Here is a 68,962-nt window from a genome sequence, read left to right as displayed (position 1 = left end):
TGGGCGCTTGCCCAGGGCCATAAAACCTCCCAGAAAACTAACTTGTGGCCTCAGGGAGTGCGCTGTGCCAGGGCTGCTCACGCAAGCTCAGCACCACCAACATCCTCACCCTCTCCACACAGCCACCCATTGCAGCTTCTTGCAGGACGGGGGGAGGCAGGGCCTGCCCCAGGTGGGATAGCGGCTCTGGGCCCTGGGTCCTGGCAGGGAGACCCTCCAGGGGGCTGGCAGGGCCAAGTTCCCTGAACCGAGTGGGGAGGGACCGGTGTCCAAGGAGTTTGCTGCTCAAGACCCTCACGTGGGACTGAGGCAGTCTCCTGACACCTCGCTTGGGCCCACGCGAGGGCAGGTGGGGACAGTGTCCCTCCGTCAGGAGCCCATGCTCAGGGGCCCGGGGACACCCTCAAAAGCTTGAACCACACTCTCCCATCTCTAGCCCCTGCACAGCCCTCCCTGGCAGCCTCTCTGTGCCACAGGAAAGACGGGAGGCGAAGGCTGTGCCCACGGCGCTGGGTCCTCCACTAGCTGCACCTGCAGGCCAATGCCGGGGCCTTCTGCAGGCGCCTCCAGGATCCCCACGAAACCCCAAGTCTCAGAAGGGTCTGCTCTGCCCAACGCCCAGGAGAGCTGTTTGCATTCCTCTCACTCTGCCTCTGGCTCAGTAAAGACCTCCTGCCTAGGGCCTCCACCCCAGGGGCATGTCCTGCTCACACCAAGGCCCAGGCCGAGGTGTCCCCCTCCTGCAGGACGCTGCCCATTGTGCACTTAGGCTTGAACCAAGCAGCGTCACCTGCTCATCTGCACTTACCGAGCCGGCCTCTGGAGGGCAGCAGAGCGGGCACTGGGGGGCTGCGTGGACCCCCAGGGCAGGGGGCACGCCCCTCCCTGACCTGAGCCTTTATCACCATCCACGTGTCTCCCAGCGCCAGCGGTGTGCACGCAGTGGATGTTTGGTAAATATTGGCTGACTGCTCTTTGTTTAGTGACTCTTCCACCTGCGGGAGTTCAGCAAATATTAATACCTGGCTCATGCCCCTCAAGACATTCAAGAACAAGATATCCTGGAGTCCGCGGGTGTGGACAGTCCACTAATGGGCCTGACATTTAGCTTTTCGCCGTCCGCTATACCAGGCAGGGCGGCACGTGTCTCGTGGGCCTGCGGGCTCCCTGATGGCTCAGCGTGGGGAGGATTGGGCCAGATGGCTGTTGCCCGGGCTCGGCCCTTTGTGCGCGCACGCTGCCCTCAGGCCCCGGCGGGCTATGCGCTTGGCGAGGTGAAAGCGTGACATGGGATGACGGCTAGTGTGAGGCCAGCTCGAGAGAGGGGCCTGCGCCACACCCAGCACATGTCCACCAGGCCCCGTCAGCGCAGCCCGCCAGTGCCCACGGACAGGACCCCTGGCGGGTGCCTCCCCCACACAGAGAACTCGCCCTCCTCCTGGGTGGACAGGCGTGAGGGGCTGCAGACCACGCTCATAGCAAGAGGACCCGAGAGCCGTTCCTGGCCTCTTCTCTGCGGCTTGCATGGCCGCCCACGTGGCCAGACTCCACGCAGTGGGGTGCGCTTTCACTTCCCTCAGAACGGCTCTGCACCTGCTGCCGGGCTCATGATGCCGGCCGTGGGAGAGGAACCAGCACAAGATACAGCCACCTTATGTGGTGGTGGTGGTGGTGGGGGTCTTTCCACTCTGACTTTCTCACGCGCATTTTGGTGAAAATTCTCACAGCCCATCTCTTCTCCGAGGCTGCAGAGTCAGCACCCCCACCAGCTTTTGAGAAATTGAAAGGATGATGCTTTTGCTTTCATTTTTTTTTTCTGCTAATGTGGGGAATCGCATTGATTATTTGATGTTGAATCATCTCAGATGAGCCCTTTTGTATCACCACGTAGTCCCGTGTTTACATCTTGCTAGATTCAATTTGCTGATACCTTGCTAGGTATTTTCAAGTCTGTATTCACAAAGGTCTTTCATCATTCATAATATGTCAGACTTCAGTATCAGGTTCTTGCTGGTCCCAGAAAAGGAGCTGGGGGGCGTTCAAAGTGTGCATAAGATTGGAGTTCTTTGACTGATAGAATGCAATAGTGTAATCAGTGCCCGTGAAAATTTCTTTGTAGGAAGGTCTTTGCTAGTAACTTCACACTGTCTAGTAGAAATAGGTTTTTTAAGATTTTATATTTATTCTTGCACAAAATTTGATACATTGAGCTGTTGAAGGAATTTGTGCATTTCATATGTTGTCAAACCTGTTGTTATTAATATTAATGAGCATTAATATTATTGTGACTATTCCATAACTCTCCTTTTAATATCTGTAGGACTAGAGTGATAGCCCAGCTTTCATTTCTGAGGTTGGCAGTTCATGCTCTTCCATTTTTTTCCTTTATCAGTCTAGGGAGAGATTTATCCATTGTTTGATCTTTTCAAAGATCCAGCATTGCTCATTTTTGTTCTTATTCACTTACTTTCTGTTTCACTTCTGCTAGATCTTCTGCTATTGTCCCATGAGCATTTGAGGTTTTATTTCTCATCTTTTTCCCCCTCTGTGTTCTTTTTTTTTTTTTTAAGATTTATTTATTTATTTATTTATGCAAGCACTGGATACAGGTCAGAAGCGCGGGAGGGTGAGAGAATTCACCAGAGCCAGAGCGGGGAGCAGAGCAGGCAGAAGGACCGAAGTACACTGCTGAGGGGAGCAGCAGGGGGCAGGAGAGGTCTGCGCGCCATGTGGGACCCTCCTCTGGAGGCCAGGGAACAGCCGGGAATTGAACCAGCGCAGCCGGGAATTGAACCAGCGCAGCCGGGAATCGAACTAGTGCTGTAGAGGCTGCGGGTAGCTTCACAGCCCAGCGCTCAACTGCTGTGCCGCCGGGGAGGCCCTCCCCTCTGTGTTCTTCACAGAGAACAGTTGCTTCGACTCTTGCTTTGTCATCTTCATTATGCTGTTTTCATCACCCAGTAAGCCTTAATCTCACGTACTGGAGTTTTCAGCTCTAGTATTTTTATTTTCCTGTTGCTCTCTTTGTTTTTACTGTTTCCATTCCTTCCTCCACGCCTCCCTTCCATCCACCTTGTCATGCATGTGAGCACATTTTTCTTTATTTCTTCCAGCATAATCCTGATAACTGTTTAAAAATCTTTACCAGGTCATGACAACACTAGGGTCATCTCAGGTTGATTTTTTTTCTCTAGAGACTACAAGCCTCTGCCCTGTATCTTTGTCTGATGAGTCATTTTGGGTTGCATCCGTGTAACGAACATATAAAGCTTACAAGTAAAAATAAAAATATTAAGGTGCCTGTGAGCACTGTGAGTAAAAGTAGCTGAGGCCACATACTGAGTGATAAAGCAGATGGTACATGAGTCTAAACCTGATAAGAAGGTATAAAAGGAGCTGGTACCTGAAGCAGACTCAGAGCAGTCCTAAAATACTGGCTTGGAGTGAAGGACTTGCCGGAGGCTACTCTACTGAAGTCTAGCTCGCGCCCTCCCTTTGGACTTAGACTCGCTCTCCAGCCTAAACCTCTTCTTGCGTGGCTCCCCAGTTCAGCACCCCATGAACCGACCTGCACTCCCCGGCTCTACTTCCTGCAAACCTGCGGCTTGCTCCCTGACTGCGGCACAAAAAACTGCCTATCAGCTCAACACCCTGCATGACTGTCCGGATTGTGGGCCCTCGAGCCTAGAGACTTCCATAGCTGGAGGACTCTCACCTAGGTGGAAGGCCCAGCTAAGACATGTCATGGCTACTATCTTCAGTCAAATGTACTTTGGGAACTTGGGTTGGCTCGCCTGTATGAACTTGTGTGTGTGTATGTGTGTGTGTGTGTGTGTGTGTGTGTGACTAATATAGGAATAAAATTATCTTTGAGAGCCAACTTCCAACTGAAGCCAATTAATCCCGCTCACGACAGTCCAGGACATTATATGGTTATGCTGTAGAGAGTCTAGATTCTGTTATATTCCTCTGAAGAGCATTATGTTTATTTTGTTTTGTTTTGATTTGCTTGGTTGATTCAAACTTCAAACTCTGCCTCTTAGTGGCTCTCAAAACACAGGTCAGTTCTTTCTTCTTTAGCTGGAGTCTGACCTGCATACATGTGGTTCAAAGGTCAGACAGATCTGGAGAGAGGTTTTACATAGAATTTGGGACTTTCCCTCTTTGGTTCTCTCCTTTTTGGGATTATCCCTTCACTTTCTTGCAGTTGGGCTTGCCCTGTTCTCTGTGCAACAATTCTTCAGGTTAGAAAGGCTGTAGATTTCCTATTGGGATTTTAGCCATCACTATACAACACCTCCTGTGAATGACCCTCAGGCAAAAACCCCAAAAGATGGCATATCACTCATTTCCCTTTCCTCCTTCCAGTGTTAGCTCCTTCCAGGGACTTTACCTTGTGTTTTCCATTTTTTTCTTCCCTCTCCATCACCAGCAGGTCATTCTTTTTGTAAATTTTCCAGAGTTGTTATTGTTACCTTGGGAAGGAGGTGGTTTGGTATGAATTAATCTGCAGTATATTTTTTTCTTTTGAATGCTTTAAAATTTTGCCTTAAGTTGACCTGGAAGTCTGTCAATGGGTTTTAAGTTGTGGATCTAAATTTACTTTTTTTCAATATGGAAAACTAAAAATAGCTTAGTGTTGTGAGGTAGGAATCCAAATTTATCTTTGAGATAGATGACTGGTTGTTGTACCATTTATTCGATAGTCATTTTCCCTACTGAAATGAAATACATTGTTGTTATTATCCAAGGTCCTTACATCATAGTTCTACTTCTGCTCTGTTCCAGTGTCCAGATTCTATCACTACTCCAATACTTCCCTGTCCTAAGTGCAGCTGTTTTATAATCCAACATATCTATGTTATTTAAGGCGGGTACCATGTGGTTCTTCTTGTCCTTTTCCTATTATTTATTCTTTCAATGTTTTACTCTTTCCCTTTCTATATAAATCCTGGAACCATTTCATAAAATTCTTTCTTTGGGATTTTGGTAGAAAATGTTTTGTATATATAGTTTAATTTTGAAAACAATCTTTCCTTTAACATATGTGGTCTTTTCATCCACGAATAGGTATCTGCATTCTTGTTTACTTTTCCAGGCTCTTCAATAAAGAGCATAATTTGTTTGCATTAATTTACTACTATAGTACAAAGTTCCTTAGGAGAAGGAAATGCTCATTATTTATTTGCCTTTGTTTTCTCTCATTAGAGTCTGTCACATGATGTGTCCTAGAGAGGATCTTGAGAAACAGATTTAGACCTCTGTCTTTGGGTTTTGTATCTAAACTCAACATCTGATGAATACACGCAGCTGTGACTACCTCAATTGTTCCCTACTCCCAGTGGATATTAGGACAGAGGGTCAGCTGAGGCTCAGATATCCTGTTTCAAAGAAAGATGACAGACCATGGCCTTACAAAAAAAAAAAAAAATATGGCCAAGAAGCTTTAGATGAGTCTTTAGTATTTTATCTGTGTTGAGCTACTGAAGGTTCAAGGGAGGAAATTTTGGAGATGGCATGTGACATTTTTTAGGCGGCACTGTTTATGTGCTGTGAGTGCTCCCACTCCCTCTGCCGCAGGGGGAGTGGAGTGTTTCTGTTTCTGATCTGGTGAATAAAGCCATAGTGGGGCCACTGAGAGAGCCGGGTGCCGTAGTTGGACTAACAGGAGGCAGTTTCTGGAGAATTCTGATGTCTAACTAGATATAGGAGGGGTCATCCGATCTGCTAACATCTCAGAGTTTGTTGGGGGTGAGGAGTAAATAAAGGTTCCCAGTGATCCAGAGCCAGGTAGTGGGCCCTGAGAACCTCACAGCCCCCTAGAGCTTGTACGAGGTGCAAACACTTGAGCTGTGAGCAGGCATCATCCCAGAGAAACTGAAGACATCGCCATGTCTCCAGGGATGGGAACAGCAGTAGGCGCCCGACCAGGGCCTCCCCAACACCAAAGGCCTACAGGTGAGGACCCCCTAGAGAGTCCCTGAGGCAGCCTCGGGGCAGGAGCTTGGGTAAATATCTGCTGGGCCCAGAGAGCTTGGGGGCATCGCCCAGGGTGGCTTCTGCTGGGCTTGCTTGGTTGGAGCCTATCCCTGCCTGAGGGTGCCAGCTTTGCTCCCCATGGCCCCACAGCTGCCAACAGACAGGGAGGCTACTGGCAGTGAGGGCAGGCGCCCTTGGCAGGACTGTCACCAGCGCCTGGTGTGGACGGCTTGTCCAGGCCACCTCCCTATGGGGCCTCCCGGATGTGCTGCCTTATGTCCTGGACTCTTGGGCGGAGCCAGGTCGTCCGTCCAGGAGGCCAGCTCCACTTCCTGGCCAGTGTTGTCTCAGCCTCCCTGGTGACAAGGAAATTGGAACCAAAGACCCCCTGGGGACTATGCAGGTGACCTGCGGGCACACGGAAGGGGCCCAACAAGCTACTGACGATGGATTATGACCCGTGACTCATGAGACCCGCAGCCCTGTGGACACGGGCGCAGGAAGGGCCGGGTGCCGGGGCTCCCGGGCTGCGGTCAGCAGCAAGGACGGCGTCCTGTGTGTGGGCTTGGGGGGAGCGGGTCAGGGCAGGGATGGGGAGTAGGGTCCGCCGAGATCAGCTGCCGAGCTCCCTCCCGCTGGGCTGCGCGGGCTCCTGGAGACAGTTGGGGGCTGCTGGCCCTAGGTCAGGTGGAACGGCCGCTGGGTGGGCACAGCCACGATCTCCCTCAGTTCTGGAGGCAGCAGTTGAGGTCGAGGTACTGCCAGACCGGCCCTGGCAAGGCCACAGGGAGGGTCCTCCCCGCCCGCCCAGCTCCCAGTAGGCCTGGGAGTCCTTGGCACTCAGCCGCACCCCCACAGTCCTAGCCACCGTGCCCCCACGGCGTCTCTAGGTCTGTCTCCCTGGCCCGCGTCCATCCCGTGGGCACACGGCCATGCTGGACCGGGCCCCAGCGCCGTCTGACCCCACCTGAACTTGAACAGCCAGCTGCACGCCCCTGCTCCGGACACAGCATGTGGGGGCTGCAGGCAGGACCTGTGTCCGGGGCTACTGCCCGCCACGTGCTCGGCCATTGCTGGGTGACAGGGGACTCACAGGGAAGATGTCTGAAGCCGGGTCGTGGCCCCGGGGGCTGGACGCGGGGGAGGGTGTACCTGTGGCCAGTGCCTCCCGGGACCAGGCTCCGCGGGCCCACGGGCTGGGTGGGGAGGGGGCAGGCGGGGGTTGGGTCTGAGGGGACGCCAGGGCCCAGAGCTGCTGGGCCCCTGAGCTGCGGCTTCGCACTCTCAGGCCCCGTGGCCGGCAGGGCTGCAGGCCCAGAGGCGGCCAGGGTGGAGAAGGGGTTCGGCTGCTCAGCTGGTAGCTGTGTCCCTCTGGCTGATCTCTGTCCCTGAGGAGCTGCTCACCAGCTCACTTGGGGGCCACTTCCTTGTGGTGACAGCCGGGCACAGGCAGCACCTCCCGAGCCCAAGGGAGTCCTGGGTTGGAGATTGCTGGCCCTGAGCTGGCCCTGAGCTGGCGCTGCCTCCTGTGTGTGGCAGGACAGGCAGTGGCCCGCTTTGGGGGCAGGAGACCCAGGTCCAGTGTGGAGGCTCTTCCTAGGCCCCACTGGGACCTGCCATCCACCCCTCCCCCTCCAGGCCAGCGGGGTCCCGCTTGCATGGCTCCCACCCCCACATCGGCTCACAGTGTAGACCACACCAAGACAGGCATGCCCCTGAACCGTCACTATGTTTGCTCCCCCAAACCTGGACAGTCAGGTCTGGTTGCTCAGGAAGGGTCTGGAAGGCCCGCTCCAGGAGAGGCCAAGCACCTGTGTGGAAGGGAGGAGGGCTGCCCTGGGCAGCACAGGACGCGTGACAGCTGGGCAGCGGGAAGTTCCTGGAGGTGAGTGACCCGGGGCCAGCCCAGGGCTGTGACTAATCACCGCTGTGCCTTCTCCCTCCTGCTGGCTCTCCGCCTGCCGAGCAGCCGGGGGGACGAGACCAGAGAGCCGTGGAATGAGTGGATGGCCCTCTAGGCCTCGTGGACGCCTGGGCTGGAGTCAGCAGCACCTTGCCTGGGATGCCCCCTGACCCACCTGTGAACTCCTACACGTCCCTCAAGACCCAGCTCAGATATCCCGCTTCGAGAAGTCTGCCGTGCGGCCTCTGGCTCTAAGGCCTTGCTCACAATGGACGCCCCAAAGCTTGCTCGTCGCCCGTGGCTTCGGGCTCTGAGCTCAGGGCTAGGACCTTGGGCCCTGCATTCCCGGGCCAAGCGCCTGGTCTGTGAGTCACTCAGTCTGGGCGAGTCACACCCACAGATGCGCCCACGGATCTCTTTTTACTGCACTTGGCTTTACTGTGCTTTATGAGACTCCATTAGCAAAGAGGTCTGGCATCACCCTAGCCTGGATCATTGCACCCCTGTCCCGTGTAAAGTGTGCTCCAGGCCGAGGGCGGGCAGGACTCAGGGAGGACACGACCCACCACACGCAGCGATCACACTTGCTGAGGCTGACGCCGCCGGCGTTCTTTAGCAAAAAGGTATTTCTAAGTTCGGTGTGCACGTTGCTTTCCGAGACACAAGCTTTGCACCCTGCCGAGGCTCACGAGGGCGACATCACCGTCACGCCATGGGACGGGAGGCTCGCTCGACTGCGGTGTTGGAAGTGAGCTCCATCCTCTCCGAGGCGGGCTCCCGCCCCCACCCGCCCCTGGTGGCGGGTCCTGGGCCTCCTGTGGGGCATGCAAGCAGCTGGGAGGCCCCGTGGGGCTGGCCTGTGGGCAGCTGGCCCTGTCTGGCCCTCAGTGCAGGGCGCTCTGCGCACAAACCTTCGGTGGGCAGCCCCTCCCGCAAACAGGTCCCTGCCTGGGAGCCCTTCTGGGGTGAAATCCTGAGGGTCTGGAGGAGACATGGGCCGCCAGCCGTGCTGGGGAGGGGTGGGGAGCCAGAAAGGAGCCGGAGAACACAGCACAGGACCCCAGCTTCTGCCCCACACACGCGGTTTCCAGGCCCCACGGGGGCGAGTCCCGCCCACCGGGTCTACGAGCAACATGCAGGGGCACCTCGCACCCTGAGCCTCGATTTCTTCCTTCGGAAAATGGGAATAATTGTCCCCACTCATTCTGATACGTGGTTAGAAAACAACTCCCAAGACACAGCCGTGCTTGCGAACAGCAGGAGCTGGGCCAGGGCCTGCCCCCCCTGGGCTGACCTGGCCGGGGAGGGGCTCGTGTCCGTCGGATGCTTTTGCTAAAACACTGTTTACCCGATGCATTTGTTAACGTGTGGCTCTCGTAAGGAATAACTTTTGCTGGAAAAGTGAGCCGACAAGGAAAGGAACTTCGACCTTTCACAGGGTAAGTAAAATGGCGCCCGCCCCGAGTGCCCGGGGTCTGCCCGGAGCCCCGGCGGGGTGACCTGCTGCCCCAAGGCTGAGCCCCACGAGCGCCTGGACGCTTGCCTGGCGCAGGGCCGGGGCTCGGCTGAGCTGCTGCCCGTGCCCCGGCAGCCCCTTGATCAGTGCCTGGGCCAGGCCGGCTGGGGTTGGCACAGCCCCGCGCCCCAGGGGGCGTGTCGGCCACAGCCCCAGCCCCACTGCTGTTGCTTCTTGCTCTGGCGGGCGGGCCCCTCCATTTTGGATAGAAGGGGGTTTACAATCGGGCGGGGGAGGAGCAGCCGGCCTGGAGCTGCCCTCCCCAAGCAAACAGACGCGGAGAAGAGTCTGCAAACACCGGCCTATAAATGGGCCGGGCCGCGGCTGGAGCCCGCGGTCACCATGGAGGCCAGAGTGCTCTGCGTGCTGGCTGTGCTCCTGGCCTTGGGGGTCTCCAGCTCGGCCGGGGAGTACTTGGGCCTGTGTGAGTAGCAACAGCCTCGCCTGCAGCAGGATGTGGGACCCGGGGTGGGGTGGGGCAGAACACAAAGAAGGGGCAGGGGACGATCAGGCTGGGGCTTTGGGGGGCTTGAGGGACGTGACCAGGCCTCCACATGGAGCTGACAGTGGGCGGTCACCACACTCACTCACCCTCCAGCCCAGTACCGGGCCCGGCAGGCCCCAGCTTCCAGACACGGAAGCCGGCTCTGCAGAAAGCGCAGGACCCAGCGCCGCCTGCTGGGGTGCTGAGCTGCCCGGCCCCACCCACGCCCCCTTGGCTGAGACTGCATCCCGGGACACCCAGGTCTTGCTGCACGATTCTGGCTCATTTGCAAAATAAAAAGGAAAGACAGAAGCAACTTACCTCCAGAACCCTTTCAGCACACGCGCCGCCGCACGGCAGGCAGTCTTCACCCGCGGCTGAGCTGCGGGGCGGGGCCGCTCATCCGCCGGGAGGGGCGAGCATGGCGTTACCTGCCGTCCGCCCGCTGGAGGCTTCTGTGCTTGAGGCTCACCAGAGAGCGTTTAACACACCTGAAGACCCTGGTGCACCGATTCCAGCAGAGCTGGGGGCATCAGCAGTGTCAAGGACCTGGCGGGAAGGCTGCAGCGGAGGGCGGGAGGCAGGGCGGGCCGGGCAGCTTGGGGTGGGGACGCAGGAGAGGAGCCGAACCCGGAGCGTGCGTCTCCCCCTTTCCGGAGGAGTTGTTGACGGGGAGTGGACTTCGTGTGCAGGCTCAGGGCCCCGGTCTCCTTGCTGCCTGCCCGCTGGAGGGAGCGCGGGCCGCTGGGCGCCCCCAGCAGGTGCCGGGAGCACGGCCGAGTGAGGCAGATGCCGGGCGGGCGGCGGCTTCTCAGGCTTCTCTTTAAATATTTACCCAGAAAACTGGTCGGCAGGCGCCGGAGCGGGTGGGCCCCCCGGTCGGGAGCGGGGGCAGGTTGCAAACTGGCGATGTGACGTCCAGAGACCACCCCCAAGCCGCAGCCGTGACAACTGACCGGGCTCTGTCTGGGACAGCGGCGAACCAGTGCATGGTGCCGGCCAAGGACAGGGTGGACTGTGGCTACCCCGAGGTCACTCCCGAGCAGTGCAACAACAGAGGCTGCTGCTTCGACTCCAGCATCCCGGAGGTGCCCTGGTGCTTCAAGCCTCTGCAGGAGACAGGTGAGCCGGGCTGCGCACGCGGGCGCGGGCCCTGACGTCCCGCCCAGAGGCTCAGGCCAGGCCGCCAGGGAGCAGGCTCTGCCGCCCGCCCGCCACAGCCTAGAGAGGAGGTCCAGGCAGGCCACCGGCAGCCCCGCTCAGGGCTGGACCCTCCTGAGATCCCACAAAAGCTATTCTTGGCCTTTGTCCCAAGTGATGCAGGAAGGGGGCGCGTCCTGCTGCTCTCGCCCCGATCAGAGACAGGCCCTGCCCCGGCCCCTCCCCTCCCAGCAAACCATGCTGCAAACCCCGCAGGAGGCCCAGATCAGGACCTGAGACCCGGAGGGGAGCTGCTCTAGTCCCCTGGCTGACTGCCCCCAACATTTCTGGGGTGATGCCACCTCTCTGAGCACGGGCCCCACTGAGACCCGTCTCCTGGAACAGCTCCCGGCCATTCTCCATGTGGCCGGCCCTGGCCCTTCCCGAGCGGCCAGGGGGAGGCCCTGACCTCCGGCCTGTTGACCTTGGGAGCTGGGCGGTGGTGGGCGGAGGTAAGATGCCCCTAATGCCTGTGCTTTCTTCCAGAATGCACTTTCTGAGGCGCCGCTGCTGCCCTGGCCCCCCTGGCTCCTGAGTGTCCTCGCGGGGGGCGTCCTGGCCGCCCACCCCGGCGGGGGCCGCCCATCCCTGCTTGTTTCTGTCCCCGTGCCTGGCACGGGCTTCCGCCGCAGACCCCTGCCCGGGCCCCGCCATTTCAAACAATAAAGATCCGATGCTCAGCACGAAGGCAGCTCCCAGCTGGGGGCTGCGCCGTTGCGTGTCGTTTCTGCCGAGTCCTCCCTCCCAGCAGGGTACGGTGGGGGTGACGGGGTGCTCCGGGTCCCAGATGAGGGTCTCTTGGCCTCGGAGCCCCGCAGCTGCCCTGCCAGCCCCAGCCCGTGAGCAGAGGGCAGACGCCGCCCGCTCAGGGCCCTCCTCCAGGGAGCCGAGGAAGCACATGTCAAGGCCAGGCGCCCGCATCTCCCCTGGGGACGAGAGCAGGACAATAAAAGGACCTTCCCACCTGGCGCGCTTTGGGGTTTATGTGAGAGTCGGGTGAACGCTGACGTGCAGGCGGGCTTCATTTCTTACATAAAAATAGCTGCACCTGCTGTCATCCTGGGGGGAGCCCTCGGCCCCCACCTCTCGCCCCCCGGCGGGCCCTTCTAGTCTGCTGTGGGCTGGCAGGCCCCGAGAGCCACTTCCCAGGTCATGGGAGACCCCATAGCTCAGACGTTGAGGGGTCCCGAGCCCACAGGTGCCTCCTGCAGGGACCCAGGTGCGGTGACCTCATACACGCGTTCACAGCGCCCCACATGCTCAGACCACCCACCCCTGAGGAGTAAGCCCCTGGCAAGCCCCCTGCCCACCCCCTGTGCCCCCAACTCCCCTCACCTCCTGACAGCAAAGCCCTGTTTCCCTGCACCTCTGCTGAGTCCCAGAATGCAAGCCCCAAGCTCTAATAAACACGTGGCGCTCCTGTTCCCAGCACGAGTCTGTTCCCGGGCCACAGTGCAGGCGGGGTGGTGAGGGGTCCCGGGCTTGTGGCCAGATGGGCAACACTTGCTGGCAGACCCCTGAGTGGGAAAGGTTGGTGCGACCGGAGCCTCAGGCCTGGAGCACGGGCCAGTCGCCCTGGCCTGGCGGCCTCGCTGACCCCAAGAGTGGCGACTGTGTCCCTGCATCTGGCTCTTGGAGGGAGCAGGGACATGGGGGGGGCACGTCACCTCCAGGGCAGGGCTGCCACAGGGCTTCCTCCCTCGCTGTGCATGTGCTCCGAGCCCCTTTGGGGTCCTGGGTGGTGTTCGCCAATCTTTGGGGTTCAAGAGGCTCAATACTGTATTGGAAAGAGGGACCTGCTGAGCCTCAGAACCAAAGTGGGGTAACTACAGCAGTTATCAAGCCTGAAGCTGCCTTTGCTAAGCCCCCCACGGGCCATAGGCGCCGGGTGACTCCCACGTGTGACCTGCAGGGGGGCAGGGGAAAGGGATACGGGCAGGGACATGTGTCTGCCCTGGGGAGTGAGGGTGCCCAGCACCCCTTTCTTCTGGGTTTCATTTTTTTTTTAAAAAAGATTTATTTATTCGTTTACACAAGAACCAGGGTACAGGCCAGACGCAGGGGACGGTGAGAGGATCCACCAGAGCCAGAGCGGGGAGCAGAGCAGGCAGAAGGACCGAAGCACACTGCTGAGGGGAGCAGCGGGCGGCAGGAGAGGTCTGCGCGCCATGTGGGACCCTCGCCGGCTGGCTGGGATCGAGCCGGTGCTACGGAGGCTGCGGGCAGCTTCACAGCCCAGCGCTCAGCCGCTGCGCCACCGGGGAGGCCCCGGTTTTCATTTTTGATCTCATCTTTGTGACGAAGGTGTTCAGAGCAGCCCCCCCAAGACGTGCCAGTTTGGCAAGTGGATTATCTTGAGCTGAGTCCCAGCTCAGGAGAAACCAGCCCCAACTCTCCAGAGAATGAAATTGGGGGTCTTACCCAGAATTGGGATTTTTACCAGAAATAACCTCTCTCTGGGAGAAGCCAGTCCCGTGGTGAGACAAACGTGCGGTGACAGAGCACCCCGCCCTGTGCCTCCTCTTGCCCTGGGCCCGGCCCCTCTGCTCAGCCAGATGCAGACCGGGCCTTGCTGGAAACAGAGCCCCACTCTCGGTGGGTTCCCCACTCTCGCGGAATTAGATTGCGACTCGTTCACATCTGTGATCAAAGACGGCTCCGTCCCTCACCAGCCCATCCCGCAGGTGTGATGGTTCAGCCGGCCCACGAGCCGGGGGGGCACCCTCCTCCCTGCAGCGCAGCGGTGCCTGGGGCGGGCGCGGCGCGGCTGACACGTCTGCGGAAGACTGAAAAGCGAACTTCACGGTGCAAGCATCACGCAGCAGTGATACCTGTCCTCTGTCTCTCCACCACATCGCTGTCTACCCAGCATCTGTCCGTCCATCACCCCCACCCACCCGTCCACCCCTCTCTGGATGCGTGGACCCCGGGCGTGCTGAGCCCTCCCTGCGGCCGTGTCCACTCCAGACAACGCCTGACGTTGCTCTGAGAACCGCGGGACCCGTTCCCAGGACTGGCCCGGGCCGCGCGGCGCCGCTCTGCTCCTCAAGACCGTCCGCCCCGGCTGTGGCTCTGGAGGGCTCGCGGCCCCTCCCGGGCGGCCTCAAGTCCGGGCTCTCTCCTTCCCAGGCCAGCTCGGGGGAGGAATCATCACCTGCTTTGCCCCTGTTGATGTGGACCCTGCGACGTTTCCTCTTGGGTTTTCTGGGGTGCAGACAACCCGCTCCTCTCCCCTGCTCCCCAAACCTGCTCCCAATCCTGCCTCCCTGGCGCCCGGCTCTCTGGGCGGCAGCCCCTGAGCGCCCACTGGAGGGAGCCCGAGGACACCCAATCTCCCGGCCGTGGCTCCCACCGCCTGCCCCAGCCCTGCCAGCCAGGAACGGTCTTGGGACTGCAGAGACCCCTTTCCCGTCGGCCGCGACAGCCAGATGGGGGGTTCGGGTTAGCCACTCGACTCGCAAGGTCCCAGAGTCACAGCTGGCCAGGCTGCGTCACGGTCCCCAGCCTGGCACTGCCGGGCACAGACCCACCCTGGCTCCCCAGAAGAAAAGGACCGAAACTCAGGGGGGTGGGTGAGGGGTGGGGCTCGGTCCATCCCAGTCTGCGAGCCCTGCCTTAGGTCTCCCCTCTATTTCCCGCTCCTTCTCGTTCTGACGCGAAGGAGGAGGCCACCACGAGGCACTCACTGCAAGGTGTCGGGGTGTCAGTGATCACGGTACCCTTGGGTGAAGGGGGACAGTGTCCAGGCGCAGGCAGCCTTGGGACTCCCTGTGCCCCACACCTGCAGTCCGGGGAGTGGCTGTCCCCCTGCGAGCCCAGGATGTGGGGGGCCACCGGCATTGCGCCCCATGCCCCAGAAGTGCCCTGCACCCCCTGAGTGCCCCTGAGCACCCCGCACCATCCGAGCCCCCATGCCACAGGAGCCCTGCTCCCCCCACCCCCCACTTCTGTGCGTATCCACCTCGTGGATACCTCTGGGCTTGTGCTTCCAGACCGGCGCCGTGGCTTGGATCCCAGGCGGTGAGGACACGCGTGCAGGGTGTCCCTGCATTGTGTTTATCAGAGGCTGGTTGTTGCTGTCAAAGCAACCACCGTGTCCATCAGAAGGGAAATGCGGGACATTCCCACGAAGGTGCGGTGTGGCCCGAGTGAGAGTGGGGTTCACTGGGGCCCACAAGGGCCGGCGGCTATGCAGCGTGGGTGGGGTGCCCCGCCTTGCCTCTGAGGCTAGAGGGGTGAACCCCACCTGGCTGTGATGGTCACCCCCAGGGTGGCATGGGGCCTTTGTGTTATTTGTTGAAACAGGTGTGTAGACTGTAACGGAAAAACTCAGAGAGTTTGGGGGGCAGCAGGGCAGGAGTGGGGTTTTGATGGGGGAAGAGGAGGGAGGGGCAGGTACATCTGCCTGAGGGGAGGGATGGGGTGCCGGGGACACTGGGCCCGGCTTTTCACTCTGCTGCCTCCCTATTGGCGCACGGGGCTCTGCACCCAGAGAGGTGACCCTGGTCTCCCCGCAGGGCACAGCCCAAGGGGCCCCCCGGACCCAGCCAGCCCGGACCCCAGTGCCGACGCCTAAGGGACGGCTGGGAGGAAGCGCCGACTCAGGACGGGGAGGTGGGCACCGGCGAGCGCGGGTCCCCCTTCCTGGAGGGCCGGATGGTCCCCGCGCTATGGACGCCTGGACGCTCCTTCCACGGCAGACGCGCTGGGCGCGGCCATCGCCCTCCTCGGGAAAGGAGCCTCCCTTCCACCGCTGCGCCGCAGGCCCTGAGGCTCCGGGCCCCGTGCGGGAAGGGGCAGCGTGTCACGGGGAGCCGACGCCGGCTGCGTCCCAGGACGGCTCCCTCAGCCGCCAGAAAGAGACCCCGCAGGCCCCACAGACCCAGACGCCATCCCGCGGGCCGAGAGCCGGCCTTGCCCACGCCAGAAAGGTGCGAGCGAGAGAGAGAGAGAGAGAGAGAGAGAGAGAGAGAGAGAGAGAGCGAGAGGCCTGAAAGTGACGATGCTTTATTTGATCGATGACATGTTTTCATAGACGGTGTCTGATCGCCGAAGACAAAGTGTGAGTCTGCAAAGGACGCACAGACAAGTCTGAAGGGGAGAGCGCTACAGAGCACGCCAGGCGGCCGGGGGGCCTGGTGCTGCTCCGGCCGCGCCCCAGCCGAGAAACAGCCGGAAGCAAGTGCCCGAGAGGACCGGCGCGGCGCCACCTCACACAGCGCCACCTCGCAGAGCGGGGGCAGCGCCGGCCGGCTGGGCGTTGGGGCGCGGTCCCCCCGGTGCCATGAAGACCCGCGTCTGTGAGCACGGGGGACACACGGCCGTGCCCGGGCTCGACCCCCTGGAAGCGGGGTCTGCATCGGCTGTGCTTTGGGAGGGAGCCGAGGGGCCCCTTCCGGAGCTGCTCTTCGGGGAACAGCAGCACCTCGCGCGGGAGCCGAGTAGACGGGCCCCCACGTCCGCACGGGGAGAGCCGGGGCTGCAGCTCAGGGGTACCCCTCCACTCTGAGAAGCCGGGCGCCCCGTCCACAGGGCCCCCCGGCCAGGCCAGCGGCTGGCGGTCCAAATGTCATTAGCGGTTGGGACGAGGTGCCGTCTGCCGCCACCGTGAACTGACTGAGGCTTAAACGCGAAAGATTCGCGGTCGTCGGGCCGCGGAGCTCCAAGGGCCGCGGGAGGGGGAGCGGGTGGTGCTGGCGAGGAGCCGGGTCCCCCGGTACCTTCAGATCCGCTGCGCTCGGGCCTCCCCCTGCCCCCTGGTCCCGTGGTGACCAGCTCTCAGCCCGAAGCCCCGGACCCTGCGCCCCCAAGCTGCCCCTCCAAGGCCAGTCCCGTCTGCCCTGCAAAAGAGAACACCCTCAGGCCTGAAAGAGGGGAGACTGTCGGGGCCACTTCTGCCCCACAAGTAGATGAGCTCACCACTCCAGCAAAGCCCTGTTTGCAAAACTTTCTGGAAAGCTCTGCCAAGCTGAGGCCTGGCTCTGCTGGGAGGAAAGGGCTGGTGCGAGGCCAGGGCCTTGGGCAGCAGAGTCGCCCACCCTAGTGCAGCGGCGAGGGCTGCCTGGATCTCCCTGCGGGAGCAGCCCTGGGGAGGCCCGCGGGGGTCGAGCCTGCAGCTGCCCGCTGGCCATGGATGGAGCAGCGGTGGCTCCCAAGTGCCTCCAGTCAGGTCTCCTCCCGGTGTGGGCAGAGGAAAGATGCAGCCTCGGGGGCAAATTAAATCCACGTACAAAGTACAGGCCAATGGTCAGCCGGCTCCTCGCTCGAGTGTCCCGACAGACCAAAGCAGGCCGGGGCTGCTGTCCTGAGAGAAACGCCAGCTGGGTGCCAGGATGTTGAGTTTCGCTATTTCTGCGGCTGTGGCTTGGGCTCGTGTCCCCCAAGGTCTGGTGACACCGTGAGTCCCAGCAGGAGGCCCCACCATGGGCGCCCAGAGGAGCAGCCGCTGGCCTGAGCGGGCAGGCGCGCTGAGGGGCGCCTCTGACGCTAACGGGGCAGGGGGAAGCGGGCGAGGGGGGCGAGGGGCCGGGGGACGAGAACGCACGACCTGCGGGACCGTGGCACGGGGGCCTGAGGGCGGGGGAGGGCGCGTTTACCATCCGGGAGACGGGGCGCTCCGCGCTCAGCCAACTCTTCCCAGACCCACAGGCCGGAAAGTAAACACACGGCCTGAAAATCCACGTTCCCTCGGTAAAATCCAGAGAATCACTTTGAGTTACAAGCATTTACCACTGAACACAAGTAAAACGTTTTATGTAAAATACTTTATTAGCATCTGTTTTTCCGAAAGTATCTAAGGTCATATTTGCTCGTGTCGCAGCCCCGGCCCTCAGCGGCCGCCTCCCTTCCTCACCGCGCTCAGCGCTTCGCTTCACCCCTCTGGCCATCTGCTTGGCGTGAGGAGGGGGATCTTTTCCTTCGTTCTTGGAGTTAGGGCGGTTTCAGGTCAGGGATGAGGGGCGCACACAGAGCTCGACGCACGCCCAGAGCAATCCCGCGTGGGGGTGGGGTGCACCACCTCTCCGTGCCACCCGGGCACAGGGGGGCCCTGGGTCAGGCAGGTAAGGCGGGCGCCTCCCCCAGGCCGTGGGGGAGCCCCCCAGCTCGCCTCTCGAGGAAAGCAGGCCCAGAAGAACAGGCCATGCCAGAACTGCCCCAGGCCCAGGGTCCCCGGAACACTTGCACCTGATAACAGGAGGCAACAGGCAAAGCGAAAAGAAGAGAGACCCTGGGGTGAGACTGCCTGGAATCCCTGCTCCCCGCTCAGCTGGCTTGGCTGGCCGGGCACCCAGCCCGGAGGAAGCCCCAGCACAACATGAGCAGGCCCCGCCCTGAGCACTTGGGGGTTCACAAGTAAGTGGTGGAGGAAATCCCAAGGCAGCCAGTACAAAGCCAGGAACGTTCTAGAAGGAACGGGCACCGGGCCTGGCACCCCAGAGTCGGTTTCTTTGGCTTTGCAATCCCAACTCTGCTCCAGCGGACAGGCTGCGTGCGGCCCAGGAGGAAGGGCTGCACCTTCCAAACAGGGGATCCACCGGGGGGAGAGCAGCAGGGGCGCCGCATCCCGAATCACTTGAAAGAGCTACACCTGGGGGGCGGGTGGGCCTCAGCCCCAGCGGTCGGAGAGCACGTGCGGCGGCCGAGGAAAGGGAACCAGCCCGGGGCCGGAGGCCCTTCTCCGGCGCAGACAGAGACTTCCCCCAAGTCCCCTGGTCCCAGCGACGTGGAGTTTATGTTCTGCCCAGAACACAACGTAACATGGAATTGTGGAAAAACAAAAAGTCTATTTCCTCCTCCTACTGAAAGCCGGGGAGTGGGGAGGAGCCGGGGCCACGGCAGCCGCTCCAGAGACAGGGTCCGTCCTCCCTGTGCCCTTGGGCATAGCTCACGTCCACGATGCCCAGTTCTCTCTCCTCACAGCCAGGTTTACCTCTCCGCCCGGATTTTGTACCTCAGGACGAAGTAGGCGATGAGGCGCAGGGAGATGAAGAAGATGCCGAGAACGATGAAGTCCAGGTAGAGCTTGGCGTTCTCCACGTCCAGCTCCCGGAGGATGGCCTCCGACTTCTGGAAGTGGCAGGTGTCCTCGATGTCACAGTGCAGGTCTTCCCGGTCCAGGCCGTAGATGGAGAGGATGACCCCCTCGAACCCGTACCTGGGGGAGCACAGGTTTGAGGTGGGGTCTGACCTCCAGCTGGCACCCCCGCCCCATCGCTGCCCCCAAGGACAGGTCACGCGCCCGCTTCCCTCCCTCTCACCACTCCCGACACACACAGCTCCACTGTTTTCTCTGAGCGCTTTTTCCTCAAGTTTTGACTCATTTGCTTTCCTCCAACATCTCCAGCAAAAAAACAAACAACTAGCGGACGCTTGTTCAGGGGCGCGGGAGCTGGAGGAACCTGGGTCCAGCTGAGAGGCGGGCCTTCGCTACGGCCCTCCGAGGCCCAGAGCTGTCGCCCGGGTCCAGGCCGCGTGGCCAGCGCACGCCTTGACTCTGAGAGGCAGACGCGGTTCCTGGCTGCTGGGTCGGGGCGCGAGCCCCCTGGGGCTGCCCAGCGCTTGGCGGGGTTGATCGCCCGCTCCCGGCATCTGGGTCTGAACTGGCTGCTCCCGCGTGCGTGCATGCGTGGCTCCCGCCCAGCCCCGCACACGGCCTGCCCCACCTGGCGCCTGCCCCAGAGCCGCCCAGAGAGAGCGGCAGCCCCGCCCCGGCCAGCCCCAGCGGGTTCTTGTCCAAGGACGTTAGGACGTTTCCAAGATGGCCTGGGTTTGCTGGCTCTCTTAGGGTCTCCCAGATCTCCGGGACTTTGAGGAAAGATGGACTTGCAAAATGGGGGCACCCACTGCCCCCAAAGCACAGGGTACGTGGGGTCCCACCAGAGCTCGAGTCCTGCCGCCCCCTGCCCTGGCGCACGAGCGTGTGAGCACGACTGGCTCTGCCGCGGGCGGCGGGCGCGCACCTGACGTAGGAGATGTAGGACATCCACTGCAGGTAGGCCGGGATGGTGTCGAAGCTCACAAAGAACCCTGAGAAGAGCAGGACCGGGATGGCCGTCACGGGGCCCACGAAGGTCGCCACCTGGGGGCACAGAGGGCTCACTTGGGGGCCAGGCGCCCCCTCCTTCTCAGGAAGGCCTGTTCTGCACCATCACACCCAGCAGCCGGCCAAGGACCTGAGTCCCCAGGCAGGGCAGGCCCGGGCGGGGTCTCCTGTCGGGGTGCAGAGGGGTGATGCTGCAGGGCTTGGGGGAGGGTCAGCGGGGCAGGCTCAGGCCGGAGCTGGAGGGCGAGGAGGGATGGCGGAGGAGGAGAGGAGGGCCCAGCGCCTTCCACAGCGGAACAGGTGCCGCCACGGTCCCCACCACAGGAGTGGGGCAACAGCCCCAGAGGATGGGCAGGTGTGGGAAAGTGTGGTGGGCGGGACTCCTCCCACAGGGGGCTGGGCGGGCTGGGGGAGTGGCCTGGCCCCAGAAGGGGCTCCCCAGAAGCAGCACAGGAGACTCTCAGAGCTGGGCCCGCTGGCCTCGGCCTGCCTCGGCCACAAGGTGGCTCCGAGGCTCAGGGCCAGGGCAGCACAGCGGGAAAGGGGGTGTGCCTGGACCACGGCCTCTTGCCGCCTGCGGCCGGGGTGTGCTGAGGCTGCGCCCGCGGGTGCTGAGCTGGGGGAGGCCCCCGTGCTGGCGGGTCGGGCCGGGCTCGGCCGCAGCGTGTCGGAAAGGAACTGAGACAGCACGTGGCAGGCAGGGAGACCGCCTGCCCGGGGGAGCCCGCCTGCCCGGGGGAGCCCGCCTGCCCGGGGCAGAGCCCGCCTGCCCGGGGGAGCCCGCCTGCCCGGGGGAGCCCTGGGGGAGCCGACGAGATGCTCAGGGCGGGACTAGGAGAAGCGGGTCTCGGCCGGAAGGTGAAGCGAGACCCGAGGCCCGGCGACGAGGGAAGCAGCCCGGGGCTCCCCAGCCACTACCTGCAGTGATGTGGAGGCCGCCCCGATGAGCAGCCCCAGGGATTGTGCCACCAGCGAGGTCATGGTGCCCAGCGCGGCGAACAGCACGAAGCGCACGGCGTCGGACGGCTGCGAGGTCATCCAGTACACGATGCTGCAGTAGGCCACCGGGAACATGATCTGCAAGCACAGCGCGGCCTCAGGGGGCGCCCCACCTGCTGCCAGGCCGGGCAGGAGGGCGCAGGGAGGCCCCCCTAACCGTGCCCCGAGGCCGCGTACCTGGAAGGGGACGTCTGCCATGGTCTTGGCCAGGTAGTAGGCCTTCAGGCTGTACCAGTAATTCAGGTGCTCACGCAGAAACACTCCCATCTCCAGGGGAACTAGGGGCAGGGAAACGAGGAAGAGTTTCCTCAGGCCCGCCTGGCTAATGTCCCCCCGATGCCCCGGTGCTGAGCCTGGTCACCCCACTGGCCCACGCCTGGCCCCTGAGGCGTCACCAGCCCACGTTGTCATCCTGAGAACACAGACTCGAGCACGGAACCTCCTTCGGGGACTGTGTTCCCAGGGGTGCCTCAGGTGAGGTGCCCAGCTCGGGGGCCCCGGGGGGACTTCAGGGAGGGGCTGCTCAAGCTGGAGTCCTGATGAGGGCCGCATTCTACACTGACAGCCCCAGCTGACCAGGGGCAGCCTGCTCTGCCCTCCATCTGGAACAGAGAACCGCTGGAACCGTTCATCCGCCCACACGCTTGGCCACACCAGGGCTCTCTGACCCACCGAATGAGGAAACGCGTAGGCAGCAGGACTGGATGGGTTCCCGAGGAGGAGCCTCCTAGAAAGCGTTCTCTCTCCGTGCTTTAAAATCTACCATTAGAGAGTCATTCCTGTGGCTTACACGGTGTATTTTCTGGCCTCATAGAAACTACAGCAAGACCTACATCCGTTGGCAGAGTGTGGGATTTAAGCAAAAAGATCCGGTGTGTTCAGAAAACTCATCTGCTGGCCAGTGCCCTTCCTAGGGGGCCAGGTAAGGGGCAGAGGTGGCTCCGCGGTCAGGCACTCACAGGTGAGAACGGTGGGCATGAGAGCCGCGAACATGAGGAACAGCATGGAGAAGAAGAGGAAGCCGGAGTTGCTCAGGACCTTCTTGGCTTCGTTCCCGATGCCCAGGTAGAGCAGGCCGATGAGGAGGCCGATCCCGATGTGAGAGGTGATTCGCAGGTGTGTCAGGACCTGGGGGCGGGCGGGCGTTTACCGGTGCACCACGTGCCGGCCAGGGCAGGGCAGGGGCTTCGGGGCCTCACCAAGCCGGTGCCAGGCTCGCCTGCCCCTCTGCCCCGGAAGAACCAGCCCCCGGCCCCGAACCAACTCAGACACACGCCACACTGAGACACACACTCACGCCACATGCACACTCACACATATGCTCAGACACACATACACACACACACCATATGCACAACACTCAGACACACACACAAATACACACATGCACATGCCACACGCACTCAGATACAGACTCACACTCACACTCACACACTCAGACACACACACGCCAAGCCAGAGCGGACCCCGTCGGCCCCACGGGCTGCTCACCGAGTCCCTCATGATGCTGAGGAAGGTCCTCTTGAAGAGGATGCAGAACTGGGTGAGGCAGCTGGCGGAGAAGCTGTGGCAGCCTTCCATGGAGGTGGAGTCCTGGGGGCACAGCGGGGTGAGCAGCGCCCCGCCCAGACGCCAGGCGTGCGGGGCGGGCGCGGCACGAGGCTCTGCCCGGGGTAGGGGGTGGCATTACCTTTCTCAACCCCTTTAATCGTTTTGCCTGCTTTACCTCTTCAGAGGGCCGGTGCCAAAGAAAGGGGTTCACCTCGGCATCGCCCCCGAGCTCCCTCTTGTGGTCGGAGTCGCACACGCCCTCGCGGACGGCTCTCACCAGGCGGCCGTTCTGGTCCCCGTACTCGCCCGAGGCCACCTCCATGACTGGGGGGGGGACAGGGTCAGGCGGGGTCAGGCGGAGCACCCAACACCCCTCCTGAGGGCCAGGCCACCCACCCCGCCCGTCACCCTCACTCTACAGGTGTTTCCGAGCAATTCCAGAGGCGCTGCCGGAGGTAACGATTCGTCAGAATCACCAGCAAACATGGGGCCCACACCCCACAAAACCGTCATGGCCGCCACAGACACGGGGTGCTGTGTGGTGGGGAGCCCGCGGGGAGCCGCCCCCTGCTCCAGCATCCTGTTCCCAAATGCCTGGGAGGCGGGCATTGGGCATCCGAATGGGGAGGGGTCCCTGCTCGGGGGTGCCTGTCCCGTGGGTTGCGTGGGAGCCACGGCAGCTGCGGCAGCTCTGTGGGACCACAGGAAGGGAGCAGGGTCCTCAGGGTGCCCGGCATCCGTCTCAGCTCTCCTGTGAGCCTCTCTTCCACCCGCCCTGCCTGGGCCCTGCGCATCATGCCCTTCTGCACCTCTAGACTCGGTCAAGGTCCGGGCCCCGCGTCCTCTCCTGCCACATGGCCGGCTCCACACCTGGGGGTGATGCCCCACCCCGTCCCCGCTCCTTCCGGGCCTCCTGGACCCTCATCTCCACAACCTGGGGCTGAGGTCCAGAAGGCCCTGGCCTCGGGCCCCTGGCCACACGCGCTAAGTGCCCTCCCGGGGCAGCCAGGTCTCAGGACACGTGGCCCAGAACATCCTCACCCCGACGCCCAACCAGCCGGGTCTCCCACTCGCTCGCCGCTCCCACTGCACCCTGGACCTCGCCTGGTGACACTGAGGGAGAAGCCACCAGGGGCTGCGGGACCCCAGCGCCAGAAGTTATTCGCTCTTCCCCGCCTCCCTGTGCAGGCCTCGGACACCCCCAATCAGAGCACCTTCACACCTTCTCTCTCATGGACAAATACAGGCGTGTCCCCTTATTTGGGATTCCGTTGCACAGTAAGATACTTCGGGGGCCCCTCGCTTTGCTGCAGGGTGCTGTCCCGGTACTCCCCACATCGCTCACTATGGCTGCTGCCTCTTGCTCTCCTGCACCCCGTTCTCGGGCTGGGCCTGCCCTGTCCTTGCTAGGCTCCTCCCCAGCCCCACAGGACCCCACTGCAGCGTGTGCGGAGTGACGAGGCCCCGCTTTCCTGGAGTGCAGCTCTCCGTGCTCCAGGTGTCTGCTGGGTCCTGCAGCCACCAGGCGGTGCTCCCTGCTGGCTAGGTGCTCCGGGGAGCTGGCCCCATATCCAGGTCACCCCAAACTCCCTGCCTGCTGCCCCTTCTTAGAGGAGAAGCCCCCCAAGGAATGGTGCCCTGGGGGGGCCAGATGTTCGATGCTGGGGGAGGAGAGGGTGACTCCCCGAGTTCATGTCACACTGTGTTTGTTTGGAAAGGCCCCGCAGGCTCACTCAACTCTCCTGGACTTAGGGTGGGCCCAGAGGCTGGTCCTCAGAGGGGAGAGGACCAGGGGAGGCCCGACAGCAGGCCCCAGCTCCGTGTGGACGACGAGGAGGTGACGGGCTGAAGGTGCGCCAGAGAGACGGGGCCCGGGGCCGCCACAAGGAGCTGGGGCCGCACATCGGAGGGTGTGGGGCCCAAGGGGCCGACGTGTGCGCAGCCCGTGGCCACAGTCACCCCTCAGTCTGGGAGCCGCACCATGGCAGTGCCTGGGCCTGGTCTCCGGACACTGAGGGCCACCCACGGCCACCTGCTGGGTTGGGAGTTCAATTGGAGTTTTCACGTCCCCATTAGCCACCGCAGCGGGCACCGCCTTTATATAGAGGTTGTTCTTTCCTTTTAGAGACAACTTCCTTTCACCTGCCTCGCTGGGGCCCTCGGCCACTCCAGCCTCTCCGGGGGTGGGGTGGGGGTGGCTCCTTTCCTCTGCTTTCAAAAATCCCCCACTTGATGGCGTTTGGTCACTTGTGGAATGTTCCAGCAATTCCTGACAGGGACTCCGGGCAGCAGTGGAGCCCACCAGGAGCAGGACAGCCCCCCTGCCTCCTACTCACCGAAGTCCGCGGGATTGTGGTAGGTCGGGCAGTTGAGGCCTAAATCCCTCAAATACGGTACGAGATTGGAGACCTTTCCGCGGTACACGCACTGCCCTTGGCTGAGGACGTAGAGCTGGAAAAGGCAAGGAGAAGGGAGACGTCAGGCCTGCCCACCTGTCCGTCTGTCCGCCCATCGTCCGCCCATCGACCACCTCTGAGAACGTGACATCCTCGCCCAGACTACAGCTCACAGGGAACGCGCGTGGGGGGCAGAGGCCAGGACTGTCTCCCCTCCCCCATCTAACAGAGCACCGACTGGGGCCAGATCTCGGTGCTAAATACGTTTCGTCCTCTGGGATTTCTTTTTCTTAGAATAACATACAAACCCGAGGGTCATGCAAGAGGCCGGACACTCCACACACAGTAACCTGCGCTTCGTTCTGTGACACGGATGCCCGGCCTCATGGGGGCTCCCTGAGCATCGTCAGTAGGACCCGGGACCCTGGGTGGACCCAGCCAGCTCCTCCCGCCCTTCACAAGCAGGGGACGTCCCAAGCCTCAAGGACCGAGGCCGAGAGCAGGACCCGCCTGGTGGACGCGAGTGGGCGGGTCTCCCGGCTGCCTCAGGGGCTGCGTACCTGGTCAAAGAGCTCGAAGAGCTTGGCGCTGGGCTGGTGGATGGTGCAGATGATGGACCTGCCGCCCTGGGCCAGCCCCTTCATCAGGGAGACCACCTGGAAGCAGGACGCGCTGTCCAGGCCGCTGCAAGTCAGAGGGCGCCATGAGGCCCGGGGCCCCAAGACACCCACCCCCAAGTCTTGGGGAGCAGGAGAGCTGGCCTCTGGGGGGTAGGGGTGGCGGCTTCAGGGCGGGGCAGGCTGGGCTCACGGTTACCTCGTGGGCTCGTCGAAAAACATGACGGGGGGGTTGTTGACCAGCTCCAGTGCGATGGCCAGGCGCTTGCGCTGGCCGCCCGAGAGGCTGCCCGTCCGCGTGTTGGCACAAGACAGCAAACCCAGAGCCGTGAGGATCTCCTTGACCTGGGGGCAGCAGGGCCAGGGGCGGTCAGGGCCCCTGAGCCATACCTCACCACCCCAGGGGGCCTTAGCAAACCACCCCCTGGATGCGCGGGTCGGGCCCACCCCAGCTGCCCAGTGGGGCAGGCTCATTTCAAGCTTGAGGCTCTGACCGCGTCCCTTGGGGCCATCGAGCAGCTGGGCCTGGGCTGTGCCCCGTCCTGCTGCCCGCTGGGGAAGAGAGCTGTCGAGAGCCGCCCTCGCAGAGGTCCCCAGCTGGCCCTGGGAAGCCGGCTGGGCCCCAAGACACAAACAGGCCACTGTGAAGCCCCCCCCATTTGCTCCAAGTCACTGATCCCGTATTGTCTCAGGGAGCAGAAAGGCAGCTGCCGCAGACTGCTGTCAGGCGGGATCCACGGGCCCTCCCCGCCTCCTCGCCCGACATGCCAGCAGCTCCCCTGGGGAGCATTCAAAAGGAGAAGGCGTCTCCAGGAAAGGAACTTTCTGTCTGCTCTTGGGTTGTCTGCACGGTCGGGACGAAGGGCAGCAGGCAGGATGTGGAGGCAGAGGCCACTCGGTGGCCTCACCTGCCCGCACTGTCAGGGGCATCTTCTCCAGCCAGCGGGGCGGCTTGGCTTTAGAACTGGCCAGGAAGTGGACCAGTGGGAAAGGAAGATATGTGACTAGAGACACCGTGGACTATTACTCAGCCATCAAAAAGGCAAGGCCTTGCCATGGGTGGCGATGTGGATGGGCCTGGCAAACAGGAAATAAATCAAAGACAAGCGCGGAGGGTCTCACACGAGGAGACAGAAAAGAGGGTGCTTGCCCAGAGGGGAAGGAGGGTGAGCGGGGATGAAAGGGGTGAAGAGGCCGTGGGGAGGCAGTGGACGCCACCGTACAGAAAGATCTGGAATTACAATGCCGTGCGGCTGAAGCTCATATACTGTCAGACGCCAACGATGCCGCAGTGACATTTACGAACTAGTGAGAGGAGCAACCGCCAAGGAAAGCTTCCGGGTCACCGGGAGGAAGGCATCCCCCCTCCCAACTGCCCCCCAACCCCCTGCTCTGCCTGAGGAAGTGCCTCCAGGGCTGGGCCGATTTTCTGGGAAACAAGGAAGCGCCCTGGAGGACACCACCTGCTGGAACATTCCATTCTATTGTGTTTCCAGGAAAAGTAAACAGCAGAGGCCCAGGTAGCAGATTGGTGGGAGACAGGCGGGCTTGGAACAACCGCAGTGGCGGCTTCAGCAGTGGGACCCTGTGGAGGCCCGGGGTCCAGGCGGCCAAGTCCGGATTTCCTGTGGGGGACCGTGCAGGACCCCAGAGCTCCGGGGGCCCGTGGGGACACTCGCTGCTCCGCACTCCCCACTTGTGAGCCAAGGGAGAGACCAGGCGCGGCCATCAACTCCGCACAGACGCTGGCTCTGCCGTGGGGTGCACTGGTGGCCCCAAGTTTGCAGGTGCAGCGGGAGAGGAGAGGGTGGCCCTGAAGATGCCGACCCCTGGGGGCGGCTTCTGCTTATGCCACCTGGGCCGGTGGGTGGGACGCATGTCCCCAGCAGTCTCTGCTCCTGTCTCCTCAGCCCCTTTAACTAAGTCCACCAACTGTCCATTCCCGTCAGAACGCAGAGGCCAAGTGGACTTCAGTGGCGACCCAGCAGCACTGTCCCTGCTCCCACAAGGGAGGCAGGAGCGGACATGATGTTGCATGATTTGGGGTTCACCAAGCTCCATCCCTGCCCACAGGCTCGCTGCCCAGCGAGAGGGCTGTCCCCACGGAGTGATGCACACGCGTGAACTCTCCGCAGTGTGGGGTCGTGGAGCTCCCGGCGGGGCCTGGTCCCGACCCTCGCTGCTCCCGAGCCGGAGGCTTCGCGGCAGCCATGGCGGGCTTAGAAGGCCTCATCGTGCTGGAAACTTGTTTATTTTTTCAGAGGCCGGTTACTAGCATGAAGGAGCCGCAGCTCCCCTTGAGAGCGTGTGTGGGCGGAGGCGGCTATTTTTAAAGGAATGACTAACTTCTCCATTGTTGCTGTTTTATAAAAAGCCGCTGAGTGTGAAGGTATCAGGCCCAAAGGGTCTGCGCCGGGCCCCGCGCTGAGCGGGATTCTGGTCACCTAGGTCCGCCCCCCTGGCTGTCCTAGTGCGGACCTGAGGGAGCCAGACTCTGCGCGGAGTGACCAGTCACCCTGGCCCCGGCTGCCGGGCGGGGCACACACCGGGGGTCATGTCGCCCCCACCCCTCCAAGGTCATCAAGCACCCCAACCACCTAGGCGGCGCCAGCAGGTGCCCCCACGGACTCTGTGCGCTGGAACCCCGACCACACTCACCATCTCCCTCCTGCCTTCGTCCTTCTCCTGCAGCTTCAGGTGTGCGGACACCTGCAGGGTGCATGGGCAGGTCAAAACACGGCACCCGCGGGTCCCCGCAGCTTCCCAGGCCCTGCACCCCTCCTGTGGCCTGCGCGGGGTGCAGGCAGGGGCCGCGCTAGAAGCCCCCATTCGCATAGCAGCTCCCTCTGTGTCCTCCAGAGATGGGGCTGGGGCAGTGGAGGGATGCAAACCCCAGGCATCTAGAACTTTCCATGGGGGAGAGCTTATACCATAGAAACAGGCAAGTGGAACCGGACTGGGCAGTGTTTCTCGGGTGCAATTCTGCTGCCAGCACAGCTCGGGGCCCCAGGCCCTGCTTGGTGGGGCAGGAGCTCAGTGGGGCAGGGCGGGTGGCCTCCCCTGGCATCTAGCGCTGTCTCTGCGGGCGGGGGCCGCTCACCATCATGGCCTCCTGCACGGTCAGGTGCGGCAGCAGCATGTCGTCCTGCATGATGTAGCACGACACCTTCCGGAAGCGGCGCAGGTCCCGGGGCAGCCCGTTGATGAGCACGGCCCCCTTCATGCCGGTCTCCCTGTAGGTGGGACAGCGCGCGGTCAGCCGCCCTGCCCAGCCAGGGCAGGGGAGAGAGGGTCGCACGGGAGGGAGGGGGCTGGGGTGTTGATGAGAAGCGCCCACTGAACAAAGATGCCCGCAGGGTCGGAGGTGCACCCCGGCTTTGTGCAGAGTCCTAAGATGGGTCCCCAGCCAACCCTGTGTGCACCCGAGGTCACACCCGAGGTCACACCGACAGCCCCACAGGCTGTGCTCTGCAGTGGGGGCGCGGCTGGCACCTTGGAGCTGTCCCTGGTGCAAGCGGCCGCCCACCGGGAGGGCCCACGGCTGGCTCCCGGGCTCGGACAGTCCCCAGACTTGGGGCCTGGGCCCTGGACTCGCTGGGCCACAAGGATGGTCCTTCTCCACCAGGACGCAGTTTCTCTGCCCACAGAGGACGGAGGGGCAGCCACGCACCCACCCGCAGGCCCACTGTGCTGGCATCTCCTGCCTGGGGCTCCCTCCGCCTGGGGAGGGGTGGGCATGCTGCCAGGAGCCTCTTCTCCCAGCCCTGCCCCTACGTGCCCTACCCCACGCCCTACATGGCATCCACGGAGACCAGCGAGAGTGCATCTGTGTCCAGGGCCGTCCGGCTGGGGTCACGGGGCCACCATGCCCAGGGTCATGGGTGGCCCATCTTTCCTGCAGGGAGGCTGGGCTCGCGGGCTCGCTTTGGGGCCAGGGGAGCCAGCAGCCTCCAGGCCTCCATCTGTGGCCCCAGAGCAACAGGTGTCAGGCGTGCCCCCAAAGGGCCCTCCTGTGCCCCTCTTGTGATGTGGGGTGTGGGGTCTGGCTTTATGCTTCAGATGTGACTGCAACAGGCAGGATTTGTCATGCGAGATTTGGGAAAAAATCCTAAACTTGTACGTTAAGGAGAAATTCAGGAATTCTAAGGAAAGGGGTGACATTGTCTCTTTTTTGGCCATGGAGCGGCAGAGGCCCTGAACATTCTGCGTCCTGGTCCCTGACACGTGGTCGGGAACGCCTCAGGTAGGACATCAGCAACTGTGGCTTCCAAAGTCCAAACAATGACCGTGGCAGCGAAGCACGAGCCGGGCTCCCCTGTCTTCCCTACCCCCCCTTCCAGGGGTCCGTGCCACCCCCACCTTCCCATTCCGGAAGCCCTGAGGCTGGGTGGGCCGCTCGGCCCCGGGAGCTCTCCCCTGAGCACAATGTCCACTCTGCACGGTCCACCATCCACCCTGCACTGTCCAGCCTCCCCCGCCCACCCTCCCCATCCACAAGCCGGCGCGGCCCTTCACCTTGGTCAAGGTCACCCCCCCACAGCAGAGTGGTCTCCTTCGCCCTGCCCGGCCCGCAGGCCTCACTGCAGCTGCACTGAACTTAGGGCACGGCCGCCAGGCCGAGTGGCCCCAGGGCACCTGCTGCCACCCCAGAACCCCAGCGAGCCCCTCTCCCCATCCCATGCTCACCTGTATCCAGCCAGGATGTTCATGAGCGTGGACTTCCCAGCCCCCGAGGGCCCCATGATGGCCACCAGCTCCCCGCTGTTGAACTTCCCGGAAATCCCCTTCAGGAGGGTCTTGTACCCTGCAAAGAGCAGACCGCGCTGATTAACACCGACACGGGAGCCCTGGTGGACGACACAGGCCCCTGGGCCGAGGCCCGGGCCCACGCTGAGACCCCCAGCCCCGGTACCGGACGCCAGGTTCCGGGCAAGGAAAGGGCCTCATGGCGTGTTTACGCCGTGGCCACGTTCCGGCCGAGCGTCTGGGTCGTGAGGCAGTTACTGCAGGTGCGATGGCTCCAGAGCCCACGGGGCCCCTTCACACACCCCGCCGGGGCCGCTCTCACTGCCGAACAGGGTGCAGCGGGCGGGGCCAGGCTCCCCAGACAGCGGGAGCAGAGAACGGGGGGGCTGCGACCCGGGCCCCCGCCGCAGGCAGCTCCTGCCCCCCTGAACGGAACCACTTTGTTGATCTGTCATTGGTGTGACCGAGAATTAACAATATAAACTTTACCTTAAATGCTTACTTCGTCACTCAGCAATGTATTATTTACTAATTAAAAATAAAAGCGTATCATTTTGCCAAGAATCAAATTGTTTTGAAGTTTCTTCCCGCCTCCCCCGTGAAAGGAACAGCAGCACCTCCCAGCAGGGGGCCGTGCTGACGGCTGTTCCCAGCAGCCCATCAGAGGTGCTGGGGTGAGGGGGCAGCAGAGGTGGAGGCAGCTGGACTCACAGGCCAGACTCCCGGCTCCCGGCATCTTATTTCCTGAGGCTTCTCGGGACGTGCCCTTGGGGAGCAGAATCAGGCAGGTGCCCGACCCGGCTGCCCACGGCACCGAGGGCCCGGCCAGGAAGGAGCTGGTGGGTGGGGGCTCAGCGGATGCTTGTTCTGGGCCTGCTCCCCAATCCCTACAGCCCCAAAGTGGGGTGTTCACATGAGCGAGGCTGTCCAGGGGTTGGGGGTCCTCTCCCCGCCACCGCCTCCTTCACGGTGGGACCCTGGACGGCCGAGCTGTCGCCAGCACACCTGACATGGAGGGGAGCCCCTGGGGCCTTGTTTAATCAGCCAGAGAAGCGGAAGCCGGGGCAGGAAGCTCACGGTCCTGCCACCCGCCTCATTACCGGGGCCTCAGGAGGGCTGTGCCCTTCGTCCCGGGGGACAGGAGCAAACGGTGGGCAGCTGCGGGGGTGGGGCTGCAACAGGTCACGCTCGGCCCCGGCTTCCAGGGCACAGGTCTGCACGCAGCACAGGAGGACCGGGCCGGTGGGGGCAGGGACCCCGAAGGCCTGCGTGCACCAAGCCCCAGGCCGTGGCTCCTCGTGGGGATGCAGCTCTGTGGCTTGGGGCCCGGTGCCCTGGGCCAGGGGCCCCAGGGACACACATGACCTCACCCGGGAGCCCTAAATGTGGGCGCCTGCTCATTACTGGCCTCTTGGCGGCTCAGGCTGAGATCGGGGTTACTTGCGAGCAAACGCTCGTCAGCTGTTTCCTCTTGAAGACAGCTGGCTCCCCACCATCCGGGGAAGCTGGAGCCTGCGGGTGGGGCCTGAGGGGCCCTTGGGTGGGGTCTATCCTGCCCCAGAGAGTAACGCGGGCTAGGGGGAGCACACACAGGGCACGGGGCCCCCAGACGCCAGGATCAGACTGAGTGGGAGCTGGGGCCAGCGGGGCAGCGGGGCGGCCCGAGGTCCTGCCCTTTAGTCCACAGGCTGCAGCTGCAGGTCTGACGGTGACCGCAGTGCTGGACTGATGGGCAGCGCCCTGGTGACCTGAAAGCAGGGGCTCTGTCCCCGGGGAGGGCCAGGGGGCCCGAGAAGGGGCTAAGCCTCTCCAAAACAGCAAAATGCATTTGGGATGGAAGAAGCTTACCCAGGACCTGGGAGCAAGCCTAGCGGCCCCACTGTGTCCTCCACCTGGCCCCCCAGAGGCTGGGACGGGGCACAGCAGCCCAGGGTCAGGGGACTGTGCCCCCTGCCAAATGGCAGCCCCTGGGATCAGCTGATTCTTGCACAAAACGCGTTTCAGAAAGCCAACCAGAAGCGCAGCGCAGCTGTGACACCTCCCGGTGAGTGGGCGGTGCTCCAGAGACCTGCCCCTGCCTCACCATATGGACGTGCAGGAGATGTGTGCACACGCCATGCACATACACGGGGCATGTACACATCGCATGCACATGATCACATGTATACATGATGTATGTGCAACACTATTCACACACCGAGTGCACTCACCACGCACATCACATGTACACACCACATGCACGCATGTGCACATTCATGAGGACACACCCCAATCCTGAAGCCGCAGGTCCTCAGAACCCCCGCCCCAGCGCAGGTGCTGAGGATAGCCCTCCCCTGAGTGGTGAAGCGCTCACATCACTGCTTCCAGCTTTGCCGCCTCCTGCCATTCACATCTGGGAGAGCCCACGCGGTGCACCCTGTGCACACACGGCCCGCACCTGCGCTCACAGCACACGTTCCCGTCGGAGGGGCCCAGGAGGGGCAGCCTGGGCTGGAGCTGCCCACCCGCCGGGCCAGAGGTGGGCCCTGCAGCCCCAGCCGCGACTCCCTGACCGGCCTGGACTGGGGCAGAGCGGAGCCGCGGTCTTATCATGACGGAGCACAGGCGGCCCCGTCCTCTCGCGCTTCTGCAGGCGCCCTGGCCTCTGCTCAGCGATGCCTCCTCCGAGCTCTCCCTTTCCCCACTCCTGATGTAAGACGCCTTTAGGTCTTGTCGGTGATCCCGAGCGCACAGGCGAGGACTCACACAGTGAGCCGTCCCTCCTCCAGGTGTGACCATAGCACGCACATACCACACACACCATGAACACGTGTGCACACACATGTGTACATGCATCTATGTACACACCACTGCACACATCCCATGTACACACACCATACGCATCATATGGACGTGCAGCAGATGTGTGCACACGCCATGCACACTCTGTGCACACACACGGGTCATGCACACATCGCATGCACACAACCACATGCATACATGATGCGTGTGCAACACTATTCACACACCGCGTGCACTCACTACACACATCACATGTACACACCACACGCACGCGCGTGCACATTCATAAGGACACACCCCACTCCTGAGGCTGCGGGTCCTCAGAGCCCCCGGCCCAGCGCAGGCGCTGAAATGCAGATGGGAGCCGCTTACATCTGCCCGTCAGGCAGGGAGCGGCTTTTATCACCGGGGTATTTTTACACTTCTAAAAGCAGACCGGGTCTTTTCACAGCCTTCTAAACCTGGCCAGAACAAAGAAGAAAAAATTCTGATTATTTAAATTATGCCAGAAGCTCCAGGGGGGCACCGCCAGCCCCACGTGTCACGTCAGCCGCGCTGGGGACGCGCGCACCTGCTCGGCCCCCGGTCGTGACTGCTCCTGGGTGCTGCCTGGTGGGCGCCCCCCCACCCCGAGTCCAGCCCAGGCTGGCAGGGGCCGTGGTGGGAACGGACTGCCTCACCCTCCTCCTCTCCAAGAGTCACCCCACGACAGAGGACAGACGTCCCGGCCTCTACATCTGGACCCTTCCCTGTGATCCCCCACCTGCCTCATCCCCCACGCGCCCGGCCCGAGGCCCTTCTCACTGAGCCCCTGCTGTCCCAGCCGAGGCAGAGCCGCAGCCACTGGCTGAGCCTCTCCCCGTGGCCGCTGGCCTTGCAACACAGGCCGGGCTCGGGGACAGCGCGGAGGCAGCTCTGTCCACCTGTGACCTTGCCCTGCACCTGCAGACGCCCTGAGGACGCCCCGGTGGCCGGAGCCGGAGCCACTTGTCACGTCTCACTGCCTGTCCCCAAGCCAGCAAGAGCGCACCCTGCCCGCCTCCCCGCGGGCCTCTGGCTGGACGCGCCTGGCTCAGACCGCAGACTTGATTCCAGGCTGGCCGTTGCGTCCGGTTCCACACACGCACCCGCTCTCCAGGCAGCGGGCGCTCGGGCGGAGGGGCTGCCGTGCTGCGGCTGCTCCTTCTAGCCTCTCCACTCCGCGCCCGTTCCATGGGCCCCTGATGTTTGGCCTCCGCCTGTCCCTCCCTCCATCGGCCACCTGTGGCCCCACTGGCTGCCCGGTGTCTGCTGCGTCTGGCCAGGCAGACGCGCCCCCACTTCCCGCATGGAGCCAAGTGCTCTGAACAGCAGTGGGGAGGGGCCACGCCAGGAAACGCTGGCACGAGATGCCCCAGCTCCCAGGACCCCTCAGAGGCGCCCACAGGCCCCCAGGGGGCATTGTCCGCCAGGCTCCCGCCTCTCTTCAAAGCCCAGCTGTTCTGCAGACTCGGGACAGCAGTGCCAGGGGCCACCCAGAGATCTGAAACAAGCAACTTCCCTTTTGCACCCCTGGAACCGGTCTTAGTGCCGAGGGTGGCTCCCCCCTCCTCTCTGTGGGGTCCCGCTGGGGACAGATGTCAGCTGCCCTTGGGGCCCGCACATGGCCGCCTCTAAGGCCATCTGCAGGCGGCTCGTTAACTGGGTGAGAAGCCCGAGTTGGAGCTCTGCTGCCTGCCGAGCCGGCCTGGGTGGCCCTGCTGCCCCCGCGCTCCACGGCCACTCGCCCCGTCTGTCCCGAGGCCCGTCTTGGGCACCTAGCCTTGCAGACGGCACCGTGCCCTGGCCCCGCGCCTGCCCGTGAGCCGTCACCGCGCCCCTGTGACGCTCCTCGGGCCGACAGGGCAGGCATGTCCCCAGGGCCACCGCCCAGGCCCTGCCCTGAGAAGCCCCTGCGGGAGGCCCTCATGAAGGCCGGGCCTGCCTGTGGGCGCCAGAAGCTCCCAGGGGCGTGACAGTCCCTGTGCCCACGGACACCCCAGCAGCGGCCCCCCAGCAGGGCGGTGCCTGCAGCCTCCGCCTGTGTCCCCGGCAGGCCGAGGAGCAAAGCCCAGCAGGGCCACGGAGAGCTGGTGGCTGGGCGGGCAGGGAGGGAGGGAGGAAGGAAGCACCTGGGAAAGGGAGGGTCTCCCCAGGCGGCGGCACCGCGCCAGGAGGGGGCCCTGGCTTCCCAGCAGCTCTTGGACTGTGAGGAAGGCTGATCTCGGGGCGCACTTCCAAGTTGATGGCATCGGAGCCACCCTCCGTCGGGGTGCGAGTCAGTGCTCACGGCTCCGCGAGTGGTGGTGAGAGGGACGCCCTGTACCCACATGCACAGCAGAGGCCCGCCCGTGCCCGCCCGGGCCCTCGCTCCCTCCCTGCCGGGCGAGGCGGCCACATCACTGCCCTTGGGCCGGGTCACTGCTCCCACCCCAAGGTGACCCAGGGCCGGGGCTGGGGTGGCAGGGCCTGGCCGCCGCACCGGAGCCGCGGGTGCAGTGGCGGGAGCGGTCTGCCCGGGACGCTCCGCCGGAGGGAACACGCAGCTCTGCGTCTTCCCCCAGCTGGGCGGGGAAGCCGGGGCCTCGGGCCCCTGGACAGGCCTTGCAGGCGCCCTGTCCGTCCTCCTGGCTCTGGCCCACGGTGAGGCTGCCAGCACGAGGCAGGGCGGGGCAGGCGCCTTCGGGGTCCGACCGCTGCTTCTGAAATTCCTGCACGACGACCCCGTGGCTCGGAACCCCCACCTGGGAGGCGCGGAAGAGGCTCGAGTTCTCTACCCAAAACGCCGGGGACGGTGAGCCACCCGCCAGCGGCAGAGCCCGGCCCCCACTCCCCGCGGGGCCTCCCTCCGGCCCCCACAGAGGAACCGGCGGGTGGAGGGGTCCGGTGGAGGGGTCCGAGCAGGCAGAGCCACGCAGCTTCACTGGAGGCTTGAACGGGCTTTACGAACAGGAGGAAACCACCCCAGGGGCGACACTGCAGAGCAGGAAGCCCAGGCCCGAGGGCGCCCAACACCACGGCTCTGAGGTCAGAGGGATGAGGACAGGCCGCGCCCGGGCTGGGGGGCTTGAATCCCCGAGTCCAGGATTCCCGCCCTGATGGCCCAGCATGAGGCGTGCGCGCCCAGAGGAGCCCAGGGGCAGCCGGCTGTGCCCGGGGCCGTGAGGAGAGGGGCGGCCGGGCCATGTGGGCTCAGGGCCCTGCTCCGGGCCCAAGTTCTCTGTGCTCTAACTCAGGGGGGCTCAGCCCGGCCCGGGCAGCACCAGCGGCGGGCACTCAGGCCGGCATCCCGCCACACCCTGTGGGGACCCAGCACCCCGTCGGAGCCCCGCGGTCATCCCGGTGCCCTCAGGTCAGGGCCAGGCTCTAACTCATGCCACCCCAGCTTCTGGGGGCAGGAACAAGGGCAACCCCACCCCGGAGGGCCCTGCTCCCTCCCTGCTCCCCAGAGCAGAGGCCAGGGGTGTGGGGCAGAGACAGCAAAGGATCACCTGTCTCAGCCGCACCTGCCTGGAGGCCAGACACCCCGCTCTTGGGTGTGACAGCTCCTCCCACCACACAGCGTCACAAGGAGCCCCGACTTCCTAGGGAACCTCAAAGTCAAAACACAGCAGTAAAATCCGCACATGCTTTGCTAATTTTGCTTAAAATAAAATGCCCCAGAGTCTCTTATCTGCGCCCACGTTTCTCACCAAGCTATCTTGTGCGCACCCTCGACCGCAGGCAGGCCAGGAACAGGGACGCCAGCACCCGGGGGCTCTCCGCACCCCGGGGAGCTCTTTATGATACAAAATCACGAGGGGCTGTGGATGTTTCAGCGGCCGGGACACGCCCCAGTGTGCGCCCTCCTGTTGGTGAGCTCGGGGGCTCAAGGGACGAAGGAGCACTTGGTGGCTCACACGCAGCCTGGCGTCTTAAGGCAGTCACCTTTGATGTCTGCAGAATGTTCCAGAGACCACCGGCTTATTCCCTGGCCGGCAGGTTGTCTGAGGGGCCCTTCCAGACCTCAGGCTCCCTGCCTCCCTCTGGGGGGGGTGTCTGCTGCGCTGACAAAGCAGCTGAACCCACCCTGATGGCCACGGGTGGTTCCGTCCAGCTCGGTGGGCAGGGAGCCGCCTCGCCCTCCACGTCCAGTCCTGGCCCCTCAGCGTGTCCCCAGCACTCCGGGCACCCTGGGCCACTCCAACCCACCGCCCCCTCTTCTTCCTGGCTTCCATGCAAGGTGACAATTGTCGCCTCATCACTTTCTTCCTCAGAGTGTCCCGACTCTGGGCCTAGGTCCGCCTCGCGTCCCTGCTGAAGGCTGAGCCGGCTGGGCCCCGGAGCCCTGTCCAGCTTGCTCCAGCCCCCTCCGCAGCCCCAGCTACCGCCCTGTGGGCTCCCCAGAGGCGGGCAGCGGGGCTTAGTGGGGGCAGGTCAGGAGACCCGGTTGGAGGCCACCACTACCGTATCAGAAGCAACAGAGAGCAAGAAGGTGGCGGCCCACAGAGTTCACCCACCTTAGCCTCCCGCTGGGACCAACTCAGAGTCTCTGCGGAGAGAGGGATGCATGTCTGTAAACGTCAGCCTGGTGTGTGCAGGCCCAAGCACCCCATTCCCCGCTGGGGAGTCACTGCCGTGCTGGGCCGGGGCTCCCAGATGCCAGTGGTGCAGCCTCAGTGCCCACCGTGGAACAGAGCCACGACGTGCACTCCGGGAGGGCCTCGCAGCCCCACTGCAGCCCCCTCGAGGGTGTAGTGCTGCTGGACCTTCACGCCAAGGGTGGAAATTTCCATCCGGTCACTCCAAAGGTGGATGCTCCGGCCTCAGCCATGGACACATGTCAGCCGGCAGCTGCGGGCTCCAAAGCTCCGGGGTTGCCAGGTCTCCACCTGCTGTCCAGGCTGGCATCTCTGACAGGTGGGGTTGTCAGTCCTAGGGGTGGCCATGTCCAGTCGCCAGAGGACAAGTGGCCGACTGTCTTCCTCACCAAGGCAGGGTCTCAGGGTTTCTGGGGAGAGGCCCCAGCCCTGTGCGGCCAGGGGAGGGGCTCGCTGCCCCAGTCACAACTTCCTCACTGCCCGTGGGGTGGGGAGCCGGGATTCCAGAGCAGGCGGCCTGACCCAGAATCCAGGCTCTTGCCGCCACCAAGACCCCGCCCGCCAGTCCTGGTGCTGCAGGTGTGGCCAGGGATTGCGCTGACCCATGGGAATGGCACCCAGCACCCTCCGCCCAGGTGCTACCCAGGGATGCTCACGCGCTGCTCTGCCAGGGAGGGCCAGCGCCATGTCCTCCAGCTGCCCCCGCTTCCTGCCCACTCGCCCACCTCTTTGGGGCAAGGGCATGTGTGTGTCACTGGGAGAGGCCCTGCCACTCCACTCAGGTGACCGCTGTCCAGGAACGGCCACTCTGAGCCAGGCACGGCAGTGGCAGGAGTCGGAGAGACGGACTCAGCCCTTGGAAGCTCAGAAGAAAACACTTCTCTGCCCACAACCATGGGTGGTGGGATCAGAGGAGCCCAGGAAGGGGGCTGCCCCCGAGGGGAGGGTGGGCGAGGCAGGAGGTCCCAGCAGAGGGAGTGGCCCAGGCAGGCCCAGCACACGCCCTTGGGAGCAGGCCCCCGGCTAGCCCAGGCAGAGCGGCTGCGGAGGGGGCTGGAGCAAGCTGGACAGGGCTCCGGGGCCCAGCCGGCTCAGCCCTCAGCAGGTACGCGAGGCGGACCTAGGCCGAGTCGGGACACTCTGAGGAAGAGAGAAAGCGATGAGGCGACAGTCGTCACCCTCGCGTGGAAGCCGGGAAGCAGAGGGGGCGGTGGGTTGGAGTGGCCCAGGGTGCCCGGAGCACTGGGGACACGCTGAGGGGCCAGGACTGGACGTGGAGGGCGAGGCGGCTCCCTGCCCACCGAGCTGGACGGAGCCCCCGCGGACAAGCTGACGTGCGGAGCTGGAGCAGGAGCCGCTCGCTACCCGGCTAGGCGAGGCCGAGGGGCTGCGGCCCTCAGCCCAGATCCGGAGTGGGCAGTCACGGACCCGCCCTCTCGCCCCCCACCCCCTGCAGGCTCCCACCCCTCAGGCGACAGAAAGCCAGGAGGGAAGCCACGTGGAAAGGTCCCCACCTCGGGCGCTTCCTGCTCTCCACCCTCAGCCGCGGGCCCAGAGGCAGCAGCGCCCACCTCGCTCAGGCAGGACAGGCCGCGCTGGCCGCTGGGGTGGGTCAGGAGCCCGCGGGTTGGGCGAAGCAGATGAATTAAGGTCCCTACACCCCTAAATGAAGCCCAAAGGGACGCGGCGGCTGTCTGGGGGTGCCCAGGAGGGCACGGCCGGCCCTGCGCCGCCACCCCAGCGGGGGAGCCCTGGCCCGGCTGCCGCGAGGCCGCCCCAGGGGCTGCAGAGCAGCGGGGAGCGCGGTCCCGCAGGCGGGCGGGTGTGACTCAGCAGGGCCTGCGGCTGCTGCGGGGTGACCCTGGATGCCCAGCAGCTGCGTCCTGGGGGACGCGGGGCTCCAAACACCCGGGGCCTGCTCCAGCCCCGCCTTTCCCGCCACCTCCCCCCCACCCCGCGCCTCCGCAGGGGCTGTGCGGAGCCCGAGTCGGAGTCAGGCTGGACAGCCCCTCCCGGCCCGGGCGGTGTCGGGGGCGCAGGCCGTGCAGGCCCCTCACCCCTGCGGACAGAGGAGCTGGGGGGCGGGGGGGCAGGGCCGCCCCCAGCGCGCTGGAGCGAGTCTTGGGTCGGATTAAGCAGCGGGAAAGGCCCCGCGCTCTCCGCGCCCGGGTGCGGGCCGGGGGGTGGGGTGGGGTGGGGTGGGGGGCTCGGGGTCCGCAGGCCGCCCGGGACCGCGCGGGGCGGGGGCGCCGCATCCTCCGCCGGGGTCACTCGCGGGCGCTGACCGCCAGTAACCCCGCGGCGCGGCCACTGCGCACGCGCGCCGCCCGCCCGTCGCCCCGCCCCGCCCCGCCCCGCCCCCGCGGGCACCTGCGCCGACGGCCCCGCCCCGCCCCCGGGCCCCGCCCCCGGGCCCCGCCCCCGGGCCCCGCCCCCGGGCCCCGCCCCCGGGCCCCGCCCCCCACAGCCCCGGGCCCCGCCCCCCCCACAGCCCGGGGCCGCAGCCGGAGCCCCCCGGGAGCCGCTCCTCCTGCGCCCCCCGCGGGAGCAGCGCGGGGAGGCGGGAGGCGCAGGTGTCGGGGACGCCCGCGGAGCGTGAGCCCCACACGCGGCGAGGCCCACACCGCCCGCCCCAGCCCACCGGGCACCCCAGGGGGCGCGCCCCACGGGAAGGGGGGGCCCTGCGCGCCCCGGCTGCGCGTCTGCCGGCGGGTGGTCCCCGGGGAGGCGCCCCACCCGCCTCGGAGAGGCTGGCCCGGGCCTGCGGTCCGGCCCAGTCTTCATCCCCCCCCCCCCCCCCCCCCGCGTCCCGCCCGGCCCCCCCACCCCCCTCCCCCCCTCCCCCCCTCCCCCGCACGCGGAGGGGCTGACCCGGCGGGCTCAACATTCCCCACAAAAGCGGGCGCGGAAGGGCCAGCCGTGAACCCCGCGCGCCCGCGGCGGGTCCCGCCCAGACCCCCCGAGGCCGCCCGCCGTCCGGCTCCGGGCCCCGCGCGGGGACTCCCGCACTCAGTGCGGCGCCTTCCCCCCTCGCTGAGCTCCTGTCAATGCCGAGGTGATGCTCCTCTGCCGGCCCGAAAGCAGGACCTGGGCCAGCCTGGGCCAACCTGCGCAGCTGCCACAGCCCGGGGCATGATCCCCCCAGGGGGCTGCCAGGTGGCCCAGCAACGGCTCCCGCCGCCCTGCGCTCCCCTCGGCAGTGGGTGTCAGTGGATCCGCCTGTTCTGCTCCCCGCTCTCTCTGGTGAATCCTCACACCCCCCCAGTCTGGCCTGCACCCCAGTTCTTATATGCATAAATAAATAAATCTTTAAAAAAAAAAACAAAACCGAAAAGCAGAACCTGGGCCCGCAGACGTTCGTTGCTCAAATTCAGCCTGCGGCCAGGCAGGTGCTTTTCCACAGACTCGGTCGTGCAAACCCAGGGGCCAGGGCTGGTGGCTGGAAGGCTCAGACAGCGCTGGCCACCGTGGCGGGGTGAGCAAGGACTGCTCCGGGCGGAGGGGGTCAGCCGCCCCGAGGCCCTCTGGGCTCCAGGATCCAGGCCCTAAATAGAGGCCTGGGCTGGACATAATCAGTCTTGCAGTCACGCCTGCACAGCTGGATGTGGGCACCAAGGCCACCGACCCCCCAGAGCACAAAGGTGGCTGCCGGAGGCACAGCTGGCAGAGCGAGAAGTGAGTGACGGCTGTGGTGAGAGGCAGCCCGGCGGGGTGCTGGCCGCTGTTCTGCACGTTGAAAACGCCTCTTTCTCTCAGAAGGAGCAGGGACACTGGCCTTAGGCACCTTGAATGCGCAGGGAAGCTTGGGGGCTTCAGCAGCCGGGTCGGACAGAGAACACCCCTCATCCCACGAACCCCTAGTCTGTGCAGGACAGCCTGTCCCCGGAGACCTGGTCTGCCCGCGTGGTTACCTTTGTCCTAAACAGGCTAACCTGTTGATTCTAGAGCTGAACTCAAGAAGACAGGTGCACGGTTACTAGACATTTCCCCTTCCAACTCATACAAAGGAAGCGGCTTCGTGTCTAGCAGAGCTGGATCATTATTTGGCCTGGGGGGATTGGACCCTGGTTGTCAGAGAGGACTGGAGAGCGTGAACTTTTCAAGCCACGGTGTTTGGAGTGGCCCGGGAGGCCGGAGGGGCCCACACCAGGGGTGGCAGCAAGCCCTCCAGAAGTGAAAGCGAGACTACCCGCGGCCGAGCACTCAGCAGAGACCAGGGACTGAAAAACAGAACTTTCTCAGAAGTGACAAAGTGCTAGTGAACATTTGCAAATAAGGAAACCGCCAGTTTACGCCAGTGACCCCACAGCGAAGCAAAGGAGCCCCCGGGCCACGGCCGGAGATCAGCCAGGCTGGGTCGGGGATCAGCGTGCTTCTGGGGGCCACACTCGAGAACCACAGGCCTCTGACTGCAGGTCCCGGGGTGACGGTCCGACTCCCCCGCAGTGGCCTGGAGAGGGGGGTGCGGGCTGGAGACTGCGTCTAGAGCCCGAGGAGCCGAAGTTCTCCCTTCAGACCGGGCCTTGACTGCGGCCTCTCCCACTCCCCTGCCTGCGTCTGCACCAGCATCTCCCCTCGTGGCCTCTTCTCAAGCCCGTCTCCGCCCCGTCAGGAGGAGGACCGGGGGCTGTTCTGGAGGGCCTCAACGCCGCCAAGGGGCCTGAGTGGGCAGCCTGCTGCCGCGAGCCTCCCTGGGCAGGCCCACGCGCTGAGCCCCCGAGAACAGACCCCGAGGGGGAAGAGAGGAGCCCAGTGTCAACATCCAGCCTCACGCAGGGAGCCCCGGGGCACCCTGGGCCAGGCCGCCGTAAAAGACCAGCCACGACCTCCAGCCGGACGGCGCTGGGTGCTGGGGTGCCCTCCTCTCCCCAAAGAAGGCCTCCCGGCACGAGCATTACAAGAAATACAAAGGGACTTGCTCCTTTAGGGGAATATCAGTTCCCTGGGGACCGGAGCCGCTCACCCCACTGCAAACCCAGAGCTGCCTGCCCGTCCCATCCTGCCCAAACGCCCGGTGGAGCGGGCACCCCGCACTTGGGTGGCATCCAGCCTGCCCTTGATGGAATTCCTGAAAGGGGGTTATTAATGGCACATTCCACTCACAGGAGCCAGCCTGTCTTCACAGGCCTGATGAAATAGTTGTAGAAATTAAGAGAAAGCAAACTTTAACTTGAGAAGGGCGTTCAGAGGCATTTCCATAGCTTAGAAGCAAACCGAGAAGGATAATCGGCCGTGTTGCTACCCGGAATGTTTAACTCCTTGTTATTTGGCAAGAACGGGGCTGGGACCGGGTTTCATAGCCGGAGGCCGTAGCCCAGCCCCTCGCCTGAGACGGCGGCCCAGCGGCCCAGCGGCCCAGCGGCAGGAAGGAGGCCGCCTAAGCTCCAGACGGTTTCTTCTGTTCTCGCCACGAACGTCCCCACCAGGACCCTTGAGAGGGGATTTGATGCCAGCCACGGGCCGAGTGAGGACGCAGGGAAAGAGGGGGCCGGTGGGACCCGGAGCCGGGCAGCCGCTGCGGAAAGTGATCTGGGTTCACCTTAGGACACTAGAGACGGAAGCGGACGGCCCGGCCACCCCGCTGCGTCCACCTGCAGGACAGGCGGTGTCTGCTCCCAAAGCCAGCGGCCCCTCCGCTCCCAGAAGCGCCACTCCCAGTGGCCGGCCGGGGAGTGGGCGCAGCCTCAGTGCCCGCAGGAGGACGGGCCGGGAAGAGGGGGGAAGAGGTCACTCCCTCGCTGCGGAGTGACCGGCCGTGAGGAAGGCGGAAATGCTTTCCAGCAAAGTGGACGGAGCTCGAGGGCGAAGCGCGGGGAGGCAAGCCGGAGACCGAGAGGGGTCGGGTACTTATCCAACGATGGCTTGACCAAGCAAACAGGGGTGAAACGACCCAAAACTGATGAAGGCAGGCAGCGCCCACGGCTGAGGGGCAGGGAGAAGGACCGGGTGGACACACGCGCGGCCAGCACCCCGCTGAGGGGCCGCCAGGGCCTCTGCAGGCCAGGAGCTCCCTTCCTGCGCCAAAGGGGTGGCCAGCGGCACTCGAGCAGACTGGGAGGGACATGGATGGCATGGGCCGTCCAGGCCTGGGGCGGCCGGGCAGTGGTGCCGAGGTGCAGGCACCCCCCGCCTCCCGCTCCTGCAGGGTCAGGTGCCCGCGAGGGCCTGCTCGGGCTCAGCCTCGAGTGGGAAGACCTGCGCATGGGGCAGGATGGGCTTGAGCCCCGCGGGGCTGGTTCCATGTTACTCTGGGGTTCCCTGGGGGGGCAGCATCTCCAGGGCACCCCGTGTGCTTACTGCACCCCTCACATCACACCCACTGCAGTGAAGAGACTACAGACCCCTGTGGGAGGGAGCTGGCAGAGCCAGAGCGGCCCCCGGCCCCCGGGAAGCTCCCCACCAACCGTGAGTGTCCGGAGCCATGTGCAGACTCGGCAGGGGCGGGGGAGCAGGGCAGCCCCGCCAGCGGCGGGGCATCCCCCGACACCGGGGTCTGTGTGACCCGCCCAGGTGCACACTGGCCCCGATCATCTGTCCTGTCAGCGGGCGCCGCGTGGGCGAGTCCTCAAGGGGAAGTAATTACTGTATCCGAAGCCGGAGACGCTCTCCTCGGGCCCGCGTCCTCCCGAGAGCAGCTCGGAGCACAATCATGTTCCCTACTAGGAATCTATTACGCGATCTCGCCTTCCCTCCGAAGACATCATTAATCACATGAAAATGTAACTGCAATTGAAAACACAAGATGTTTTGTCGACGCCGCAGTCAAGGCCTGGTGATTGTCAAGTGCAAGAATTTTCTGGAATCAGTCCTCAGAAAGGCTGGCCTGATCCATGGCCCTTCCCCGCGGGCCTTCCCTGTGTGGTCAGCGCCGAGCTTGCCGGCGTCTGCATCAATGTCCTGGCTCCCCGGGAGCTGGCCGCGGCCGTGTCCCTGTGCGGGCAGAGTCCCATGAGGCGCCAGGCTGCTGAGCCAGCGTTGGTTCTGGCCTCGAGCATGTGGCCTCTGCTCCTGGCTCCTGGTCCAGACCAGGCTGTGTGGACACTTTTGGGCTCTTAGCAGTGGGTGGCCTCTCCCCTCACGACGCTGCAGTGAGGGCAGCACGGAAAGCTGGACACTGTGCAGAGGCAGGAAGACTGATACGATGCGAGGAGAGAGAGAGCACAGGCCTCAGGGCCCGCCACATCACAGAGATGCCGCCAGACACAAGGGGAGGCTGGACGGGCGGCCCGGCTGGACCCCACCAACACCAGAGCTGAGACAGTGGCCAGTGCCGGGGGAAAGAGTGGGGAAGGCCAGAACCCATGGCGAGGATAAAGGGCAGCCCCTGAGCTGGGGGCTTGGCAGGGACAAGAAGGGGGGAGAGGCACCAGGTAGGATAGGGACCAGGTCCACAGGTGCCAGCCCGTAGGCCCTGGGCAGCCCCGATGCCCTAGTTCAGGCTTGGTCTTGCTTTCATTGCCCGTCCTGGTGGCAGCTCTTAGTTGGTTCCCAAGTTCTGAGCATGGATGGAGAGCTTAAGAGCCTGCTGGCAATGGGGGGGGGGGGGGGGGAGGGAGGCTGAAATGCACATCACAGCCGAACCCTCTCATTTGGAAAGGAAACTCCCATTCTCTGGCTGTGGCCTCCGGCCTGATGGGCAGGCAACGTGCCAGGAGCAGCAGAGAGGCCCTGTGAGCCCGGGCCCAGGAGGGGCACCTCCTCCCTGTGGCTAGGGGGCCCACAGGCCGTGTGCCAGGTGGGCACTGGGGCTGCCTAGGGCCTGTTGCCCTGGGCCCCGGGCTGCCTCCCCCGGCTCCCCTCTTGAGTGCGAGGGTGGACGAGTATTTCCCACCCTGAAGCGGGTGCCATCTCAATCCTGGACCGCAGGCGCCAAGAACAGGAGAAGACAGGGCCAGCGGAGCGCAGGGGCCGGACAGGGGCTGCTGCTGGGGGTGGGGGAGTCCCAGAGTCAGGCCGTGGAGGCTGAGGAACCAGGCAGGCTTCCTCTTCAGCGCCCGCATGTCTGACTCACAGGCCGGTCCCTCGGGGCTACTTCCTCCTCCTCCTCCCCCCGCAGAGCCCATGCGGGTTACTACAGGGCAAGTGTGTGTCAGGTAGCCGCCTGGGCTGGGCTTCCTGGAGGGCTGCTGGGAGTGGAGAGCAGTGCCGCCTGCTAGGAAACAGGCCGGCGCTGCCGGCCGCTTGGGGGACGTGAGCAGGGGCACCGGAGGCCACGGCCTGCTCCTCTCCCCTGCGGCACTGCCCGGCCCCTGCTCGCGGGCTCAAACCACCACCCCCGGATCCACACCCTCGCGTCCACCCTCGGAGCTGTCTGGGCGCGGGACCCGGTCAGGCCCGTCGACCATCGTTGCGGCCTTTGCACGGCGCAGGGGACGGACGGATGGACAGACAGACGGCGGCTCACGGCTTTGCCGTACTTTGTCTATAGAAAACCAAGCCGCGGTGTTTTCAGTAAATGCCTTCCCCGGCTGAGAAGGACGAGGCTGTCAGCGCCGGTTACTCCTCGGCTGACACTTCAAAAGGCTCAAACAAGTGGGCCCAAGCCCCAGTCTGCCCCCGAATTTCTTTCTCACACAGGCTGGCATGGCCTGGCACGGGTCAGGTAACGGGCTACCCAGGCAGCTGTGGGGGAGGGGCAGCACCTGCTCCGGGCTGCACAGACACACGCACAGACACAGGCGTGCAGGCACACACGCGCAGCCGCGCCCGCGGGGCCCCCTCCCCAGCCCAGGTGGAGCCAGGCTCGAGGGCGGCCCCAGGGCCCAGAGCGCCCTGCCCCGGCCTTCCGGGCTCAGCGTCCAGAGAACAGGAAGACAGAGGCGGGAGGAAAGGAAAACGCAAGAGCAGAAGTGGGTGCGGTAGGACGTCTTCAGAACGACCAGGCTCCAGCTCTTCCAAATGACGATGGAAACCCCGCCCGTCACTTTTCTGGTTCCAAACGCCTCAAAGACTTTCAAGGTGCTCTATGCGGGCCGCGGTTTCCCGGTGGCGCGTGACGTCGGATGGCCCGGCGGGCCCCAGCGGGTCCCCCGGCCGCCGGAAGGATGTTTGGCCACCACCCCCCGCACCGGGGAGCCGGGAGTGAGCTCCCGGGAAGAAGTGGGTCAGGCTGGAAAAAGAAACACCAGCCCAGGAGGCCCCGACGCTACACGCTGGAAACTGCGAGCCGGCAAAGCGAGGCCGCGGTCGCCACACAAACCCCAAATCCCCATCTCCGTCCCATGGCCGAGCCGCGGCCGCCCCGGTGCCCTCTCACGCCGCCGGCTCTTCTGCCATTGATTTCCATGGCTCGCTCGACAGCAGCTTATTTCCACGCCTGCCCCCGACACCACCCTCGAGGGGACTTTCAAAGATCAGTTTCCAGTGGCGGTCACTCCAGGTCACTCACCGGCGACCCTGGGCCACTTCCCACAGGGACACTGGGCACCTGCCTTCCATTTTCTGTGGAGACGTTACAAATTAGCCCCGTCTTGAAAGACTAACACAGACGGCATCCGGGGAGGCGGACCCCCAAGCGTACCCAGAAACCAGCCGGCGCCGTGGCACGCGGGCCTGGTCATCTCAGCCAGCCCGTTGGTTCCGGCGGCGAGCAGGGGGCGGAGGGCACACGGGCGGCGGGTGACAGCCTCCCCGCTCCCCGGCCCGGCTCCCCCGACCACCCGGCCTTTCCCGGCCCTCCCTACCTTTCTTCCTCCACCAGGGCCCTTCGGGGACGGAGTAGGAAAGGTCCTTGAATTCTATGTTCACCGCCGCCCTCCGGGGCAGGGAGGAGAAGCGCTGCGCCTCGGTGAGGCTGTTGTCCACCTTTTTCAGATGTCCCTTCAGCAGGTCGGTCTCGCTGGCCTCCATGCTGCCGGACACCACCTCGTCCACCGAGACGCACACGGACTTGGGCTCCGTCCCCGCTGCAGAGTAGCTGCTGGCGTTCTGGAAAGCGGAGAGAGACGCGCGGTTAGCAGCCGCCCGGGGAGGAGCGTGGCCCCGGCTGCTGGGCTCAGGGCCAAGGGCCACTCAGGGGACTCTGAAGCGGGGCCCCGCGGAGGCCGGAGCTGGCCTGGGCTGCCCTCCGCGCTAGCCTCCACCTCCTTCAACGCAAAAGAGGCTTCAGTGAACCCTGGATCCCGCCGGCCGCGGCCACGTGTGACTCATAAGCTCGAATCACAAAACGAATCTGCAAACCTTCAGCCTCAAAGGACGACCTGTCGGCCCCCATGAAAATGACAGACCTGTGTCTCGTCAGCAAAAATCCAGGAAAGGCGTGCGTGGCCCCAGAGAATGTGCAACGCAACTGACTGAACTCGCGGGCAGAGCACAGCAAACTCACCCTCAGACTCTGTGGAAAGCACACTTGTTACGAGGGGGAGCAGGGCGAGGACCAGGGACGAGGACAGACGGGGTCAGGCGTTGGCTTGGAGGCCGGGTGGGGGCTGAGGGAGGGTCGACAGGCACCCGAATGACCGACAGATGCACAGCGTACGACGGCCCCTGCACGCTCCCCGTGAGGCTGACAGCAGCCTCAGGAGCGGGGCTGCACCTCCTGACCCCGCTGCCTCTGGGGGAGCTAGGCTTGGCCTGACCCTTTCAGTTTCCCACACCCCAGCTCCCCTCGCTCACTGTGCCTTTACCAGAGATGTCGGAAAGGTGGATCGTTTTTCTCCATTGTACAAATGAGTAAACTGAGGCACAGGCCATTCAAGGCACTTGCTCTGAACCCCACAATAAAGGGGGGGCAGACAGAAGCCCAGAATTTGAGCCGTCAGAACACAGCGCTCGTGGCCTCCTGAGGGCACCTGGTGTTTTCCAGGGCCTTTTCTAGCTGTCTCTGGAGCCCACCACGCCCCCTGGTGCTGCTGGGCCTGGGGCGACGCCCCTCTGGGCGGTTGAAGGCGGTGCCCTCGCCGAGGGGCCTGGGTAACCATCTCTGGTCTCGCCGCCTGGGGACACGGTGTGTGGCTATGTGTCCGAGGAGGAGCCGAGTGTACTTGCGCTTTTCTTTGGATTCTTGGGTGTTTCTTTGAGTCAAAAGCCTTTGATCATTTCTGTCTCAAGTCAAAGATCCAAAGGAAACCAGAGAGTAGACGGACCCAACAGGCCCCGCCACCTGCCACTGCCACTCCGGCTCGCGCGTCCTCTCCCGTCTTGGCTGTTGAAGCTGGTGTTCCTCGTCGGGGACTTCGAGGGTCTCTCTAGCTTGGGGGTGTCCACACACACACACACACCCTCCCAGGCATCTCTCACCTCTGAACCCTTCACCAAATCAAAGCCTAGCCCACCCGCTGCACACAGTGTGGACACAGATGCACGAGTGGGTTGAGGCGGCCGCACTCACCAGCCTGCGCCGGCCAGGCTGGGGGCCGCTCGGAAGGCTCAGGTTCCTGACGTGGTCAGGAGGGTCATGCCAGCCTGACCCGGGCCCTGGGTGCTTGGTGTGAAGGAGCTGCTGCAGGGCGCACCCCTGCCTGGTGCCCGGCCCCTGCCTGGCCTTGGGGAGCAGGGGGGGCGCCAGCCCGGCCCCATGCCCTTGGCTTGGGCGCCTGAGAAGGAAAGTGCGCTTGGGCCCAGCACCAGAACAGGCACCAAGTGCTTGCCTCTTGTCCCCCCAAGCCTGCCCTTCGGGGTCACAGGCTGTCCTCTGATTCTGCAGGAGCTGGTAGCACGGTGCTGGCCCAGGGGCCACCCCCCCGGCCCCCCTGCTCAGCACTAAGACGAGCTAAACCTCTGCTTTGCAAACCACATCCAGGCTGAGGCACCAGGAGCCCCACTCGCGTGGCTCAGTGGGGTGGGGACAGCTGCCCATCCCCCGGCCACCCTCGACCGGCCTCCAGTGTTCCAGCTGCGAGAACCACCTGCACACCCCCCCTGCCATGTGGCCGTCACCTCGAGGCAGCCTGGGCGCAACCAGCACTCACAGAGGGGTGGGCAGTGAGACCCCCTCCACCGGCCACGGCAGAGGCCACACCTGTGTCCCCAGGCTTGGACGCCCCCCTCCGGACTAGAAACTATCTCCTCGTTGTCATTCATTCATTCACTCATTCACGCAGTGGTTCATTCAGACACGGAGCACCGGGCTCGGCTGCACACCGGTGGCTGGAGCTCAGCGAGCTCAGGCTCAAGTCTGGGACCTGGCAAGAGTGTGGGCATCGCCACAGGGCGAGGCCAGAGCTGGAGGCGGGACACGCGCAGCCAGCCAGGGCGGGGGCGCTGGCATCCAGTGCGTCTGAGGAAATAAAATGCCCCTGATCTCTGGAGGTGAGGTGGGGCGTCCCTGCCAGGCTCCTGCCAGGGGACAGTCTGGAAAGCTCAGAGAGAACCATCGGCCATGGGAGGGAAGTCCAGGGGCTCAGGCCTGACCGGGGCAGGAGCAAAGGGGGCGTCTGGAGCGGGCACTGGAACCTGGTTGAGAGGTCTTTGGGGAGCCAGCGAAGGCCAGAGCCACCGCTGGGACCCTGTCCTGCTGCCACGTGGGCGAATGCGGGGAAGGAGTCGAGGGTCCAGCCAGCGGCACAGCGCTGGGGCCCAAGTGATTTGGCGGGGGGGAGCGAGAGCAGAGGCAGCGTGGAGAGCTTACTATTTGGTTGTACACAGGCCGCCCCCCCCCCCCCGGAGGTGAGTGCTAGAAACAATAGCGACAATTGATGTGGCTGCTGCACAATGTGCCCCAAACTCCAGGCTGCGGGTTTGCATCACCCTCGCAGGGGCACTGCCACCCCAGCTCCTCACTGTGGAGGGGGATCCACAGCACAGAGGGCGTGGGCCCTAGTGGGGCCGGAACCCCAGCCCAGCAGTGTCCCCACTCGACTGTTCGTGGCTGTCTAGGGCGCGCTGGAGGCGACCTGGGTCAGCCCAGCCCTGTCCTTTCCAGGGAAAACGACCACACAGCCCACCCCGGCAGAGCAGCGGCAGGGCACACACCTTCCTCCCCTGTGCTCCGAGGGGAGCAGCGCCCCCCACCCCGTGACTGAAGCCACCTGGCGAGGCGGGAGGCAGCGCCTGCCACTGGAAATAGACCAGCTCTCTGGAACAGCCTCAGATGGGACCCGCGGCGATGTGGGTTACAGCTCCTGGCCCGGCCTCCCGGCTCATTAAAAATAAAACAAATAGGTGCCCGCCCCTCTCCTCCCGGCCCCTGCAGGTCCCTCTCACCGGGCACTGCCCCCCCAGCTCGCAACCGCTGCTGCCGAGTACACTAAATCGGTCCACCTGGGGGTGCGGGGTGCCAGGCTGCCCCCCAGGGCTCCCGCTGCCTGTTTGCTGGAGGGTTTTCTGCGGGGCTGGTTTGAATGCTGGCAAAGGGAGATGCCCGCTTAGCCGGGAGGGGCTCTGCAGTCGCACCCGCCCGGCCGCGGGCAGTGGAGGCAGGAGCCCTCGCCCCGCGCCAGGGACGTCAGGCCAGAGGAGGGCAGGACGGCTTCACGTCCCCGGGTCACCGCGGCCGCCTCGGTGCCCGCCCAGGGCGCTGGGCCGGTGCCCCCTCCGGGAGCCCTGGGCATCCCGGCACCTAAGGGAGAAGGGTGCTGAGGAGCCTCCTCCAGGGCCCTGCCCCGGGGGTGCCCGGAGTCCTGCCCCACGCTGGGCCGAGGGCGGGTGCCAAGAGCCCTCACAGCCCGGGGCGCGGGGTGCGGCGGGCACCGGCCTCTCAGAGGCCCGTGGACAGGTCGGGACAGAACTTGTCACAAGCAGCCCAAGGGGCGAGGCTTTCTGGGGCGAGCGCGACTCCCCAGCCGAACGGCGCCCCCAAGGCCCGGCCCGGGCGCCGCAAGCCGAGGCTGGCATCGAGGGGCCCCGCCCGCCCGCGCGCCCGGGCGCCAGTGCCCGCAGGCGCGTCCCGGCGACCTCCCCGCGCCCCGGCACAGGCGCGGCCGGCGAGGCCAGGAGGACGCGCGGCCCGAGCGGGGCAGCGGCCGCCCGGTGCCCAGGACGCGATGCGGGGGGGCGGGCGCCGGCCGCGGGGCCCGGGGGGGGGGTCGGGGGAGGGGGTCCGGGCCGGGGCGCCCCGGCGGTGGGCGGTGGGCCCCGCGCGGTCCTCGCACAAGGCGCGCCGGGCCGGGCCGGGCCGGGAGGCGGAGCGTGCGCGCCGCGCCGGGGTAACTGCCGGTCACGCCGCGGGGCGGGGGCGGGCGCGGGCGCGGGGGGGAGAGCGGGGCGGGGGGCGGCCGGGCCGCGGGCGGGACTCGCGGACCCCCGGGCCGGCCGGGCGGGCGGGGGCGCCGACCCCGAGGGGCCGCAGCGCAGGGCGGGCGGGGGGGGGGGCGCGGGGGTGCGCAGCGGCCCCGGGGCCGCGGTCCTGCCCGCGGGACAGTCCCGGGGTGTCGCCGAGCGCCCGCGCCGGGAGCAGGACGCGCCTGCCCGCCCGGGGGGCCCGAGGGGCGCCGGCTCGCCCCCCGCCCGGCCCCACCCCGCGGGCCCGGGAGGGCCGCCCCGGGGAGCGCGGGCGTCGGTGCGGGCTCGCGGGGCGCAGACACCGCTTTTGTCCCCCCAGACCGTGCCCGCAGCTCCGGGGGGCGGCGCGCGGCGTGCGGGCGCCCGGGACGGACCCCGCTGGGGCCGCCTCCCCCCCCCCCCGCCCCCGGCGGCTCCGCAGCGGCCGCGCGTCTCGGGTCCCCGAGCGGGGGAGGCCGCCCGAGCCCGCCCGCCCGGCCCCGAGCACCCCGCGGCCCCAGCACCCCGCGGCCCCAGCACCCCGCGGCCCCAGCACCCCGCGGCCCCGAGCACCCCGCGGCCCCAGCACCCCGCGGCCCCGAGCACCCCGCGGCCCCAGCACCCCGCGGCCCCAGCACCCCGCGGCCCCAGCACCCCGCGGCCCCAGCACCCCGCGGCCCCAGCAGCCGGCGGGCCCGGGCGGGCGGGAGGCGGCGCCGGCCTCTGCGCGCCGGGCGAGGTGCGGGTCTGCGCGTCCCCGCGCGCCCCGGAGGCGCCCCGCGCGGAGCGGAGGCCGCGCGCACTCACCATGGCGGTGCCGACCGAGAAGGCCGCCATCAGACAGGCCATGCCCCGGGGCCGAGGCGGCGGGACCGGGCGGCGGGACCGGGCTGCGCTCGCTCCTGCCGGGGCCGCTGCGCCCTCGCCGCCTCCTGCCCGCAGCCGGCGCCCCGCCCGCCGCGCCCCGCCCCTGCCCGGCCCTGCCCGGCGATTGGGCGGCGCGCGGCGCGGGCGGCCGGAGGCGCGCGTGCTCTTGTTTTGCTCCGCGGGGCGCTCGCCCCTCCGGGCCCCGCGCCCCGCGCCCCGCGCCCCGCGCCCCGGCTCCTGCGCCCGCGGGCGCGCGACCCCGCACCCCCAGGGCGCGAGCCGGACGGCCGGGGCCAGCGCCGCGCTTGGGCCCGCGCGGGCGCCCCGCAGACCTTGGGCCTGGGCCGCGGCCGCCAGGCCTGGGATCCCGCGCGGGGGCCGGGAGCGGGGCCCGGGGCCGCCCGAGACACACCGGGCGCGTCTCCAGTCCAGTGCTCGGCACCCCTGCCGGCGGGAGCGCGAGGGCTCCAGGAGGCCGCACGGGGACCCCCGCGGTGCCCGGCTCAGGGGCGGCGCCGAGCTGCGGGCAGGAGCCGGGCCTGTGCCGCGCCACCCCGCCCAGCGCCGAGCGAGCTGGCCTCGTGTCCGAGCCCGCCGAGCTGGGGCCCTCGGCGCAAGGAACCACACGCCCAGCACCGCTCACTCGGCCCCGCCTGGAGTATCGGTGGCCCGGCCGCCAGCGCCCTCTTACTTGTGAGCAGGACCCGCTCCTGGTCTCCATGGGGACAGGCTTCTTCCTCCCCTCCTCAGGCCAGTGCTTTGGTCACGCTCGGCCGCTGCCCCCGGCACACCTGGCCGACCTCCCCCCACCACCTGCAGGTAAACCCTGCCGGTCTCTGCCCTCGCCTGGCGGCGGCGTGGCTTTCTCGTGCCAGGCAGGTGGACCCCACACGCCAGGCCTGCTGGCCACGGCCAAACTCTCCCCTCAGATCTGAGGAGGGGACGGTCACGCCCTGTGAGCTCAGGGGCGGCCCCGCAGCTGTCACAGCCGTCTCCTCGGAGACCCCGTCCCAGAGCTCGGGTCCACCCGTGGCCGCCAAGGAGGACGCTGCCTGCTGGTCTTCCGTCTGGTGGGCAGTGGCGTCCGGGCTGGTCCAGCTCCCCCTCTCCCTGATGGCTCTGGGCTCCGCCTCACAGCACCAGCCCCTCCTCCTGGCAGGCCCTGGGGTACCTGGCGCTGGCCCAGCGCGTCCTCCAGGGCTGCCCTGTCCACCGCACGCCCCACCCCTCCAACAGTGCCTGCCGCAGAGCGCCTCCTTCCACCGCCCCCACGGGGCCACCCTCCCAGGGTCCCCGGCGCCACGCAGTGTCCACCTGCGCCCTGTCCACAGCCTCCGCTACCCGCGCAGCCCGCTGGTTTGGCCTTGCCGGGAGCACCATCCCGGCGACTCGGTGAACTTGCAGCTGGTTAGCCTGGGGCTCCGTGATGACCCCTGCGCCCGGCCGTCCTGGCGCGGCCCATTGATGCTGAGAATTCCACATCCGCCTTCACTTTTCTCTCTAAAAATGTTGTTCCGCATCCCCCGTCTCGGCCTAGCTGGTCCCTGGGCGGGTGATGGTGAAGACAGTGTTGAGGGGACACGAGAAGAGGGAGGAGGGGGCAGGGAGAGAGGAGGGGGTTCAGGGAGGAGGGAGAGCGTCAAGAGGCAACAATGGGGCAGAGGAAACCACAGTCGGCCCTGAAGGGCTAGTGGCGGGCAGGGCAGCCAGCGCGAGACCGCGGGTGTGCCCGGGAGACCGGGTGGGGGCAGGCCAAGCGGGACAGGCCCCCGAATGAGAGCTCTCTGCACGGGGCTCATTTTCCAGAAAGCCCCCCCGCCCCCCACCGCATCCCGCCTCCTGTGCATTCTGGATCCTGATGCGGGGCTGACTCAGGCTGTGCTGTCTCCAGCACCCAGCTGGGCTGGCCCCAGAGGGGAGCCCTGGTCTGGGCCTACAGGAGAGGCCAGACAGGGCCCAGGGGGCCCAGGAGGGGAGGAGGCCAGGGGAGGGAGCCCATGCCCAGGGCGGAGCTGGGAAGAGGTTAAGGGGGTGCTTGCTGGGACAGGGAGACGCAGGTAAATATTTCATAGACTAAGTCAGGGAGCAGCGAGTTAAGTGTCACCCGCAGATTGTTTCTGTTTCTTCCGTTAGCACCAACACGGAGGGGCTGCAGATGATCTAGGAAACAATTTCTACAAATGAAAACGAGGATTTGACATCGGCGATGAGCTGACCTTCCAGCCGAAGATGAGGGCAGCAGCCTGAGAGAGACCCTGGAAAACGCAGGAGGCCTCCTTCCCACGCACAATGAGGGCTGGGAAATAACTGGTAGCCTGGGGCCACTGTGCACCCCAATCCCCCCCTGAGGAGCTTCCCTGCCCTGACTCCATGTGATCAGTTCAAGAGTGCAACCCGCCCTCCACCCACCCAGAAGCTGCCAGAACATTCCATCCCGGTGGCCACTGTGGTTGTTCTGGAAAGGACTTCCAAGCCCCACGGGGCCTCCGACTTCTGGAGACTTCCCTGGGCCAGAGGAGGAGAAGCCTCCTTTCCCTTTTGGGGCACAGAGTCACGCTGGGGCATCTTTCCTGCCAGAAGGAGAGGGTCTCTCCGGGAGGGAGGAGATGCTGAGGAGGCAGAGCTGGGGGTGCAGAAAGCACGAGCCAGCACGTGACATAGCCTCCCAGCCTCCTCCAGCGCTAGGCACCTGGCGGGGCGCAGCGTGGGCGGGGAGGGGGCTGTCTCCCGGGGTTGCTGTCCATTTGGAACATCATGCTGGGCCCGTGGTGCACATCTTATGAATAAGTGATGCCCATCAGCATGTATTCCCTGTTATGAAGCCAGCGCTCTCCCGCTGACCCGGGAGCATGAATTAAGCTTCAGTCACTTGCAACCTAAAAATTTCTGCTGAGCACCAGCTGCCGAAGGTGTTCGAAAGTCAAGGGCACAAAATCCAGTTTATGGGAAAATCCTTCCAGATAATTCATAGGGAAACGCTACAACCCTTTACTGCCTCAGCCTGGGTTCACCCCACACATGCCTTGTCTCCCCAAGAAGATCATAACCCTGCTGTCTCTGATATGTCTTTGCCCCCGACATCATTCTCAGCACGGAGTCTCGCCAGAGCAGGTGCTCGATAGCAGTCGCGAGTGACGTGTGAACGGTGTCGGGGGCTGGAGAGGCTGTGACACGCAGAGGCCCAGGTGATGTCCCTGGAGCAGGGGCCAGGCATCGCCCGTGCGAACTGGGCTCCCCACCCCCAGCAGGGCAGACACACTGGGATTTTCCTGTCAGTGGCTCGCAGCCTTCCCCTCTCCCTCAAAGACAGCACCTCCGTGCCGCCCCAGCCCAGCCTGAACGACTGCCCGACTGTGACTGCCGGGGCACCTGCGCCTGCAGCTCCAATGCAGCACGCTCGATGCCCTGGTTACCTGCAGGAGTCCGCCTGCCGCCCCGAGACGCCAAGCTGTCCGCGGACCCCACGTCACCACTGCCCTGGGGAACGATTCCCGAAGCTCCTGCCTCCCTTCTCCAGAGCCCCAGCTCCTCCTCCCCTCCTCTCCAGGGAGACCTGGGCACCAACCTGCTGAGCCCTGGCCCTGGAAAGCACCAGTCTGGCCAGGGAGATTATCTTCTGCATGCCTGGAAGCTTCTGGGCAGGGCCCTGTGATCCAAAAGTCCCCAAGGCGAGAAAGAAATAATTCAATTAAAAAAAAAAGATTTGGGCCTCCCTGGTGGCGCAAGGGGTTAAGCACCGCACTATGAAGCAATCTGCAGCCTCTGTAGCGCAAGTTTGATCCCCGGCCAGGGAGCAACCCACATGGTGAAGCAGACCTCTCCTGCCTCGCCCGCTGCTCCCCTCAGCAGTGTGTTTTGGTTAGTGTGTCTGTTCTGTTCCCCGCTCTGTCTCTGGTGAATCCTCTCACCCCCCCAGACCTCTGGCCTCTACCCCAGCTCTTGTGTGCATAAATAAATAAATCTTTAAAAAAAAAATTTTTGGTCACATTGTAAGGGAAGGGAGGGGGAGATTGTCAGCTAAAACTGGACACCAGGAGACACAGACAGCTCAGAGGAGAAGACTGTCAGTCACCCAAGGAGCACAGGGTGGGGAGATCCCTGGGTTTTCTCTTCGTCTCATATATCCCAGAGTTGAGCTGCAGAAGTCAGCAACTGGGAAATGCTGATGAGCACAGATCAGGAAAACCCCCAACAAAAGACGCTGGCTCCAGTCAGAGGAACGAAAGGGAGAAAGCTGGCGACGCCATCAGACGGTCACTGCTCTGCTCCCTCCACGCAATAGACTGTGGCCCCAGCCACAGCGTGTGAGGGTCTGGCTTTCCACCCTCCTCCAGCTGCAGTGCACCCACACTGTCTCCACCCTCAGTCACAATGGTGTCGGAGGAGGCTGCAGGGAGGCTGGCACTACCCCAGCAGACAGTGATGAACAGCTCCTCACTACCTTGCGGGGAGGGGGCAGACATGTCCAACCGAATAGGGACTTTCACTACCGCCAAGTGGAGACAAGGACACTGCGTCCCCAGCCCTTGGTGTCAGGGGGGACTGTGTAGTGGTCATAAGGTCTCCTGCCTCTCCTGGGCAGGGAAGTATGGGCGGTGGCCTTGTGGGAAACAGAACTCTGGCCCTCCCAGCAGTAATGACGAGCCCCTCCCTGGGATGTCAACAAAGACTAAGTGGGGAGCCTGACCTTCTACCCTCACCTGGCAGTAAAGAGGCAGTGTCTCCCCTCTTGCTGATGAGGTGATGTCAGAGGAAGCCAGCTAAAATGCAAGGCTTAAATAAGATTTAGAGCCTCGTGTCACAATAGTAGAATTACCTGGGTTTCCACTGAAAATCCTTCACCATTCAGAAAGCAAGAAAATCACAATCTAAATTAATAAGAAGGCAGTCAATACTTGTCAACACCAAGATGACAAGGATGTCACAAAGACCTAAGGGAGATTAAAAGCAGTCATCCCATCAGCTAAAGTGAGCAACGATGAGCATAAATAGAAGACATAAAGAATAAAATGGAAATGGAAAACTTGGAAGATGGACTTGGCATCAGAATGGAGGTGAGAAAGGAAAGAGTCGATGAACTGGAAAGCAGAATAATTGAATTACTTGTCCTGAACAATGGAGAGAAAGTGGGCTGTCTGAAAACTGGGCAGAACATAGGGGCCTGGAGGACTGTAACGAAAGATCTAACAATTCCAGAAGGCAGTTGGGGTTTGAAAAGTTCTCAAAGAAATAGAAGCTGAATACCTCCCAAAATGGCAAAAGACACAAACCTGCAGATTCAAGAAGTCGAGCAAATTCCAAACAAAATCCCAAAGAAATCTACAATAGACATACCATAGTCAAAATTATGACCGTTGGGCCTCCCTGGTGGCTCAGGTGGTGAGCGCCGCACTGTGAAGCTGTCCGCGGCCTCTGCAGTGTGGTTCGATCCCGGCTGGCTGGCGAGAATCCCACATGGTGAAGCAGACCTCTCCTGTCTCTCCTGCTGCTCCCCTCAGCAGTGTATTTCGTCGGTCTGCCTGTTCTGTTCCCTGCTCTGTCTCTGGTGAATCCTCTCACCCTCCGGCACATCTAAACTGTACCCCAGTTCTTGTATAAATAAATAAATCTTTTTAAAAAAAATTATAACAATTAGTGAACAGGAGAGATCTTAAAGCCAGTGAGAGAGACATGACATTTTACTGGAGAGGAAAAAAAACTCAACTGACATTAGGTCTCTCGTTTATAACAACAGGGCCCAGAAAGAACTGCTACAGCACTTTCACTTGCTGAAAGAAAAAACACTGTCAACTCAGATTCCTATATCCAGAAAAAATATCCAAGAGCAAAGGGGACATCAAGACACGCTCAGTTGAAGAGAAGAATGTGTCACCAGCAGACATACCCTCAAGGAGTGGCTAAGTCTCTAAACATAAAGTTCTTGAAACATAAAGAAAATGGTAAAAGAAGAAAACAGCATATCAAGAAGGAAGAGAGAACACTAAAGTAAAGTAGGAGTCATACAAAGTAAAATCATGATATAAGAGTGAATGAAATTAAGTTTTTCTTCTGGGCTTGAATTTTCGAGATTTTGCAAAAATTGAAATACTGTCTGATGTGCTTCTGAATGTATGTGGAGCAATCCCCCAGGGACATCAATATCACAACATTGTTGAGTTTTTTTTTTTTTTTAAGACATGTTTTATTTATTTATTTTATTTCTTTGTTTGTTTTGTTTATACAAGCACTGGGTACAGTCAGAAGCGCGGGAGGGTGAGAGAATTCACCAGAGCCAGAGCGGGGAGCAGAGCAGGCAGAAGGACCGAAGGACACTGCTGAGGGGAGCAGCGGGCGGCAGGAGAGGTCTGCGCGCCATGTGGGACCCTCCTCAGGTGGCCGGGGAGCAGCCGGGGATCGAACCCGCGCCGCAGAGGCCGCGCGCAGCTTCGCAACCCAGCGCTCAACCACTGCGCCACCGGGGAGGCCCAACATTGTTGAGATTTTTATAATGTTGCTAAGGAAAACAAATTGTTATAGCACTGATGAGAAAGAAAGGATTGCTGGCTGACTTTGATTCAATGTTTTTGAAGACCTGCTTTCACTTAAAGTCTCAGTTCCAAAGACTCTACTGATGATGTTAAGTAAGGACTTACGTAGAGTAAATAGTTAAGATAGTTTATATCCAAACAATGGAGGTCAAAGAGAGGCAAAGGGAGGCAAAGTTTCACTCAAAGTTTGACACTCAAGCTTTAAAAGCTAAGGGCCAGGAGACTGTGATGAGCCAAGTAAATGCAATAAAGTTTGTAGAGTAAAGACTAAGAGAGTTATATGGAGACACACTCAAAGACACTATAGACAAGTCAAAATGGAATTCTGAAAAATGTTCAGGTAACTCCCAGGAAGGCAGGAAAAAGAAAACAAGGACATGAAAAACAGAGACACCAGGAAAACATTAACCACAATGCGTACTCAAGTGTCAATATCCACAGTAAACGTAAACTAACTAAATCAGAGGTTGTCAGAGTGGATTAAACAACTCAAGTGCATGCTGTCTATAGGAGAGCCACTTCAATATAATGATACGAGCAGCTTGAAAGTAGAAAAGATGGAAATGATATATCAGGCAAACATTAGTCCAAGGAACCCACAGGTGACAATAGCCACACCAGAAAGAGTAGACTTCAAGCAAAGAGAATTACCAGGAGAGAAAGGAAACTTCTGTAATGAGAAGACGGGTGTTGCAATACAAAGTCATAGCAATGCTAAGCGCACATGAACCAAAACAACAGGCTGCAGAACGTGAGAGAACTGAAAGGAGAAAGAGATGAACTCACAACCACAGTTGGAGACTTCTGTCAGTAACTGCTAGAACAAGGCAGAAAATCATTAAGGATAGAGAACACAGAACTCAACAGACCATAAAAGATGGCTAAAACAAGTTCCCTAAACATAAAGTGAATGGTAAAAGTAGAAAGCTTGGCGTATCAGGAAGGAAACTAAGCCAAGACAGATCACATTGCGAGCTACAAAACAAGCCTCTGCACAGGTAAAAGAACTGAAATCACAGAGTGTGTTCTCCGTCTAAATGGAATAAAACAAAGCCCAACAGTAGAGAGAAAATGCAACATGTTTCTAAACAACATGTTTCTAAATAGCCAATGAGTCAAAGAAGAACTGTAAGGTCTAAAAAAATACAGTGAACTGAGTTAAAATGAAAGTGCGTGTATGGAAAGTTCTGGGATACAGCTATGCAGTGCAGAGCGGAACCTTGATAGCACTAAACACATGTGGATTAGAAATGGAGTCACAAATCAATCATCCAAACTCCCAGCTCAGTAGTGTGGAAAATGTAAGGTAGTTATTTGAATATTGCTACAAATAATTAGGAAATTTAATTCGTAATTTAAAAATTCCAAAAAAAAAAAAGAATTCTCCAGACCCAGATAATTCCACTAAAGAATTCTAACAAATGTTTAACGAATTAGCACCAATTCAACATGATCTCCTTCAGAACCAAAAAAGCAGGCAACACTTCCCAATTCATCTTATTTAGGTAGTATTACCTCAATACCAGACAAAAATAGTATTGAAAAAATAAAACTGCAGACCAATATCCCTCCTAGGTAGAGAGGCAAAAATCCTTAGCATAATCATGGCAAATTAACGTCAGCAATATAATCTTTAAATTACACGTTATGTCCATGTGGATTTATTCTAGGCATAGAAAACTGGTTCAATATTTGGGAGTCAGCTGATGTAGCACATCACGTGAACAGACCACAGAAGAAGAAGCACATGATCGGGAAAAGCACTGGACAAAGTCCAACAGCCGCTCGTGACAAAAAAAGAAAAAACTACACCCAGAATAGGAACAGAGAGCAACTTCCTCCACTGGAGATAAAAGGTCTACAAGAAACCCACAGCTGGCATTAGTTAGTGGTGCCAGAGACTGAGGTCCCATCAAGACCAAGGCTGTTGCATGGACGCTCGCTTTCACGGCTCTCACCCAGCCAGGGTAGGAATTCTTGGGTGCTAAACACTACAAAGTGCAGCTGAAAGAACTCAGCGAGGCTCTTTGAAAATGGAGAGATGGCCCATGTTCATGGACCAGGAGCCAACGCAGCCAAGACGTCAGTTGTCCCCGGGTTGATGTACGTGCTCCATGGGATTCCTGTAACATCCCGGCAAGATTTTTGAGACGTAAACAGGTTAGAATGCAGTTTTGGAAATTAGAAGACTTAAAATAGTTGTGATGAAGAAGAATAAAATAGGAGGGAATGGGCTACTGCTCTCAAGGCTGCTTCTAGCTGCAGCAACCCAAGCTGTTGGACGTTGGCAAAGGGGCAAGGTACACAGATCAGCAGAAACACTAGGAAATCTGGAGTTATACCCGCACCCGTATGCCCAAGTGCTCCTCCACGGGCACAAAGCACGCTAGTGGCAGAAAGACAAATGGTACTGAAGTGACTGGACACCATAGGACACCACAAGTCTCCATTTGTAGAGGCTGCAGCACACAGCGTCTGGGCAGAGGCGCAGATGTCAGCCAGGGACCCTCAGTCAATGCAATCGTGGGCAGATAGAAGCACCTGGGGCTAAGTCTCATCCCTTGCCCCAAATGAACTCAAAATAGATCACAGGCTTAAATTTAAAACAACGAATCACTTAGGAAAAATATACAGGAGGAAAATTCTTGAGCTCTCGGACCAGGCGAGTTCTTGAACGTGGCGTCCGAGGCGCCATCTATGAAGTGAAAAATCGTGACTCGGATTCCATCGCTCTGAGAAAGACCCTATTAAGAGGGTGGCAAGGCCAGCAGGCACCAGGGAGCAGGGGCCCCCCAGCCTCAGCGCAGCCAAGGACTGGTGTGGAGACGGAACAGCTTGTGCTCGAACTCATGACGGGAAAGACAGGGCAAAGCATCCGACGAGCGCATGAGCGAGAGAACTCACGTGAGCCTGAAGGGAGCCCGCAGGGAGCAGGGGGCAGCGCAGCGAAGGTCCGCGACGGCAGCCCCAGAGAAACGGGTTATGGACGGACGGGGCCGCCAGGCTGTCGGACACAGTGGGGACACCAGGTCAGCAGCTCCAACCCGGGTGCGGGCAAACTGGGTCTCAGGCAAACTGGGTCTCGGGCCCACTGCCTGCGGCACGCGCCGCCCGCTGCCCACTCTCCAAAACAGTCTGGCCCTGTCTTTGGAAACGAAGAGGCAACCCCGTCCCAGCAGCAGGCCCGCTCCCGGGCCTTTGCCCAGAGAAGGAGCCTCGTGCTAAGGGGGCCGAGCGTGGCTGCGAAGCATGTGGCGTCCGGCGGGCGGGAACCGCCTGCGTCCAGGTCCGCCTCTACCTGGGTCGGCCGCGCGAGCCCTGGAACTGTCACGGCGTGGGGGGTGCGGGGTAAAGGGCCCGGCGCCTGTCCGTGTTCCTTCTTGCCACCGCGCCAGAACCCACAAGGGCCCCAGGTCGCGATGGCTAATTGTTTTCCGTCCCAGGACAGTCCCGACGGCGGCCACCTGGACGGGGTGGCTGGAAGCGACCCGCGGCAGAGACTCGTGAGGGGTCTGGGAGGGGGACGCGAGCCCGGGAGCTCAGGGGTGAACAGGAGAGTGTATGGAACCAGAGCCCCAGGGCAGCCGACCACCAGCAGGGCTGGGGCAGGGGCCTTTGCGTCCCTCGCCAGTGGTCAGCAATGTCCGCGCCAGGGGATCCTGGACCCCGCTCGTCTTCCCTGCTGGGGCCGTGTGTGCGCATGTTTGTGTGTGAGTGTGTTTGTGTTGCCACATGAATCCATGTGTCCGCGTGTGTCTGTTGGGTGTGTGAGTGTGTGCCGTGCACATGTCCCTGTGTGTCCGTGCATGACTGGACGGCTGTCTCTCCATGTGTGCATGTGTTTGCACACTCACACGTGCCTGCGCGTCCCCGGGCATCTGGAAGCAGACGCTGGCAGCTGCGCATCCCCCCGCTAGCCATCCGCCCTGCTGCCCTGGCCCTCGTGCATCCCTGGGCGGGGAAGAAAGAGAGCCCACCCTTCCGGGTGCCCGGGAGCCCTGGAGAGACCAGGGAGGCCCCCCATGTCCGAGAGTCTCTCCCATGTCCTGAGAACACGACCCCAGTGTTCTGGGGGTCCACTCTCCTGTGCCTCTTGTTATGCAGAACGTTCTCCCAGGAAATCCCAGACACGTGTCCCCAGTCTGAGCGACATCTCCCCGCGAAGCAGGAAGGGGTGGGGACGGGCCGGCAGGTGCGCTGGGAGGGGCAGCAGTGTCCCGGGGTGGCAGGCAGAGCGGCCGGCCCTGAGAGTAGAGCTTAAAAGCTCTCAGCATGAGGTGAAAGCGAAACTGTGGGAGCAACCGAGAAGGCCCAGATGGCGGTGCAGGGAGCCTGCAGTGCACGAGTCAGCCGTCCTGCCGCCAGCCCTACGCCGTGCGTCAGTTGCAGCCAATCAAACAGGCAAAAGTCAAGCACCTTCCTTGCCCGGTGGCACGCCCCGTCCAAATTCGCAGCCTCACCACGGCTCCCTCTGGAATCCCTAGAGCCAGGCGAGGAGAGGCCTGAGGTTTTCTCACTGATGCCTGATGCCCACCGTTCAGCCGTGCCCTCCTGGCCTGCTGCTGTGGCCCCAGCCCCCGTCGCTGTCTGTCCAGGTAGGTGCACCCCTTCCTCGTGCACATCGGGTTACCTTCACTCCACACATTTACATACAAATTTTTATTTTGATTTATTTATTTACAAGAACGGGGGTACAGACCAGAGGGATGAGGGTTGAGAGGATTCACCAGAGACAGAGCGGGGAGCAAAACAGGCAGACTGATGAAATACACTGCTGAGGGGAGCAGTGGGGTGACAGGGGAGGTCTGCTGCGCCATGTGGGTAGCTCCCCGGCCGGCTGGGAATCGAACCCACGCTGCAAAGGCTGTGGACAGGTTCACAGTGCTGCGCTCAACCCACCGTGCCACCAGGGAGGCCCCCCCCCAATTTTTTTTTTTACTAAAAAACACTTTGGCTTACCCCCAAGCTCAAGAGAAACACTCCCCAAAGCCCTCTGCCAGGGCGCCTCTGGGGAGGGAGATTGTTTCGCCTTCAAGGGCAGAAGCCCGGGTGATGCAGGACAGTTCCGTTTCCCCTGCAGACCTGAGGAACCCGGACCGCAGCTGGCTTTGGTTTCTGTCTTACACGGCAGGGTGGTTTAAAGCAGGCTGATGCAAGCTCATGTGTGACACTATTACCCAATGCGATTGTCACTGAGGAAACAGGAAGCTGGCGAGGTTACTTCGGGACAGTTGCTCCGAGCTCCCGGACGCCCACACCCGTCTATACTCAGGCCAAGGGTGAGCGTGCACCTCTGCCCCACCCTGGCTCGGAACGGGAGGTGCCTCTGGGACCGCGTGCACTCCATTTTTCTGTGCCGCCTGTTGAATTCAAACAGTGGCAGCCAGGCTGAAGGCCGCCGGGGTCTGGAGGGTGACCGTTAGGGGTAAATGGAGAACTCCCTAGAGAAGGTCTAGAATAACTCGAATAGCCCCTATCATGCCACTGGGTCGAGGCTCAGTGCTGCCAAGGCGGGGCAAGGGTGCCGCGAAGCCTCTCACCTCCACCCACCCCAGTCACGGGACAGCCTGCCGCCGCCTGCAAATTCACATCAGCTACCTACTCGGTTCCCGTCACAGCTCATGAGCCAGGTGTCACAGGCCGCGGTGGGCACAGACAGCTGCGTCACTTGCCTGAGGCCACGCAGCACGAAAGGACCCGACCTCTGATGCGCCGGCACCCGGGCCGGCAGGCGACATGCTTTTTCTTCCACTAAGAAGGATTTTTGCTCTTTATCTTTTTAAGTAAAACACGCAAATCTTAAGCTCAGTGACTTCTACCAATCTACACACCTGTGTTTTCACTTCCCAGCTGGAGACAGAACAAATTCACCGTGTGAAAACGTCCCTCAGTCCTTCCCCAGTCAGGCCCTGTCTCCAGTGGTAAGCGCTGCCTCGGCTGGTCGCCGGAGGTCAGTTCTGCTTGGTCTTGATCTTCACGTCACTGGAAAACAGTCTGTTCTGCGCGGCCTGAGTTCTTCCCCTCAACATCAGGTTTGCCGTCCATCCACGAGGCCTTCGTATCATAATTCTTTTCCACATTTTATTTCTGTGTTTGTCTATTGATGGGCTTCAAGTTACTCCCATTTGGGGCTACGATAAACGAAGGCGCGGTGACATTCCTGGGCCTGTGTCTTGGTGCGCACAGACATTCATTTCTTGAGTGCACACCCAGCGGTGACGTCGCCGGGTGGGGGTTAGAGGGACACGTGCTGGACTTGAGCAGATACAACCAACAATTTTTCCAAATTTGAACCAGTTTCCTGCCTACCAGACTCTGGCCGCTCCCACCCTCGCACCTCCTTGCGTTTTCCTGTTTTCTTCTAGAGCATCACTGTTTCAGTTTTCGCGTTTAGCTTCATGATCGTCTTCAATTACTTTGTCCATCTTGAATGACTTTATGTAGGTTTAGAGTTAGAGGCCATGGAGTTTTTCCATGTTTCATCGATTGTCCCCACACCAACTCATCAAAATATCTTTTCTCCATTGATTTGCATCAATGCTTTAATATAATCAAGCAACAAAATGCGGGAGGAAGGCATATTTCCAGATTATCTTTCTTTGGCACTGGTCTGTTTGTGACTAGATTAATTCTTTTTTATAAAAAAGTTATATTATTGGTGTACTGTCCTTACACCAATACAACCCACCTTAATTACCATCGTTTTAAAATTAGTCCTGAAATATGACAGTATTCTGAATTTTTTTGTATTATATAAATTTTAGAATCAACTTGTTCATTGTCATCAAAAAAAGGAGAGAAAAAGAAAGCAAAAGCGAACCTACTGGAGTGTCCCTGGGATTGCACTGACCCGTAAGTCAATTTGCGGAAAACTGCTGTCTTTAACACTAAATATCTATATTCAGATATATAGATATTTATATCTATATATAAGACTATATCTCTTATACAGTCTATATCTCCACGACTGTATCTCTCCATTTGCTTGTCTTTAGTAGCATTAAAAAGATTTCAGTGTAGAATTCTTGTTCGTATTTAGTTTGAGTTGTTCTTTTTATATTTTCTGTTATTATGTTATTGTAAATGATGTATTTTAATCTAAATGTCCAATTGTTTGTTGCTGGTATATGGAAGGATAACCGATTTTCCTTTGTTGACTTTGTATCATGTTTTTTTCCTTCAATCACTTATTTCTATTCTAATCTTTGTTATTTCTTTCCTTCGGTTTCCTTTGGGCTTGGCCTGTTCTTTTTCTAAGCTCTTAAGGCAGAAGTTTAGGTGGTTGATTTGAGATTTTCTTCTTTAGTATTGGCATTTAGGGCTCTAAATGGCCCTGTCTGTATATCCCACAAGCTTTGGTACGCTGTGTTTTTATTTTCTTTCATATTAAAATTTATTCTTATTTCCTCAAAGAACTATTGGTTATTCCGGGGAGGGTTGCTAAGTTTCCACCTATTAGCAAATTCCTCATTCATTCATTAATGATAATATTTTAGAGAGTCATTTATGGATCATTTGACTGTGATGTGCCTCAGCATGACTTCTTGAAAATTATTCATCCTGCTTGGATTTAGTTTTTTGAATCTGTGGACAACTGTATTTAGATTTAAGAAGTGAGATTTAGATTTATTTACTTATTATTTCTTCCAATATGGCTTCTCTCTCCCTTCCCCTTCCCTCCCACTGTCCCTCCCGCCTGCCCTATCTTCTTCCTCTCCCTTGTCCAGTCCCCCATTACCTGACACTGCTCATCCCTATGTGCGTGTCTACACCGCGTTCTGGTTTCAGTGCTTTTTCCCCCCTCTGTGATTCATTTTGGATATTTTCTATTGATCTGTCTTCAAATGTATTAAATTTGGGTTGGGCTGTGTCCAGTTTGTTATTGAAGCATCTGAAATATCCTTATTTCAAATATTTATTTACATTTCTGGACTATGCATTTAGTGATTTTTTTTTTTTTGGTAGATTCCAGTCCTTTGTTGCAATGCCTCCTTTTTGTACCAGTTTTAACTACCTTATATGCTATTTTTAAAATATTGATCACAGTGCTTTTGAGGCCCTTATCTGTTCTCTGATGTGTGGTCTCTAAACACTCAAGCCACTTCCACAGAGACAAGCGGAACGAGCAAGTCCCCTGACTTCTGTGCTCCTGCTGCCTCGCCACCTCTCACCTACTGCTGGGCTGCGTGGGTTCTGTTGCTGCATGCCCAGGCACCAGGCCAGCTAATGGACGTCGCCACCCACCCTTAGTAATAGCACAACACAATCGCCCAAGTGGTGTTGCGTACTGGAAATCAGGAAGCATCTTCCGCTCCTCATGCCCGGTTTGGGAAGCTGCCTTGGGCAACACCAGGTCTACAGATAAAAATAATTTCCCCCATTTTCTTTGAACTAGCCATCCACATTAGGCTTGCCAGCTCACCCAATTTCAACCCACAACTGGAATAAAATGTTCTCTATTTTTCTTTTACTCGTCTAATTGCCCTTAATGGCAATTTAATTAAGATTATATGTTGTGCATATTATACACTCGATTCTCTTAAAAACAAAGGTACTTCATGATACTACAACTAGTTCATGGTGGGGAGGGGCTGCGTTTCTCTGCTTCCCTCCATGGAGGATTTTGAGGGATTCTGCAAAGGTCTGTGGTTAGTTCTAGACCAGCCCCGGTGTGCACTTGAGATCTGATGATAAGTCTCTCTCAGGGAAGAACTCAAGAGTGTCCTTTGCCAGCCTCAGTTGCTGCATAATTTAGAGCCTGACACTATATGGATATTTTACCTTTTCAATTGCACGGGTCTCCTGAAGGGGCTACACAGGATCTAGGCCTGGGGCAGGAACCCACCTCTAGAACCCCCGAGCACCTGCTGAGGAGATTCCACGGGCGGTGGGCAGCTGGACTCTGCCCCTGTCGGGGGCAGCTGGGCAGGCACAGGGGCCCAGAAGGACACGTGCCGCTCCAGGCCTTGTGCTCCCAGAGGCCTGTCTTTGGGCTCACAGGAACCCAACTCAGCGCTTTGCAGTCAGGGCCCGCATGGAGCCGGAGGGGACTCAGCCCCTCGGGCAGGATTCTGGCCGGGGCGTGACCGTCGCTCCGCTGCCCTGCCACGGAGCATCCGGAGAGCCGTGGACCCCGCCCGGGCGTGCCAGAGCCTCTCGGGCTTATTGTTCGCCATGTAGAATACATTTTCCCACAGACCGGGGTCAGGTTCCCAGGCCGCCCATACAAGCCCGTTTTTGTTTCATCTGTAGATAAAGTGCATGGCTGCGATTCTTCGTGGCACTGAATTGTGCAGCCTGGTGGAGAGAATTCCACAAGGCGGTGTTTGTGGGGAAATGGCTCGAATTCGGCCTCCTACTTCCGGGGGTGGGTGCGGCTGGGTCTGCCCTGGGCTCCAAGCCCCATGGTCAGCAACACGGGCCTGGGGCACCCACATGGGCCCCGGCGGGGTCGGTGCTGGGCTGTGTGGTCCAGGATCCCCAGCAGGGCCTGGGGCCGGTGGACAGGCGGGAAGGGGACAGGCAGAGCCGTGTCTGGGCGGGGCAGCCGGTCACCGGTGGACACAGTGGTCTCCCAACGCCGCGTGGAATGTCCCCCAGGTCCCCGTGGGGACTA

The 68,962-nt window shown here is 62.1% G+C and overlaps 2 protein-coding genes across 4 annotated transcripts; one reads left to right on the top strand and one right to left on the bottom strand.

Moving 5' to 3' along the window:
- Positions 1 to 9,740: 9,740 nt before the first annotated feature.
- LOC311170404 (trefoil factor 3-like) lies at positions 9,741 to 13,772 on the top strand (the record flags this gene model as incomplete). The annotated part of the gene is made up of 3 exons (XM_084232768.1): positions 9,741 to 9,822; positions 10,858 to 11,004; positions 13,705 to 13,772. The coding sequence occupies 3 exons, from the start codon at positions 9,741 to 9,743 to the stop codon at positions 13,770 to 13,772; spliced, it is 297 nt and encodes a 98-aa protein (XP_084088894.1).
- A 5,236-nt stretch (positions 13,773 to 19,008) lies between these two features.
- On the bottom strand, positions 19,009 to 52,801 carry ABCG1 (ATP binding cassette subfamily G member 1; the record flags this gene model as incomplete). Of its 3 annotated transcripts, none has more annotated exons than XM_084232058.1 (15): positions 19,009 to 19,237; positions 20,043 to 20,161; positions 21,044 to 21,202; positions 21,302 to 21,402; positions 22,084 to 22,252; positions 22,616 to 22,717; positions 22,815 to 22,999; positions 25,012 to 25,126; positions 25,632 to 25,755; positions 25,888 to 26,033; positions 28,347 to 28,397; positions 28,789 to 28,921; positions 30,375 to 30,492; positions 47,497 to 47,740; positions 52,760 to 52,801. In XM_084232058.1, 15 exons carry the CDS (start codon positions 52,799 to 52,801, stop codon positions 19,009 to 19,011), a joined length of 2,037 nt encoding a protein of 678 aa, XP_084088184.1. The 3 variants fall into 3 exon arrangements, with proteins under 3 accessions (XP_084088184.1, XP_084088185.1, XP_084088186.1); XM_084232059.1 differs by having other exon boundaries at positions 22,842 to 22,999; XM_084232060.1 differs by having other exon boundaries at positions 22,851 to 22,999.
- Between the last annotated feature and the right edge of the window lie 16,161 nt (positions 52,802 to 68,962).

The sequence above is a fragment of the Talpa europaea genome (assembly GCF_964194135.1).
Source record: "Talpa europaea genome assembly, chromosome: 4".
NCBI classification, from domain to species: Eukaryota; Metazoa; Chordata; class Mammalia; order Eulipotyphla; family Talpidae; genus Talpa; species Talpa europaea.
The sequence above is the reverse complement of the archived record's forward strand: the minus strand, read 5'-3'. Positions and strand labels throughout refer to the sequence as shown.